Source organism: Acomys minous, assembly GCF_964271855.1.
Source record: "Acomys minous genome assembly, chromosome: 2".
NCBI classification, from domain to species: domain Eukaryota; kingdom Metazoa; phylum Chordata; class Mammalia; order Rodentia; family Muridae; genus Acomys; species Acomys minous.
Window position 1 is genome coordinate 111,698,331 of NC_140484.1, and position 72,089 is coordinate 111,770,419.

The 72,089-nt window shown below is 40.8% G+C and overlaps 2 long non-coding RNA genes across 2 annotated transcripts; one reads left to right on the forward strand and one right to left on the reverse strand.

Moving 5' to 3' along the window:
* Nucleotides 1–6,727: 6,727 nt before the first annotated feature.
* On the reverse strand, nt 6,728–15,793 carry LOC311583726. Its single transcript, XR_014774649.1, has 3 exons — nt 15,481–15,793; nt 12,285–12,528; nt 6,728–6,830 (listed from the first exon to the last, which is right to left on the reverse strand). It is a non-coding gene; the product is annotated as an uncharacterized lncRNA (long non-coding RNA).
* Nucleotides 15,794–57,999: 42,206 nt separating this feature from the next.
* On the forward strand, nt 58,000–66,578 carry LOC311583731. The gene is made up of 4 exons (XR_014774652.1): nt 58,000–58,012; nt 62,893–62,973; nt 65,355–65,544; nt 66,512–66,578. It is a non-coding gene; the product is annotated as an uncharacterized lncRNA (long non-coding RNA).
* Nucleotides 66,579–72,089: the final 5,511 nt, after the last annotated feature.

The window sequence follows — 72,089 nt, forward strand, 5'->3', positions numbered from 1 at the left end:
CAGCCATTTAGTAGAGCTGCTGTTAGTGTTGTTTGCTTCTCTGGCTTGGCCATCCTCAAACGTTTGTTGGCTATGTTTCTCTGGTGTCATTTTTTTTCCGTTGCATGATTCGTGTACCCATGTTTCAGCCTCCACTCTCCATAATTTTCATGGTGATTGGGGTTCTCATGATGTTTTTTTTTGAGTTATTCCTATCACACAGGCAATTGTTAATGTAAACTAACTCAAAATGATTTTATGCAGATCAATGAATCATCCCTCTAAACAGTAATTGTAGTTTTAAAATGAATTACCTATACAAGATTTTTGCAACAAAGTTCACCTGCAAAAAAGCAAATAAAACAGCTTAAGAATATTAGTGAATGACTTCAGCTTTCAACATGAGGTTCCATTTGTCCTGAGGTCAAAGGTCGTCCCAGTGATCTGTACCCTATGGAGGAGCAGTTCAGTAACTCATTGAAACCTTACATGGAGAGGAACCTCCACAGCCCAGACAAGAGCTCACTTCCTGTCATCTCTTTCATCCAGTTTCTAACAGCTCACCCAAGTTCAAAGTCTCAAAGCATCTTTAAATTGTTGCTGTCAGTACATCAATTGAAAAGTACAGTTACACATTGGCTTTTTCAAGTGTGATCCCTGAAATCCATTTTTTTTTCTCTCTATTTCTAATACTTCTGCTGTGAACCAGTTTCCTATCCATCTCACAATACTGTCACTAGATAAAATCCTGACTGCTCACCTCTTCATAATATATGTTAGGTTAAAATATATTTCTTAGTTCTTTGATAAGTTGATACAATGTATTTTGGGCATACTTATCCTCCCAGATCCACCTCCATCTCCCTATAAGCTCTCCAACCACTTGGTGTCATCTTTCCTTTCTGTATAAAATTTAGATAACAGGGTTTTGAATGACAAATGCTTTGGAGCTCTTCAACCTGGACACCTTGGGTTCATGTCTTTTCTCCTCCTCCTCCTCTTCCTCTTCTTCTTCACAGTGGGCAGCTAAAAGTATATACATAGTAAGGTTGTTGAGAAATTCTGATGAGTTCCTGTAAAGACAGGGAAATGGTTCCACGGTTGTGGAGAATAGAGAGACATGCCAGCTAAATGAAGTGTATGATTCTGTGCGGAGTTACATTATTCTGAAGGATGTTATTAGGACCACTGATGAGAATAGGATTTGTCTTAAGGATTAGATGGAAATGATGGATGGTATGCTCCTGACTCAGATCACTGTATATTGACAACCTTAGAGAATGTCTTTTGCATAGAAGATTCAGCAATAGACATTTGGATGGAGGCTTAATTGGAAACATTCCAATTAGCAACTGATGAAAGATTATTTTATTTTATTTATTTTTAGAGTTGCCTAAGTTTTTAAATTTCAATTTATTTAAAAAACCATTCACTGCACATTCCAACTGTAGCCCCCTCCCTCATCTTTTCCTGGTCCCACCCTTCCTCCTTCTTCCTCCCTATTTCCCTCCCCTAGTCCTCAGAGAGGGTGGAGCCCTTCTTCACTACCAAGTAATCCCTACTGACTCTCATTAGGACTGGCTACATCCTCTTCCTCTGTGGTGTAATAGGGCACCCCACCAGGAGGAAGTAATTAAAGTGCAAAGAAAGAGTCCATGGCAGGGACAATCCCTGCTCCCCTTTTATAGGGGACCAATATGGAGACTGAGAGGCCTATGGGCTACATCTGAGCTGGGGCCTAGGTCCTCTCCATGCATGGTCTGTTTTTGGTGCATAAGTCCTGGGCCCAGATTTGTTGGATCTGTTGGTCTCCTTGTGGAGCTCCTGTCTCCTCCGGGTCCTTCTATCCCCTCACTCTTCCATAGGACTCCCTGCGCTCTGTCGAAAGTTTGGCTGTGGGACTCAGCTTCTGCTTTGACTCCCTGCTGGGTGGAGTCTTAGAATAGACTCTAGAAGTGGTTGAAGATAAGTTATTTCAAACATTAAAAAAAAAAACCCATCACCACAACTGCTGGGTAGTGGTGGTGCACACCTTTAATCCTAGCAGTGACAGGTGGATCTCTCTGAGTTTGAGTCCAGCCTGATCTGCAAAATGGAGTCCAGAACTGTCAGGGCTATTTCACAGAGAAACCTTGTCTCAAAAACAAAAAACAAAAACAAACAGACAAAACAAAAACAAAAACAAAAAAACAAAAAAAGAAAACAGAAGAAGACCACCACCACCACCACTACCACCAGCAGCAACAGCAACACCAACCAACACACAAAAACCTTCACCAAGTTCCTGTCTCCAAAGCTTCTGGCTTAGAGCTGGGACTCAGGACAGGGGAAGCCTTGCCTCATCTTCTCTTACCTCTCAGGCACACTGTGGCTCAGGATCTTCATCATGTTCTCATTTCATCATCTCTCTTCCTTGACTAGAGTCTGCTCTAGGACTCCCTAAGACCAAACACCCTCAATACACATCAGAGGACCTCTGCAATCATTCTTTTTTCTGTTCTAGACTTTTCTCTCTCATATATTTTAGACATCCTTGTGTAACTCCATCATAATATTGTTGCTCTTTTCAATTCTCCATCTCAGGAAGCCCTTTCTGCTAGGCATCTCTAGCCATTTTCCCCATTCATCATGACTTGCTTTTAGTTGTTCCTTTTTTTTTTTTTAAAGGAAAATTCTCAGACCTAGATTTGTGTCTTGCTTGGTCACTAGTTCTCTCATATCTTCAACCTTTTGAGAGAAATATAGCAATTTGCTCTGGTCTGTAGGGATTTCATTCTTCACATTCATTGTTATTTTTTCCCTGGCCTGATTTAGAAGAACGATGAGCTCACAGCCAGAAGAGCCACTGAGATGAAACCTTCAGAATGCCTAGGAGTTTGGTTTGATCATTCACTACTAAACCTCAGAGCTTAGAACACTGGCCTGTAGTGCATACTCAGAGAATATTTATACTCTTTTTTTTTTCAAATGTCATAGATTTTATTGACTATCCTACTTCGGCAACACACAGCATGGATATTTAGAAATATGGATTCTAAACATGAATGGGGAGACAGATGAGTTCACCTTCTCTTATGGATGGTTTGATCTCTCAGTCCTAAGAAGGGAAGATGAGTAACGTCTTTGTTTGTAGTAGTTGAGATATTGACTGTAGTGTCCCGTAAGAGGGTCAGTAGAGGCAATGGCCAAGGATGACAGCCCTTATTGCATTATTTATAATCCCCTCCATCCCCGGTGGGATTTTCTTAGAAGTCATTTGACATAGTCAATTTTTCTCTTTGAACGAGGTGTCATTCTGGCCTTGGCATGTCCTGCCTGACAAGATTTCCCTCTGACAGAACAGCAGGAAAATCTTACAGGTCGATTATCAACTTCTAAGGTCAAGAGATAAGACTTTTTATAATCCAACAGGGGTGCCCGTTGTTCCCAGGAAGCTGGGCAACTGAGGAGTAAAAGAGAGAGCTTATCATTTTGAGCACTTGTTGTCTCAAGCAGTGGCGAGTCACTCACATACCACAACATGTACAAAAGTTGAGTAAACCAGAGATGAGATTTGGGTCATGTGGTTCCTAAACCCAAGCCTTTATCTCCTGGGATTGCCTCTTTCTTATCTTAATTATGCTGCATTTTCTCACTTCTCCTGCACTTAAAAAAAAAATCAAAGTCACCTTGTTGTAACTCACTAAAGCTAAACCCCTTCCTCATATTGGCTGCATTTCTCACGCTGGATAGAGATGGCCATTTTCCCCTTGAAACTATTTCTTCTCTATGTTTCTGTGACAATCACATTGATTTCTCTCTATATTTCCACTGGATATTCCTTTGCCATTTTTTTTTTTGTTTTCACTTTCTACATTCTCTCCTCAGAGGTTCTTATCTAATTCTTCCTGTTTATTGATGCCTCTCTTACTTATTTTTCTATCCCGGTGTGTCCTCTGAGTGATAGAATTAAATATTCTATTACATACTAAAGATTTCTATTTGGATGTTGAATTGATAATTAAAACTCATCATGGCTAAAATGTGAATATTGATTTCCAGCCGGAAATCTCATCACAAAAGTGTATGATCTATTTTTCCTACTTCCCTTCTGCTCATCACTTTCCCTGTTCTCCGCTCAGTATCAGCCGTTATATACTTACAGAATCTTGGATATGGAAGTGGACTGGGGATTTCTTATACAAATGCTTTCATTTTATGCACAGATGTTCAGAGAGGGGCAGTGATGGGTGAAAACTTCTTAAACCCAAGAAACTGTAAAGCTGGAAATAGAAGCCAGGTTTCCTGACTTGACATTTTCATTTATAGATTATATTTTCTACTTTCTCGTCTGAACATTTATATTTGAAAAGAATGGCAGTGGATGCTCACTCTGTTAGTTGGTCTTCTGGCCTCTTTCATTGACTTCTCCTGAGCTCTGATCAGGTCCAAGCTTGATCCTATTTTATGGAACCACACATTGCATTTCAGAGGTGATAGATACCTGACACATGTGCTATTGCCCCTTGACCAGTCCACAGAAAACAGCACCAATCAACCACGATACTGGGGAACCATAATACAAGCACAGGAGGCAACTCAATATGGTGCTCTTTTTAGACATCTACTATTAATTGATCAGAGTTGACTTTTAACACAAGATCTATTTTGTTTTATACAACTTCAAACTCTTTCTGGTTTCATTTTTTTTTCTTTATATTTGTCTCTGGAGGCAAAATAATTTGATTTAGGGAGTTAGAGAGTGGTAGTGAGATACTATATTTTAACAGAAACATCTGGAAGCAATGCTGAACCGATGATATAACATTGTAATGGTGGAATGTGAGGGCCTGAGGCAAGCAGTCTGTTTCTCTCCACTATACCAAGTAGACAAATGGCTTTGAGTTCAAGTTCAGCTCTAAGCAATTTATCAACAGTGTGATTTTTAGGCTGTTATTTAAATCTCTGTAAAAATAATCTAGCTTATATAAACTATGTTGGTTCTTACTCATAAATAAATGTTAAACCTAAAAGGGATTTACCCTGGGGAAATCATTAGCCTTACAAAATCTTCCTTAGCATTCCAGGGTGTCTTGAAGCTGTATGTGGAAGAGTCTGTACTGTCTGAGAAAGAACCAGCTTTAGGAATGTGAAACCTCTGTTTGGTCCTGCACTGGTCATTGACTGGTTGTGTGATAATCTTGAGAAGTGGCTCTGCCTTTCTGAGACTCGTCTACAGTGTCCTTTAATAGTTTTAGTGTGTATAGCACCCAGAATGTGGCAGATGTGTATGCATCAGTGAATTACCCATGAACCATTTCCTCCTGCTCCCATTCACTGAGCATCTGAAGTGTTCCAGGGATGGTGCTGGTGATGAAATTATACACAAGGAAGACCGTAAGATCTTGTCCTTATAGGAAATGTCTTATCCCCATATTGAAGTGTGTTTGTGATATGCACACAGGCTGAAACAACACTCCCACTTTACCAAGAGATTACAGCTGTCTGAGAAGAGTGTGGCATCTTCCCCTCTTCTGTATCTTGTTCTCAGAGAGGGACAGAGGAATCTCCCCCAATGCCATAGCCACAGACTACATCAAGGTTGCAGAGGTGCTTCTCTTGCCTTTGTCCAAGAAGAGACCATGTTCTTCCTTGGGCCTAGTGCTGGCCATTTTCTGCATGTCCCCTGGAACTCATAATGCTAAGAGTTTGTGCCAACTTGAAAGTCATCCAAGAAAAAAGCAGATCTCAAAAATGGCTGCAATTTCTTGGTGGGGCGTTTAATTCTGTGGCAATAGTACAAGGTTCTGTGGAATGAATATCATGTCAGTGCTATTTAATAATACCGTAACCACTGACCATTTAATTATGTGGTAATTGTCACTTAGTGGCTGGGTAATTGCACAGTAAGTACCATCTAATTTCAGGGTAAAGGGTAAATACATGATTATTTCAGGCTCCTTAGGCACAGTATAGGTCACTCAGGAATTAGGTTTGGATTGACTAAGTATAAATTACCTAGAAATCTGTTTTCGGGTGATTACTCCTGCTCCTGTCATCCCTTCCTGACAAAGCTCCTAATGGTTGCCATACAATTAAATAGAGATTTTAAAGATTTTAGACTCCAGGAACTTAAAGGGACATTGCTCAGTCTTATGATCAATCATTGCCCAGGGTGTATGGAACAGTGCCTGGTGAAGGAGGTGATGGAGAGAGGAGTGAACAATTCTACTCTCTTTCGTCTTCCAGCAGTTGTCTTAAGCCGATGTGGGTGCCTCAGTGCTTGATGTCCAACAGTGGAATTGCCCATTTCATGAGATTTGAACTCAGTGTTAAGTTCTCCATCACCTCTCGTCATGAGCCCAAGAGGGGCTCCCTTGGGAAGCATGCCCACTTGGTCCCTGGAATTTACAAATGTGACACCACTTTTCTAAAGGGCCTGTGCAGATTAAGTAAGTAAAGTAGCCTTTGAGATAAGCTCATCTTAGGGTATGGATGTTCATACTCACGCTACGCTAGCAAGCATCCTTAAAACAGAAGAGGGAACAAAAATAAGCAAGCCAGAGAGAAGTCATGTGAAGCTAGAGGCGAAGACAGGTGCTGCAGCTATCAGTCAGGAATCCCTGGGTCCAGAGGCCCTGACAGAATAGGGCCAGACCAATACATTGACTTCAGGCTGTTAGCCTCCAGCATGGTGGGGGAGCAGATTTCAGTTGTACTAAGCCATCCCATTATGGTATTTTATTACAGCATCCTTGGTGGAAGTAATGTCCTGTATTAGAAATTGAGGGGTGGCAGAAGCTCCATGCCTCTCTGGCACTTGCCGGCATCATCCTGCTTCACTTTGGTGTGGCTGGAGCTGAGGAATAGCCCTAGAGTGATAAAGAGATACATGGAAAACTTCAGTGCCCTCTCCTGTGGAGCACGGGGGAGCATTCTACAGCCCACATAGAGATTCAGTGGAATGCAGCCAGTCACTAAGCAGGAACCAGGGCCTAGCAAATAGCTCCTTCCAGAGTTCCTGTATGGGCTTGGTCTCATATGAAAAGGCTTAATGGTCTCTATTATGACAGACATTTGTAGTCCCTTTGGTTAAAAGAAAACAGTTGAAAAGCAGGGTCCAGATAGAAGTCACACTCCTCTGTTCCCTGCTAAGCTTTCCAGTGGCCATAGCGGGTTGCTCAATATGGCAGAAAGGATGAGAGCAGAGACTTGAGGGTCAGATGGGCTGGGACTTAAAGCCTAGTTCTACTGATGAGCTGAGTATGTGACCTAGACAGTTGTCCTAGTGTCCCTGTGTCTCAGCTTCCTCGGCTTTCAGGCCAGGAGCACACACATACACACACACATACACACACACACACACACACACACACACACACACAGACCAGGAGTACACACACACACACACACACACACACACACACACACACACACACACTCAGAGACACACATACACAGAGACACACACAGACACACATAGATATACATGCAGACACACACACACAGACACACATAGATATACACACAGACACACACACACACACACACACACACACACACACACACACACATTCATGGAGCAGAATGTGTACTCAATTAAGCACAGGCTCTATTTCTCTACCCAAAGCACAGGGTAATGTGAAGCAAGCATTCCCAACGCTCTCAGGAACCTTTCTTTCATGGGGATTTATTTGGTAAGTGGCTGCATTGTAGTCCATTCAATGGACATGGCAGAGATTCCAGATTGCATGAGCAGCCACACTGCCTCCCTTTATTTGTCAATGGGCTTACTTTTAATTAACTATACAGTTCCTCCACTATCCCACTCTGAGCTACTGGCACTCTCATCTTTTTCTGTGACCCTATTTTCCCCAACCCCTTGCCACAAGCTCATGTTTTGGGAAGGCACAGCAGTCAGCTAGTCTGTTTATATACCTTGTACATCACTGGCACTCAGGTTTTAGACAAACGGGTGCTTGGAGACTGAGAATAAGGCCCTAAAATAACCCACTCAAAATTGCATCTAGCTAGCCAGCTGACAGGAGGATTAACAATAAAGACTTTAAAGACCTTCACTAAATAAAAATAACACAAGCCATTCTCCAGGAGGCCTCCTGAGTCTTCATTGAATTTAAGTGCTACATGTAAAGTCAGGTTTATTTTTTTATGAGTTTTGAGTCATTTTCCTCTCACAGCTCTCCTCATTCCTGAAACGGTGCTCTTGGCTCAGTAGCACATGATGTTCTACACACCTGCTTGTCCTTGTCCCATTTGGGATGGATAGAGGACACCATATCCAAACTCTAGACTAGGCAGCCAGAAAAGGCCCATTTTCAGGTGTGTGTGTGTGTGTGTGTGTGCGCGCGCGTGTGTTTGTAGTATTGTACTTTGAAGGTCAATTTTGATCTGTGGTGAGTGTCTCATTTTTTTTTCTTGCTAATTTGCAATGTCAGCCAGACAGGAAGATACCTTACATGTCAGTCCCAGAAAAAAAAATATTTCTTGAAAGACTAACAAGCAGCAAAAAGCTTCCTTACTGGGTATTTTTACTTTTTTAGCGAAGACATTTTCCTAGGTCTCCTGTGTGTTCCTATTTAATCATTAGAACAAGTTGGAGACTGACCTTGTGACTTCTGTTTCTGTGGGACAGCTGAAACCTAGGGAGGTGCTGGGACAAAGCTAAGAGACACACGGCTAGCAAGCAGAGGGTCCAGATTCAGATGGACAGGCAGCATGGCACACTGCAGGAGTGAGCTGGAGGTTACAAGTGCCATGTTTGCGTCGACGAGTAGAGCACCCAAGGCTGGGTAGTCCGTTTGTTTTTTTTTTTTTAAACACAGAAACTTATTTCTTATATTCTACAGGCCAGGAGGGACAAGATTAAAGTGCTGGCATTTGGTGAGGGCCTTCTTGACTCATCCCTATATGCCAGGGGATGGAAGGGTTGCAGTGGTGTCCAACATTTCAACATCGCAGCACGATAACCATTTACATGTGTGTCAGGCTGCTTTCATAGCTACTGTGAGGCAAAAGAGGCCTGAGGCTCATAGATCAGACACATCTAGAGAGAGTCCTGCTCGGAGATGAAGAGATGCTCTGTCCTTGGCAAAATGGCAGCGATCAAACCCGCTCTCATAGGACTTTTTTAAAAGTTTATAATTATTTTATAATTATAATTAATCCATGCATGGGGTGGTGCCCTCATTACCTGTTAACTTCCAACACTGCTGCTCTGGCGACCCACCTCCCAGCACAAGAATTTTGGGCAGCGAGCTTTCTCTGCCCCAGGAGACTGGTAACTGGTTGGAAAGTCTCATCTTCACTTTGCGCCCATCTCTACTTTTCTCCCCACCTACAATTTACTAAAGCTGGACTGAGAGGACTAATAACATATATACATATTGTTCCTCCCATAACCAGGAGGCCGGCCTGTGCATATACCTGCCCGCAGCTGTGGTGGTTTAACTAAGAATGTCCTTTATAGGCCCACGTATTTAAATGCCTTAGTCCCTAGGAAGTGGCATTACTTAGAAGCATTAGGAGGTGTGATCTTGCTGGAGCAGGTGTGGCCTTATTGGAGGAAGTGTGCCACTGGAGGTAGGCTTTGAGGTCTCAAAAGCTCAAGCAAAGCCCAGTGGTTCTCTCTTTCTGCTGCCGGCAGATCCAGATGCTGACCTCTCGGGCGACCATGTCTGCCTGGGTGCCACCGCGCTCCCCGTCGTAAAGATAATGGACTAAACCGGAACTGTAAGACGCTCCAGTGAAACGCTTTCTTTTTAAGAGTTGCCGTGGTCGTGGTGTCTTTTCACAGCAACAGAACACTAAGGCACAAGGCGTGGTATTTGGGTAACTGTGTATTTTAAAAGCTGATTGATAGGTGAACCGGATGTATCTAATCTGGGCATTAGTCTTGTCAGAGAGGTGTAGACCAATGAGTTCTGTTTACCTTTTTAGGTTTTGTTTTTTTAAATAACTTCTTTCCTTCTTTGAGAGTTTCATTCATTTCTGTGATGTATATTGATCATATCCGTGTATCCATCTACTGCTACCCTCTCTAGCTTCCCTAACGCTCCTACCTCATCTTCCCCCCACCAGCTTTATGTCCCTTAAAGTCTCTATTTTGTTATTAATAATCCTCCAGGCCTGATCAGTGCTGCTCATGCACACAAGAGTGAATGGCCATTCATCGAGGCACGAGCATCCTGAATTTTTGTGGGCTTGATCTTCTACAGTTACCCACAACTGCTATGAGTTGGTACGTGCACCAGCCATGTCATGTCTAGAAATCAGAATTTCACAGCTCCCCGGCACCCATGCTCACTGGCTCTTATTTTCTTTCCACCCTGATCTTCAGTGAATTTTCGTGAACCTGGAATGTACAGGTTGATACACAGAACTCATCTCCACATTAATCACTACTCACTGAAACAAACAAAAAAAAGCTTCTTTGACCAGAGAGCAGTACATATCTATGAGTACGAACATAAATATTTTGAATATAGTTTGAATGAATGTTCATTTAGCAAAACAATAGTATTTCCTCTCCTAGGCCCTATTAACTCTCCAACCGTGTTCTCTTCTCTCTCTCTCTCTCTCTCTCTCTCTCTCTCTCTCTCTCTCTCTCTGTCTGTCTCTCTGTCTCTCTGTCTCTCTCTCTCCCTTTCCCACGATTACAGTACCAGGCATGATATTCCTTCTCTGGAGCAGGCCTTATGTCCAAGCACAAAGCAGTTAGCCAGCCCAACAATAGTCATTACACCATTGCAGCAATGGGCACGTGCTGCAGATGCAGGTTACGGTGCTGGCTTAGAACGCCCATGTCTCTGCTCCCCCAGCTGCATGCACACTGCACCTCTGGTATTCTGTACATTAGCAGGAAGAGAGTTTCTTGGCTGGTTTGAGGTTGATTTCTTGTATCCAAAGTGGACAGTGTTTTCAGTAACAGCGTCTTATCTAGTTATAGTGGGCACCCAAGAGCAATAACAATAGCTTTTATTGTTTAGAATGCCTTTGGGACTGTCTGGCTCTGAGATTTTTATTTAGTAACCCATGTCTTTTGGGGGCAACATTGTTTAAATCGTATGTATGTATGTATGTATGTATGTATGTATGTATGTATGTATGTCCGTGTGTGTCTGTGTGTGTGTGTGTGTGTGTGTGTGTGTGTGTGTGTGTGTTTTCAGGGTGATGTTTACATTTGAAAGACAGAAGACAAATTGCAGGAACCAGTTCTTTCCTTTCACCACATGAGTCCCAGGCATCAAACTCAGGCATTTTGGCAGGTGCTTTTCCTCACTGAACCACCCCTCACTTGGCCAGATTTGCCTTTGAAAAGTCATTTTCCATCCTATGTTGTCATTGGCTGAAAATTAAGGATGTTATAACATATGGCCATATGTCAAGAATTTAAAAATGTAGAAAACAAACAAAACAGAGAAAAAAAGAAAGAATTAAACACTCTAACTCAGGCACTGTGATGCGTGCCTGGTACTCAGGAGGCTGAGCCAAGATGGTTGACCATAAGGCAAGTTTAGTGTCTGTCTCACAAAACCAAATGTTGGGGCCAAGACAATCAAGCCGCAATGTTTGGGTACATATTCATATTCACAATTTATGTCTGCATATATTCATATATGTGTATGTTTGTGTGTGTGTGTGTATATGTGTGTGTGTGTGTGTGTGTGTGTGTGTGTGTGTGTGTGAGAGAGAGAGAGAGAGAGAGAGAGAGAGAGAGAGAGAGAGAGAGAGAGAGAGAAGAGGCTGATACTGATGCTAAAGGCATAATTTGGTGATGTTGGCTAAATTTCATCATTACCAGAGAAAGGATGAGGAGGTGGCCATGCCAAACCTATATGGTTGATATAGATTTTTTGTATTTTTAGTACTTTGTTATATAAATCAACATTTCAGTTATTAGTTTAGAAAGTGGCAAATTAAAATAATAGTAGTGCATTTACTTCTGCCACCTATGAGCTCTTCATCCTTGGGTCATTGGACAGACGTATGATACCAGGCATGTGTTTTCCCCTATAGAATGGGTTTTTAATCTTATTAGAAAGTGGTTGATTGCCTTGGGGAGGCAGAAGCAGGTGGATCTCTGTGAGTTCGAGGCCAGCCTGGTCTACAAAGGGAGTCTAGGACATTCAAGGCTACACAGAGAAACCCTGTCTCAAAAAAAACCCCCATAAACAAACAAACAAGCAAACAAATAGTAAGTGGTTGACTATGCTAACAACACATTTGTACTGCTGTTGCACTCATGGTGTCCTGGTTTGTCCTGGCTCCAAATAATCTGAATAACTAAGTAACTGTTGACTTCATACCACTGCATTCTTAAATCTTCCACAAGGTAAGAAGACTTGCTTGGAGCATTGGTCCTGACCCCACGGCCAAGCCCTTCCTTCTTTGTCTTCCCCTACTTCACAGGGCAGCTTTATTTCTAGAGGAGGGGATGGAATCACTGATGTAGCATTCTTTCTCTGTAAGTCCTCTTCCATATTTTCCTCCCAGGACTATGTCCCTTCTGCAGTATCTAGGGCAGGTGAGGTCATGTCCCTTGTGAAGTATCTAGAAAAAACATATTTGGGAGAGCAAGTTCTATAAGCCATTGTCTTGTAGGTCTTGGAATCATGGAGGAAGAGCTTGCGGGAGACAATCAATACTCAACATTTCTCCCCATCCCCTGCCACTGCCATAGCTAGAGTCAGCATTTACCCATTTCCACAACTTTTTTTTCTGAAGGGTCTTTGCAGAAATTTCACTTATGGTTGCTTCAGTATTTACCTGGGATAAGTAAAATCCCACTGAAATTGTCACATGAACTTGGAGCAGTGAAGAAACAGGTGCCACACAGACCTCTCAGCAAATGCTGCTTTGGCTCTGGTGTGGGCAAGTGGCTGCTCTAGCATAGATTGTCATGGATCAGCAAGGATCATGGGCTGGCAAAGAACATGGAAATGGAGCAGGGATGATGAAGCCATCAGGCTACAAAGGAAGTATTAAGACCAGCTCTGGCCAGCACAAAGAAGTCCTCTGAGCTATTCTAGGCTGAACTTCATCAACATCAGAAAAAGGATGAGGGGGTGGCTCATACCACAGGCATATGGTCCATGTGGCTTTTAGTATCTGTGTTTTCTTATATAAATCAATATTTGAGTTATGAGTTTAGAAAATGGTAAATTAAAAACTCCCTTGAGAATATTTTTCTAAGGAGATAGTTGATTTTAGAAAATTACAAATTAAAGTTCCCTTGAGAATATTGCTCTAAGGAAATAGTTAAGGGATCTTGATGTTATGGTCATAGCCTTGGTTACTAGTGGGCAGAGAAAGGATACATCTGCCTTGCAGAAGGCTAATGACACTTTATTCCTTGGAATGCTCCATGCTTGCTCCAACATCCATTACTCCATCAAACTGCTTATCACCATGGTCACCTCAGCACCATCTGATAGTTCCTTGAATATTACCCAATGCTTGCAATCATCTTTCTCTGACCAATTGGTCTTCATCTTCATTTACCTCTTGATATCCTTGGATGGATGCCCTTGAAGCACTCTCTTTCTATCTTCTTTGACCATCCTATTTTTGACCCTCCACCCCCTGTGCCTGACAGAGGATAATCCTCTTCTATTGAGCTGTTAAATATTAGGATGATTAAAAATAGGCATTGTTTTCTGTAGTGGCTGGTGTTTGTTGATTGTAATAAGCTAAGTCTGTGGGTCTGTGGCATTTAAAGAGTCAGGAAACTTTGGAAGGTATTTATTTCTGAGACCTTAGGTAAGGTGGAACATTTGTACCAAAGATCAAAGTGCTCACTGCCTGCTGCTGTTGTCCCTACTGAGGCTAGCATGCACTCTGGAGACTAAAACTCTTGTCAACCACCACATGCCTGTTCTTGGAAAAAACGGATTCTGACACCCATACTGAAACAGATGCTAGCACTAACAGCAGATGCAGGGTGCTACATCAGAGACTGAGGGAAACATATAAAGGGAGTTAGACGCATAGAGGCCACTCAGAAAGTGAGACTGTAAAAAAAAAATCCACCAATTACTCTTGTTGCTTATCCAATTATTAACCTCCCAACAACTTTACTAGATCAACACTCTAATATCCCAGTTAGTACTTGGACCATTAAAAATGCACAAATGTGCAGTTTTATTTTTGAAAGGCCACTTTATTTCTTTTTTTTTTCTAATAAACTTTAACATGTTCACCCCTTCTTCAATTCCTCCCATTACCACTCTGTCCACCGCCCCATCCCTTCCCACCCAACTTTGAGATTACTTCTTTTTTTTCTTCTTTTCTCATTAAGTCCAGTTGGTATTGCCCAGTTATTTTTGGGAACGGGATCTGCCCTGGTGTGTGGCAACCTACCAGGAGTCACATGATTAAAGAAAACTGCCTCTGCCTCTGCCCTTCTTGGTGTGCATAGCACCTTAGCTTAATTTTTAAGAAAAACTAGGCTGAAGAACCAAGCAGGAAAATGAATTGCTCTTAATTTCAAGCTCCTCATCCTGCATGTTTATGATGGTAAATAAAAGTTGCCTTCATTGCTCGATGCAGAATATAAACAAGTGTCAGCCATCTTAGCAAAGAGGCATCATTTGATTTAATTGCAAATTAAAACCATAAACCACCTTAAACATGGATCTACAGCCACATCGAATCAATATAATAATTTCAGGAAGGCAACTGGGAGGTGAGGGAACTTTCCATATGTTGCATATTAACAGAAGCTAGCCCCTAAGGGAGATGCTAAGTTTGCTTAATGGTGAGTGATTATGCTAAATTGCACTGACTAGCCTTTTTGTTGAGGGTGGACCAAGTAGGATGAGTTCTACCTTGTCAGTGGCAACACAAAGGAATGGCCTCTGTCCCTGCAAGGAGGTTAGTAATTCTGTATGTGGCCTGGGCAAGTTCTTGAAGTTTCATAATCAGAAAAAAAAGGACACTTCTAGGCCTACTTGTAATGCCTGATGTTGAGAACTGATTCTCTTGGGACCCGGCAGTTCTTTCTGTATAGACCCAACCTATCGGGGCAGGTAATTTATGTCAGTGGGGTTGATCTGACTGACAGACTCCAAGTCAATTGTATTTTGTTGAGTCGTTTAGATGTGGCTGGCCTTTTATTTTGCCCTGGTGCCTAGAGCAGGCATTGATGGGTTCCACTGCCAATGCCTATTTTTACTCCTTTAAAGTGGTCCTTACTTTTATTTCAGGGGTGGCTTTGGATAAAAGCAATAAGTAAGGGAGAGAAGAGCAATCCCATAATTCCTTCTGTTATGGGATTTGAAAAGCACAAGGAATTCCTTTAGTCCCAGATACTTCGCCTTCTTCATCTGCAGAAGCCCTGACATATTTTCCTACAGACACGAACTCCTTTGAGTGTCTGAAACTCTGGTTAAAATGCAATTACCTTTGGGAAGAATGAACAGATTAAGCAATTAACAGCTATTAATACTGCAAGGTCAAGTTGGTTCAGGAAGAAGCACTCTTTGTGCCCCTTTGAAATAATACCTGATATTGAGTCTTGATTAGTTTATCAAATCAGCGGGTCCCCTGGAGTGGCAGGCATTCCCCTGGTAGGCCTGAGTGAGGGGAGGAAGAGAACATCAGTTCCTTCGACAGTCATGGAATCTCCGTGGGCCTGGCTTTTATTTTCTTCCTTTCCTAGCTTTACTGGTAGAGGGAGAGTGTCCTTTTCTCTTCCTTGTCTTCTCCACTGGATGCTCAGGTATATGTTTGGAGCCTGGCTAAGGCCTCCACCACCTGAGCCTTAGCCAGCTGCTTGAGGATACCGTGCTATGCGCCTTTGGTGTGAGATGCTCCTCTCTGGTTCTCCTGTCTATCTCGCCTTCCCTTCTAGAATACTGTCTGCATCACTGTGTCCCTTTGTAATCGTGTTCTAATTGTGGTGGTGGTGGTGGGGTTTGTTTACCTAAAATTCTTATTTACTTATTTAAAAACTAATAGTTAGCATTAGAAGATGGTTTCATTTTGACATTTTTACTCATGCATGTGCTTTCCTCAAATTTATCTCTTGTGGTGATTTGAATGCGAACGCCTCCCGTAGGCTCATGTACTTAGCACTTAGTCTCCAGTTGGTGCCGCTGTATGGGGAGGTTTAAGAGGCATGGCCTTGTTGAAGGAAATATGTTACTGGAGGTGGGCTTTGAGTATATATGCACACGTATTATATCTAATATATATTTCAAATCAAGGTTTGGATATGAGAGAACATGTAATACTTATCTTTCTGAGTCTGGCTTATTTTGCCTAACGTGATGATCTCAGCTCCATATTTCTACAATTTTGTATAAAACTGTAAGTATGCATATGTGCCACATTTTCTTTATCCATTCATTTAGTGATAGACACCTAGACAGAGTCTGTATTTTGGTTCTTGTGAACAGTGCAGCAATAAACATGGATGCTCAAGTATCTCTGTGCTATACTGACTGAGGTTCCTTTGGTATGCACCCACGAGTGGCATAGCTGGATCACATGGTAATTCTGTTTTTTAAAGAATCTCTATACCAGCTTCCACAGTGTCTGTACTAATTTACATTCCTGGTACAGTGCATAGGACTCCCTTCCCCAGCATCTTTACAAGCATTTTTTGTTCATTATTTTGATGATAGCTCGTCTGACTAGGGCGGGTTGTAATTTCGATGTTATTTTGATTTGCATTTCAAATGTTGAACATTTATCCCGACAGTTAAATAACTATTTGTATTTTTTTTCTATTGGAAATCATCCATTCAGCTTATTTGCTCGTTTATTGATTAGATGATTTGTTGTTGTTTGCTATTTACATATTTATTTATTTAGAATTCTCTCTGTACTATCAGTGTTCTTTCTGGAAGGCCAAACCCAGCTCCTCGTCTTCTCAGGTGTAGCTTGTGTCTGGTCCTGAATGGAAAGTCCCTGCTGGAGTACCAACCATTAGTTTCTTAACCAGCTTCCCTGACCCCATAAGACAAGAAGTCTCGTTGGCGCTCCTTCTTAGTCGAGATGGAACCTGATTAGCCACAAACCTCTGAAACCTGTTACTGTACCTGTAAAATGTTTATTGTTCATTAAATAATTTGTGCATGTAGTTCATAATTCAGTAGGCACAGAAGGCATGCAGTGAAAAGTGTGACTCTGTTTATCTTTTTTATGTCACTTGCTTGTTTTCTTTTGTTTTGAAGTAAGCACTATTGTTGATTTTAAATATGTATGTATAAATGTGCATTGTATGGGCTCATGTGCACATATATCTATATGCTTTCTCTCTTCCTTTCATGATGATGTGTACAACAGAGTATTTTTTTCTAAACCTGTTTCTTTCTTTTTTCTTTTAAAATTACATTTGTTTAGAGTAGTTTTAGATTCACAGCAAAATCGAACACAGAGTGTGTGGGTTTCCACTGTCCCTCTTATCCTCATATATGTGTAGACCCTGTTTCCTGTTAGAGTGGAGTATATGTTACAATTGATGAATCCATACTGATGCCTCAGTCACCCTAAATTATTCCAAGTTTCACTCTTGATGTTGCACATTCTATGGGCTTCAATGAATGGATAAAGACACGCATGTATCACGGTAGGTGGTCTAAAGTAGTTTCACTGCCCTACAAAACCTGGCCATTGATTTGTTTCTTCCCTTTTCCATCTTTTCCCTTCTAAAATTGTATTGTAATGATCATTTTATATCACTAAGAAAGAGCTATCTCAATATTTTTAATGACCACACAGTATTTCATTATACAAATATGTCATAAATTGTGGCTGTTTTCAATCCATTGTTTTGCTAAACAAACACCAGTGCAGTGAGGATCCAATCCATGTACATAGCTCAAACGTTCAGGAACAAGCTTCCGTCCAAAGAGCATAGACACTATAACTTTTAATTGAACTCTTGCCAATTGTCTTCCAAACCATGCAGGGGTGGGGGAAGGGGGAACAGAGGAGGTGGAGGGAGGGATGGAGGGGTAGGTAGGTGTGATGGAGTTGGGTGAGGGCCGGTGGGGGGGATACGAGATGTGGAGCAGGAGGGTGGGGTGGGGAGGTACGGTGGAGTGGGGAGGGGGCGGGAGGATGGGAGATGTGGACCTTAGTTGCTAGAATGCTTCCCTAGAATGCACAAAGTCCCATCTCTATGCCCAATTCTGCATATACTGGGCATGGTGGCACATGACTCTAATCTCAACACTCACGAGGGCTGGAGGATCAAAACCTCAAGGTCTTCTTCATCTACAAAGTGAATCCAAGCCCAGCTTAAGCTACATGAGACCTTGTCTTAAAAAAAAAAAAAGATCATACTGGAGTGTAGAGGTCCTAAATCCAACATGGCTAATCTTCTCATAAAAGTTGGGAGCGTGTGTGTGTGATATGAACACAGGCACACAGAAGGCAGACTTGTGAAGGCAGAGGCAGAGGTTGCATTTATTCCTACACATGCCAAGGAACCTTTGAAAGGGGCAGGGCAGGATCCTCCTGCAGAGATTTTTTGAAGGGGAAGACCACACCAATATTGTGATTTTAAACCACTAGCCTCCAGAACTGCAGACATCACTTCCAAGTCGTCCTTTTATGGTAGAATATTCTATTCTATTCTGACAGCCCTTGCAAATGAATAGGGCCCCTTTGTTGCAGAGCCAGAAATGCAACCCAAGTTAGCCTGCAGGGCAACCTCAGACTGGCTCCGTGTTTACTCAATCACAGCTACCCCACAAAGCACCAGTGGATTAAGAGATTCAGACTTTCCTTACAGCTATGGCCTCTGGTGGGCGGTGATCCAGAGGTGGGTGAAGTGTTTAGCAGCTGAGTGCCAGGTGTGGGCAAATATTTGGTAGCTGCTGAGCCTCATGGTGGGTGTGTTTCAGGCGAGTTCTAAAACACTGGGATTGTTTCAGATTCCCAACTGTCAGGACTCCTCTTGGCAAGCAAACCCACCTGCTCTGTGGTGGTGTGAGGATTATCCAACCTCATCTGGGCATTGCGAATGTGATGAGAGGAACAAATGGGCCCCAGTTCCCATGTCTAGTGCATCCACGAGGAGGAGGCTGTGCCCTTGGAAAATTAGCTTCTAGAGTGGCAAGGCCGTTTGGCTACTGTTTACAGGGTTACTCACAGGAGGAAAACAACTTGTGCAGGTCTCTTGTTTCCATGGCAACTTGGAGTATGTGGACTTCTGGAAACCATATCTGGGATGCAGGAACCAGGTGGAGGAGCTTTCCTGAATGTGGGCAGGGTTGCAGCTTGGGAGAGTCCTGGGAGGAGGAAGGATGGGGCTAGACAGGAAGGCCAAAGAAACTGACTTTCTGAGTGTTGATTCTTAGCTCCAGCCTGCGTCAAAGTCCTGAACATGTCAGAGCTCTTGGCATTTTGAAGGCAGAGAATTCATGCGTCTCAAAGGAAAAGCCTTAACCTAGATAGCATCAAGCAGTATTTGTAAGGCAGCTCATTGAGGGGCAAGAAGAAATCCTGGAACTTTGAATTCAATTTATGTCTTAGATCTTTAAAATATTTGCTTTTTGTATGTGCTTCATGAAATTTATAATATATTAATGAACTTAAACATGTGGAAAATAACTAATTAACATATTGGAGGGCCCATTGTGATTTGGAACATGGGAAAATGCCTATCAGTGAAAATGTATGACCCTGGTTTAGAAGATCAAGCTATTGATGTATATAGCCTTCTGCACTGGCTCCATCTCTTCCTGCTGTACATTCACCATTCTTCCATTCACCACACCCCAGGCTTAGCCTTCGATTCATGGTCTGCTCTTTAGCCTCGAATGCTGCACACACACATACGTAATAAGGAGCTAGGCTCTGGGATCAGAGTTTACAAGAATGAGTCTCACATCTTGGAGTTTTCAGTCATGAGAGTTGTAGAGCATCATCTGAAGCCCCATGTCCCCGAGCCTCATATTTTCCTTACATAAAATGGAAATGACAGCCTCTGCCTGATAGCATTTTTAGGGGGCTTAAATTGCATAACATGTGTGAAGTACCCACTGTAAGTGACAATTATTTTATTATCCTAATGATCATTTTCTATTTAGTGTTGCCAGCCTTGCCTGTTCTTCAATGACTTACTCCCAAATATTCTTCAGACTTGGATCTCTGTTGTTGTTTTTTTTGTTTTTGTTTTTGGTTTTTTTTGAGCCAGTTTCTTTAACAGCTCTGGCTGTCTTGGAACTCACTCTGGAGATCCAGTTGGCCTCGAACTCACAAAGATCCACCTGCCTATGCCTCCTAAGTGCTGGGAGTAGAGGAGTGCATCACCACTGCCTGGCCCAGACTTGGATCTCTGAAGGAAATATTTATTGTAGAGTTAATTCAACCCACATTGTGGGTACCTTTCTCCCAGAGGCTGGGCTGAGAATCTGGTCACAGAGTTTTCTTCAGCCTTGGAGGCTAGCTGAAGAAGGCTCTGTCCTGAGAACTGGTCTGCTCACCTATGTCCGAGCATGAAGCTTACCAGGAGGGAGCATCTCTGTCTGCAGACAAGGGCCCACTCCATATCTGTATATTGCTTTATATAAAAAATCTGATTTTCGGTATTTACATTATTTCCTTCCGTTGCAAGAACTTGCTGTAGTGGTTAATCAATCGTCAGTGTGACTGGCTTTGAAATCACCTGGCAGGCATGCGTCTGGACACATCTGTGAGGGTGTCTCCAGAGAGATTTAACTGAGAAGACCCACCCTCTGTATGGGTAGCGCCATCCCAAGGTCTGGGATGCTGGAATGAATAAAAAAAGAATGAGGGGGAGGGCGCTAGCATTGATCTCTCTCTGCTTTGTGACCGAGGACACAGTGTGGCCAGTGTCCTCATACTTCTGACATCACAGCTAGAGCTGCTCTCACTACCTTATCTTTCCTACCCTGATGGACTGTGTCCTCAAACCATGGGCCAAAATAAACCCTTCCTCCTTCAAATTGTCAGGTAATTGGTCTCAGCAAGAAAAGTAACTAACACACCTGCCATATCTCATGCCTAACTTAGGGAATTGTTGATAGTGTTCAGTTGCAGAGGGTCAAGCTAATTCTCCAGCAGCCCACTATCACTGCTAGTCTTCATGGATCTCTTTTCTTATTGCATAGCATCTCCCTTCTATGTCGCTCCTTTCCACACCTATAATGTTCCATGAGCTCTCATTGTGAAGACCATCAGTTTAGCAAATGGCATATATTTCAAAGTTGTATTTTTGTTAACTATGTTTTCCTTTCATTAAATGCTATGTCTTCATGCTCCATCTGTGTTGCTGAATACACAGCTATTTAATGTTTCTAAATGCTATGGTTTTTTTTTTTTATTTTTAACGTGAAGTTGCTACACTTTATGTATTGCATCCTCCCGTGATGATTACTCCTTACTCTTTATATCGGCAGTGCTATGATGATTTTCCTTTTCTTTTATGTACAAAGATGTATGGTATTCTTTTTTCTTAGATGCGAATGGATTTTATTTATTTATAATAAACTACATATACTAAGAGCAGTTATGAAATAATCAGGAAAGCCATACGTAAAAGTTACATTCAAATGTTTAGCTCATTTCTATTTCACAACCTTGAAGAAAACATTATCTATATGATATAGGTGAGTCTAAGGTTTTGTACCTAAACCATTTTTTCATATCTTGTATTTATCAACTTAGCGAACATCTTTTCTAGACCTTAAAGCATTTTCTTAAATCCTAAACAACTTAAGGCTAACTCTGAAACTATAACTATTTCTTCTTCAACCCCATCAGAGAATTGAGAAGGAATAAAATTATTACTTAAGTAGAAAGTGCAGGCAAGCAGCTTCCAAAACTAAGAAGACAGACAGTTTACTGTTCGGTTAGCCACCCATTCTCTCTCTATAGTGTTGGAGCATCATCTTCAGCCTCCTGACCCAGTATATCTGGCAGACATAATTGTTGTGAAGCAGTAAATATGAAGGACTTGCTTACTCTGACATGGCAGAATTTGGCAGTCAACTCAGCCTTGTCTACAGCATATTGTCTGTAGAGAGAGCTGGGATATTTTTGCCCAATGGCTACCTTGCCATTAATGAAGCTATCTCCAAAAGGAGGTTTTATGAAGCATATTTCTTCATTGAGGTAGGCTGGGGAGTTTTGCCAGAAGCTGACATGTCTCAAGTAAAGAAAGGCCTATATTAATAAAAATATCTTTAAATGCCATATTTTGTAGGTCTTCGAAGTCTCTGAGGACCATCTATTTACATTTATATTTACATAGTATATAATCATATCTATCTTTCCATCCACCATCTATCTTAAATCTAAATAGGCAAATGTTTCTTATTTCTAGATATTTATTATCTGTTCTACCTGGGATGTATATTTCTGTGATAAACTAGACTAGTACCGGACATGACCATGAGTCTGACTGGTTAACCATTAGCTTGTATAAGGTAATTACCCTATACAGTTTGTAATAGCAGCTTTTAAAAGGATTGAAAGTAAACCTTATATTTGGAAATAAGTTGTATAAGTCCAATACTTCATACCAGAGTAGAAACGTGTGTGTGTGTGTGTGTGTGTGTGTGTGTGTGTGTGTGACCCTGGCACATCAAGTCATATCAGGACCAATCAAATCATCCTTCTCTGAGGCCAGACAAGGCAGCCCAGCCAGAGAAAGGGATCCAAAAAGAGTAAAAATCAGAGACAGCTCCTGCTTCATTTACTAGGGCATCCACATGGAGACCAAGCTGCCCATCAGTTACATATGTGTAGGGGGCCTAGGTCCAGTTCATGCATGGTCTTTAGTTGGTGCTTCAGTTTTGTAAGCCCCTTTGGTCCTACGTTATTTGCCTCTCTTGGTCTTCTTGTGAATTTTTTGTCCCCTCTGGTCCTTTTGTCCGTTTGCTCACTCTCTTAAGGATGGGAACCATCCCTTGAGAATTTCATTATACTGTACAATCCAAATCTCATAGCCATGCGTATTTTAAAATAGCTCTTTCTCACTATGGTGATTAAAACCATGTGCAAACAACTTGTAGCAACTATTGACTACCGCAACACTCAGCCATCATGAACCAACCCTTCAGAGATGGTTAATCTTGTTTGTCAACTTGTCAACCTCAACAGAAGAACTGCTTCTATCAGATTGGCCTGTGGCTGTATCTGCCAGGAATTTTCTGATTGATGTGTGTGGTCCAAGCTCACTGTAGGCAGTGATGTCCCTTGGCAGGTGGGCATGGACTGCATAAGAAAGGTAACTGAGCAAGCCAGGGGAAGCAAGCTAGTAAGCACCATTTCTTTATTTCTTCTGCTTCAAGATCCTGCTTTGAGTTCCTGTGTTGCATTTTTTGAACTGACCTGGAAATGTAAGCTGATATAAAGCCTCCTCCATGTTGCTCTTGGTGATGGTGTTCATCACCACAGCAGGAAGCAAACTAGGACACTGTTGATAGAACTTTTTATGAGTCAGTTTTTTAAACCAGGTATTTAAAATATCCCTGCTTTTTTTTTTTTATGATTTTGACTTAAAAATGACGTATTTCAGACTATTGATTTCATTTTTCATTGAAGGAAGTTTAATCACGGAATGAGTTAAAAACTTTCCAAAGATCACCACCATAAAATTTGAAATGGTAGATTTGGGAAAAATTTAAAGTCATTTGTCAAGTTGTTCACTGAACCGAAAAGTATCTAAATATATAGGAAAAAAAATTAAAGTTTCTGTAGGGGATGAGTTACCTGTTTGTGAATGCTGTGACTGGTTCCTTTGTAGCAAAGTGATACCCAACCAAGGATGCAACAGATACAGCTTACTAATACTGTCTTGTCCTCTTGGTCTGGACTCAGCACCCCCCTCACATTTTAATTTCTATCTCTCCAGACTTACTCCATCCTACTATAGCCTGTCCCTTCCCCCACCCTATCTCTAATCCCTGGTGACTCTGCCTCTTGGTGTAGACTCAAGGTCTTCTTAGCTCTTTCCAGCTGACACTCTCAGCATCCCCTTCTAGCTGAGTTCCATTTATTTGTGCCAGCCACCAATCTATATAAACAACTTCTCTCAGCCCCACTGGACTGTGATGCAGGCAGGTGATTTTTTATTGTCCTTCCCGTCACCCATTCCACTATCTCCAGACTTACTCTTAGTCATGAAGCCACCTGCTTACAGGAGCTACTCCTTATACCCTAACTCCATTCCTGGTAGGTAAAAGTGACCAGCAAACAGAATGCCAACCCAATAAAGGCAAGACCTAATATCAACAATTCAAACGTTATGACTCCAGATGCCCAGGCCCCAGCACAAAAACACAAACATGAACATCCAAGATAATATTCCTTGTACAGAAGCCAGTAATCCCAGTGCAATAGGCCCTGATAAATGCAATTTAGCTGAAGTACAGGACAAGGACTTCAAAACAGTAGCAATTACCATTATGTTCAAGGACCTTTAAAGAGGATGTGAGTAAATGCTTTAATGAAGACCATGAAAATACAGACAATTGAATGAAATAATGAAAACAAATCAAGACATGAAAGTAGAAGTGGTGGCACTAAAGAAAATAAAAACTGAAACAAAACTGGAAATGAAAATTTAGGATGCCAGACAAAAACTTTAGAAGTGAGCCTCAGCAACAGAGTAGAAGACATGGAAGAAAGATTGTTAGAAAGACAAGGTAGAAGAAATGGATACTTCAAAGAAAATGTTAAATCTAAAAATAAAACCTGGCCACAAAACTTCCAGGAAATCTGGTACACTGTGAAAAGATTAAATATATGAATATTAAAAATAAAAGAAGAAGAAGAAGAAGAAGAAGAAGAAGAAGAAGAAGAAGAAGAAGAAGAAGAAGAACAAGAAGAAGAAGAAGAAGAAGAAGAAATTCAAGTCAAAGGCACAAAAATATTTTAAATAAATTTATAGAAAAATAAAAAATCTAAAGAAATGGGTATCCATTATGGCACAAGAATCATATAGAACACTAAATAGATAGTACCAGAAAAGAAATTCTCCATGACACATAATAATGAAAACAAAGAAAAAAATGTTAAGGGAGAAAAGGGGGAAAGACCAAGTTACATATATATGCAGCCCTATTACTATAACACCTGATATCTCAATGGAGAGTCTGAGATCAGAAGGGCCCTGACATATGCTCTACAAACTCTGATAGATTGCTACATCCATCAAAACTACCAATCACAATCAGTAGAGAAAGAAAAAAAAAAGCTAGACCATAAAACCAAAGTTAAGCAGTACCTATGTACAAATCCAGCTCTACAGAAGTTTCTAGAAGGGAAACTTGAGTCAGAAGAGATTATCCACACCCCAGAACAATAGATCAAAAGAGAAAGAAAATGCCACATCAAAATAACAGAAATCAATTAACACTACTTATTGATCACACTCAGCATCAGTGGTCTTAGTTCCCCAACAAAAAATATAGACTAACACACTGGATCAGAAAATAGGCTCCATTTTACTGTTGCAGCCAAGAAATATACATCACCATCAAGAATAGGCATCACCTTGGAATAAAATGGTGAAAAAACTATTCCAAGCAATTAAACCCAATGTCTCACTACCTGAGAAAATACATGTCAAGCCCAAACTAGACAGAAGAGATATGGAGGGAAAGTACATACTCATCAAAGGGAAGGTCCACCAGGAGGATATACAATTATATGTAAGTATAAAATATAGTCTAAACATTATTAACCACACATAACAGCACCCAAATGTACCAAAGAAACACTAACACACCTAGAGTCACATATTGGTCCTCACACACTGACAGTGGATAACTTCAATACCCTACTCTCACCCATGGACATGTCATTCAGACAGAAACTAAACAGAGAAATGTGGAAGCTAAATAACATCATAAATCAAATGGATCTAGCAGATACTTACAGAACATTCTACCCAAACACTAAACAATATACTGTTTTTCTCAGAAACTCATAGAACTTTCTCTAAAACTGACTACATGCTTGAACACAAAGCAATTCTTTTTTTCCCACAAAGCAATTCTTAACAGGTAAAAGAACATTGAAACAACACCCTTGCTTCCTTTCTAAGCACCATGCATTAAAGTTGAATATCATCAGCAACAGAAGCCACAGAAAGTATACAAACTCATCGAAACTGAGCAACTCTCTACTAAATGAAAAATGGGTCAAGACAGAAATCAAAAAGAAAATTAAAAACATTTATAACTGAATGAAAATGAAAATACAACATATCCAAACTTATAGGTCATAATGAAAGCAGTTCTAAGAGGCAAGTTCTTACACTAAGTGCTACATCGAAACCAAACAAACAAACCTGCAGAGATCCCATATTAATAATGTAGTGACACACATGAAAGCTCTAGAACAAAAAAGAAGAAATATCCCAAAGGCACGGATGGGAAGAAATAATCAAACTCAGGGCTGAAATCAATGAAATAGAAACAAGAGGAAGACAAAGAATCACTATCACTAAAACTAATAATTGATTCTTTGGGAAAACCAACAAGATTGACAAACCCTTAGCCAAATTAACTAAACAATAGAGAAAAAAAAACCCAAACTAGCAAAATTAGAGATGAAAAATGGGACATTACAACAGGCAGCTACTGAGGAAATTCAGAGCTCTAAGAACATACTCTAAAATTCTGTATTCTACCAAACTGCATAGCTCAAAAGAAACTGATGAATTCCTTAACATACATGAATTACCAAAGTGAAATCCAAATTAAATAAGCAAGTTAGAACAGATCCATATGCCCCTAGTGAAATAGAAACAGTGATTAAAAGTATCCCAGCACAAAAAGCTGATGCCAGACAGAATCAGTCAGACCCCCAAAAGAAGAGTTAATTTCAAGACTTCTTAAATTATTCCACAAAATAGAAACTGAAATAGAACATTTCCTACTTAGTTTTTGAATTCACTATCACCCTGACACCAAAACCACACAATGAACTAACACAATAGAAAATTATAGATCAATATCCCTTATGAACATAGATACAAAAATTCTCAATAAAGTACCTGCAAACCAAATTTGAGAACACACCAAAACGATTACTCATAGTGATCAAGTTGACTTTGTCCCAGAAATACAGAGATGCTTTAACACACATAAATCAGTAAACACAATCCACTACATAAACAGACTGAAAGACAGAACTACATGATCATCTCATTAGATGCAGGAAAGGCCTTTGACAAAATCTAGCATCCTTTCACGATAAGCATTCTGGAGAGAACAGGGATATAAGGGACATACCTCGACAGAATAAAGACAACATAAAGCAAACTCACAGCCATCATCAACCTAAATGGAGAGAAACTCAAACATTTCCACTAAAATCAGGAATAAGATAAGAAGGTCCACTCTCTCCACACCTAATCAACACAGTACTTGAAGTCTTAGCTAGAGCACTGAGACAAATGAAGGAATCAAGAGGATACAAACAAGAAAGGTAGAAGTTAAAGCATCTTTATTTGCAGATGATATGATTTTATACAAAAAACCCCCTCGAATCTCCACCAGAAAACGTCTATAACTGATAGTCACTTTCAACAAAATAGCAGGATACAAATCTAACACACAAAAATTAGTAGATTTCCTATGTACAATTCAAAAGAAGAGGAGGAGGTCCCCTTCTGTCAGAGGTCTAGGGGAGGGGAACAGGAAGATACAAGCCAGGAGATAACAATTGGGATGTAATATGAATAAATTATAATAAATTAAAAAACAGATTTAGAAAAAATCAGGGAAACAATATCTTTTACAATAGCCTTCAAAAGTAAAATATCTTGGGATTACTTTAACCACACAAATGGAAGAATTAGATCATAAAAACTTTAAGACATTAAAGAAAGAAATTGAAGAAAACATCAGAAGATGGAAAGATATCCCATGTTCATTGGTCAGTAAGATTAACATTGTGAAAATGGCCATCCTACCAAAAGCAATGGCCATCCTACAAATTTAAATGCAACGCCTATCAAATTTCCAACATAATTCATCACAGAATTTGAAATGATAGTTTTCAGTTTTATATGAAAATAACAACCACAAACACAATCCTGAATAATAAAAGAACTGCTGGAGGTTTCACTACTCCAGAATTCAAGTAATATTTATTATAGAGCTATAATAATGAAAAAAGCATGGTGCTGGTATAAAAACGGACATGTTGATCAATGGAATTTAATTGAAGGTCCAGATATAAGTCTACACACCTATGGACGCCTGATTTTTGACAGAGAAGCCAAACATACACACAGGAGAAAATACAGAATCTTCAACAAATGGTGCTGGTTAAACTGGACAGCTACATGAAGAAGAATCCAAATAGATCCATATTTATCACCTCACACAAAACTCAGCTTCAAATGGATCAAGGACACCAACATAAAACCAAGTACCATGAGTCTGAAAGGAAAGAAAGTGGGGAATCAATTTGAACTCGTTGGCAAGAGAAAAGACTTTCTGCACAGAACACCATCAGCAGTCAATAAGATCAACAATTAATAAATGAACACCATCAGCAGTCAATAAGATCAACAATTAATAAATGTACTACAATGCCTGGTCTCATAGTTTTACATAATATAGATATTTCACATGAAACTCTGGATTTCTAACTGTGTTGTTATTTTTGTTGTTGAGGCAAAGTCTCACTCATGGAGCCCAGAATGGCTTCAAACATCTAACATGAAAGATGACTCTGATCTTCTGATCTGTCTGCCTCCAAGTGCTGAGGGATTTTTATGTTACTGGGGCCTCAGTGGGAGATGATGCTCTCAGTCCTGTTGAGACTTAAGGTGCCAGGGTGGGTTGGAGAACTGCCCTTCTCTGAGAAGAAAGAAAAAGGAATAGGGGAGAGGCGTAAAGGTGGGACTAGGAGGAGAAGAGGAAAGGGGCTGGGATCAGGCTGTAAAGTGAGTAAATAAATAAATAAAATGAAAACAAAAGGAGATCGGTATACCAAATGAGCTGCATCTCAAGCCCATAGTATTGTGATTTTCAAGGACTGCTTTCTTGACCAGAAGCCTCTTTTTCCCAACTAGCCGGGACTGATGGCTTTCCTTTTCCTTTCCTCAACTGTATTACTCTAGATTAGAATCTGAACATATTTGTAAGAAAATTAGAAATTATTCCCACGTTTTATTTACTGGAAATGCTTCATGTCAGTCAACAGGGAGTTGTCCCACATAGCTGAAAATCTCTTAAAATTCTTTCCTCTCTGCTTTTCAGGGCCACTGTGCAAAATAGCTTTATGCTGACATGATGTAAACTAAAGTCATCTGAGAGTAGGGAATCCCCATTTTTTCTTTTTCTTTTTTCTTGTTTTGAGACAAGATTTTTCTGTGCAGCCTTGGTTGTCCTGGACTCACTTTGTAAACCAGGCTGGCCTTGAACTCACAGTGATCCACCTGACTCTGCCTCTCAAGTGCTGGGATTAAAGGCGTGCACCACTATGCCTGGCTCTTTTTTAAAAAAATATTTTTAATATGTACATTTATATTACTACACATATATAAAATAAACAATGTACAGCAAGAAGAACCACAAAAAATCAAGAATTATATTAATGTTACATTCATAGTATTTTGGCTATTTGTATTTGGCAATCTTGAAGAAAACATCTTTCCTATCTTGGTGAGTCTAAAATTCTGAATTTAAGTCAATAGCTATCATATCTTATTTCTATCAACCTAAAAACATTTATCTAGACCTAAAAGCATCTTAACCCCTAAATAACTAAACTTAATTGTAAAACTAAACTATTTAGTCTTCAGCTGAATCAGAGACTTGAGAAGGATACCCAAGTAAAAAAGAAATGGAGATTAGCAGCTTGAAAGTGAAAAAAAAATGACAGAGACAGTTTGCTTCCTGAACGGTTACCCAAAACTCTCTATAATGGTCAAGCATCATCTTCAGCCTTCTGGCCCAGTATACCTGACAGACGTATTTGTGAGGCAGGAACTATTGACGTCTTGCTTACCCAGTCTTGGCAGAGTTTGGCCATTGACTCTGCCTGCATTCAAGCTTGCCCATTTTTAGGCAGAATTCTGTCAGTGGCCAAAACAAGAACATTTTCCTGGTGGCTGGTTTGCCACATTTGAGGAGGTTCTTGGATGCTCATCATCTTCTTTGAAGTAGGCTGGGTGTTGCCAGGAGTTAACCTGTCTTATTGTCAATGAATGTTTAAAATAGTAAAAACATCTTTAATTGCCATACTCTGTAGGTCTCTGAGGTTTTTGAAAACCTTATCTAACTATTTTACTTTAACTATCTGTAGAATCATATCTATTTGTTAAACCTAGCATGTATATTCTTGTACTATACATATATAGACTAGTAATTGACGTCACCATGATTTTACCAATTAACAATTAACTTGTATAACTTATTTATCTTAAACAGCCTACAATAGCACTTTCAAAGTATTGGAGGTTAATCTTGTATTCTATTTGAGTTGTATGCGTACAATACCTTATATTAGAGGTATAATGTGTGTGAGGAATAATATTACATTTGAATTCTATACCAATGTATCAAAATTAAACTTATCTTGTATCAATATACAATATTCTTTATCAATGAATTAAAAATAACTTCGTGAGTAACAATTAAGGCCTTAAGTTGAGGAGTAGATTCAATAATCTACTTTTTGTCTTATCATTCCTGTATATTTCTAGATTTCTCTTTCTTTTTTTTCAACCCCTATCTCCTCCCAGCATGCTGGATGCTAACATGCTGTATCCTTCATGTTCCAGCACCAAGTGCTTCAGTTGCTGTTCCTCAGAACAGGGCAACTCCCAGGACAGCTTTGAAGAAAGCTTCTGATCCCAACTGGTCCATCATTTCAAACTGTCCCACACAGCACTTTAATTAACCCTGCAGTTTCTCAACATTTGGAAACTGGACCACACATGTGATTCCTAGCTTGTTTAACCATTTTCCCCAATTTTATTTGGGCCCCTACAAAGGTATTATTCCATCCAAATCACCTGGAAAAAACCTGAAGAGAACAATGCCCCATTTCCCTTAAGGGTGTTGGGTAGGTTTTTGGTTGCTTTCTTGGGCTATAGATGTTTATTTTCATTGGGAGTTGGTTATAAGTTACTATAGGTCTTATTCAGAGAGAAAACAAGATTGGACTCAAGGATGTGTCGTTTCCTTTATCTTTCTTTCTTAAGTTTGGAAGTAGGGGTTGAAAAGAAAGAAAGGAATCTCAATTAAGAAAATGCTTCCAAAAGATGGGGCTGTAGGCAAGCCTGTAGGATGTTTTCTTAGTTAGTGATTGATGAGGAAGGACCCAACCCATTGTGGGTGGTACTACCTTGGGTTGGGGGTGGTCCTGGGCTCTATAACAAAACAGGCTGATCATTGCAAGAGGAGCAAGCCAGTTAGCAGCACTCTTCTGTGTCCTCATATCAACTCCTGTCTCCAGGTTTTTACCTTGGTTGGTTTTCAGTCCTGACTTCTTACAATGATGGGCTGTGATCTTCAAGGGTAAGCCAAACAAACCCTTTCCTCCCCAGCTTGCTTTGTTCATGGTGTTGCTTCCCAGCAATAGAAACCCTAAGTAAGGCAAACACGCAAACATTTCTCAGACGAATGACAGTGCTTCTGCATAGCAAATGGTTCTTGATGATATATATTTATTGTTTTTTTTTAAAGAGAGGAAAAACTTATTTTGGTTCACACTTTAAGGGGACACTGTCATCATGGTGCAAAGACATGGTAATAGGCACGACTAGTAAATGTGGCCACAGGAGCTTGCTCATATCTGGGTAGAGCAGAGCAACCCTTGTTGATTTGGTTTTTGGTGATGAGCTATTATCTCTGATGGCTTGGGTTGGCTCCTGTCTTCTTCATTGAGTTTGGACAGACCGAAAACTGGGTGTATAGGGTGGCGGTCCTCCTAGGAGGGAGGGAGGGGAGTCTGACAACTGGATCATTGCTTACTTAATTGCAGCACAGCTCAACAGAAGTTGGAATCGTTCCTTATTTTGGACCTTTTCCTTCCAAACTGTTACACTGGTCCCCAAAATTCATTCCCTGGAGCATCCCGCCCCCAGTATTGGCTTCATTGTCCCTTCCTTTTAAGAAAGCTGATTTTGAGTTCAGAGTTGACAGGGTAATGTGTGGTTTTCCCAAGTAAAAGTTAAAAGTATCAAGCACTTTCTTTTTTCATATTTCTATATTTCATTTAATAAATGTTGGGTTTTATTTTCCTCCAGTGGAAAATGTTGAAGTTAGTTTTTGTGGGAACTTCAGAAGTGAGCAAGATAAGCTCTTCATTCCGAGTGTACTCACTGACTACTAGAGGAGGTTCAGAAATATACAGAAAGATAGAAATGATGCAGATTACGTGGTGAACAAACAGAATGCTAAGGGAAGCTGGAGGCAGCTTTACCCTTCCCAGGTGAGCAGAATCGGGCTGCTGCGTCTGAAAATACTGACATATGTGGTTGGTTCAGAGACTGGGCTATCACTTTTGAATAGGGTATTCCTTTGTTTACCCTAATAGGCCAAAGAGATAGGTCCTAAAACAGAGACTTAAAGAATAAATGATGTGTCCAAAGTCCAAAGACATAGATCTTATAAGGGTCTGGCCATTGTGAGATTTTTCAATAGGGCCAGACTAATTAATTTTTTTTACATTTGTGTGTGTGTGTGTGTGTGTGTGTGTGTGTGTGTGTGTGTGTGTGTGTGAGAGAGAGAGAGAGAGAGAGAGAGAGAGAGAGAGAGAGAGAGAGAGAGAGAGAGAACATGCAACATGCATGCCATAGTGTGTGTGTGTGTGTGTGTGTGTGTGTGTGTGTGTGTGTGTGTGTGTGTGTGCAGACAACTTGTAGGAGTCTTTCTCTCCTTGCATCATGTATGTCCCAGGTATTGAACTCAGGCGTTGGTGGCAGGTGCCTTTATCCATTGAATTATCTTGTTACTTTTCTATTCTTCTTCTTAAAACTTCCTAATAGCATCCCTTTCCACTCTAAATAGAACAGAAAGTCCGTTCTCTCCCCTGTAATATCCTCACCCTTTCTGTCACTAAAACTCATTTGTAGCCTTTCCTTCTAACCCATTTTACCCCAGCCATCCTCATCGTCTTATTGTTCCTCTGATTCACTGGGCTCCTTTGTCTCTTAAGCTTTTCACCTTTCCTTCATTTGCAGCGCTTTGTTATTGGATTGGCTTATGGCTGTTGTCTTGTATGACTCACCTTACATCTCCCTGGTGGGATGTTGGCCTCAGGAGCAGCATGTCCTGTCTCATGGACTATACTTAGAACAGTTCATTGTCCTTCATGATGGAAGTCTATTGAATGAAGGAACACATATCAAGTATTAGAAATGACTGTGGTGTGCATTTTTAAGTAAACAGCAACAGTGGCAGGGAGAGGCATGCTTTTGGGCTGGAAGTCATCTGTACTACTCTTGAGTTTTAGCTTCAAGTGTCAGACTAGAGAGTTTGGACTTGTTCCAAAGTATAAATGGGATTATGCTTGTGAGAGTGAAAAGCTTTTGCCATTGGGGGTAATTTTTACTAACATTTCAGATATATCCTGTAAATCTCAATTTAAAGAACCTTTTTGCATTCTCAGACATTTTCAATGGTTTTGCACAATAAATGAAATATTCTCTCTCTCTCTCTCCCTCTCCTTTCTGGAATATATATATATTCCAGAGTTTGCATACTAGATGTTCTCATGTGGGTAATCCTTGCTGCCAAGTAGAAACAGCTGGGGAGAGAACCATCCATTGAGGAGTTGCCCATTGAATTCACCTCTAGGCATGTCTATGAGGTCTACCTTCCTTCCTCCTTTCTTTTGTATTTCTAACTGATGGAATAAGGCCTAAATTACTGTGAGTGGTGCCTCCCCTGGGTAGGTGAGTCTGGCTTGTGTAAGAAAGGTAGCTGAGTAAGCCAGTAAATAGTGTTCTTCCGTGATCTCTGATTTAAGCTCCTCTTAGTTTTCTGCCTTGGTTTCCCTTGATGATAGACTGTAATCTGTAAACCAAATAAACCCATTCCTTCCTCAAGTTGCTTTTAATTACGGTGCTCATCACAGCAACAGAAAGCAAACTCTTAACGTCTGAATTATCTCTTCAAGCCCATCATGCACATTCTCTCTCCCCCCCCCCTCTCTTGATGGAGGAGGCAGGACAAGGCAAAGAGCCAAGAGTGATGAGTATTCTGCTGCTAATTGCAGTGCCAGTCAGAAGCTGAGTGTGGAAAACCAGACTGCAGAGTGTGCTAGAATTTGATTTCATCCTCCCAACGAGGGAGGGGAAGACCCAGGGTATGATGAGGGAGAGACCAAAGGGGAAAGTCAGGACGGGCCATAGGAAAATATATTCACTTCTTTTATCACTGCTAGACCAAATACCTGACAAATGGCTCATGAGAAAATGAGGTGTTTTGGCTTACAAGCCAAGTGTACACACTTTATGATGGTGGAGATGGGATGGTGGCAGGAATGGCTCATAGCAGAGGCAGTGAAAGCTTGCTCCCCCATCTGGGCATATCAGGAAGCAGAGGAAGTTGGATCCTAACATTCATCTAGCTTTCCTTTTCTCCACCCTTTTATTCAGTAGGAGAAAAGTACCATCCACTTCGTGGTGGCTGTTAATCCTGTGTGGTATCACTGTTGGACATGCCTAGAAGTGTGTCTCCCAGGCGACTCCAAATCTAGGGACACTGACAGTGAAGATTAATCACCACAAGAAGAGAACAGGGCTAAGGAGCCTGGAAAATAGGGATGTTACGTTGACCCTGGGGTATAAGACAAGCGTGTTGTCACCTTAGTTGAGAAGAGAGAGGCCTTCTTAAGGACTGCTGCAGATGCTACCTCTAGAGTTTTGCCTTACACCCTGCTTTGTGCACAACCTTTCTAAACTGTGGCAGAGCTATGGCTGCCCTGCCTTAGAGTGACGTTTGACTTTCCCATCAAAGGTATTGGGAAGAACCTAGTTCTCTTGGCCCCAAACAAAATTTCTTAGAATTTTGATGTTTTATTTGAAAACGATGTAAGGTTTGCATATGCATGCTTTAATATTAAATACTGCCTTAAGTGATTATCGGGTAAAATATAATTTTTAAAAGAAATCTTTTATTCAAATGAACATTTTCAGAAAATGTGCTTGATAAAGCCCCAAGGCTTCCTACATCTCCATGTTCCTCTGGGAAGAGTTAAGTTGAGACGGCAGGAAGAATATCTCTGAGCAGTTTTTGGCTCTGGAGTTCACAGAGCTGGAGGATTCTGTACTGACAGGCTGGGACTGGAATGCATCCCCAAAGACACATGTTCTGGAAGCCTAGTGCCTATATGCATTTTTTTTGTGGATACGCATGTGTGTGGTATATGGGCACATGCTGATGCATGCACATGTGCATGTGAGTACATGTACACGTGTACATGAATATGAGCAGAAGCCAGAGGTAGATACTAGGTGTCTTTCTTAGTTACTGTCCTTACTTTTGAAATAAGGTATCTCACTGGACCTGAATCACATCAATTTTTCTATACTGGCTGGCTGGTGAGCTTTGGGAATGTCCCTCCCCAGTGCTGGAAATATAGAAGTACTCCACCTATCTTTTACATTGGTGCTGAGGATCTTAATTCATATCTTAACTCATATCTTGATGCTTGTATGACAAGCACTCTACCCACAGCACCATTTCCCAGCATCCCCATATGCATTTTTAAAAATGAAAAATGTAAGGGAAGTAATCAGTTGGCAATAAAGGCATTAAAGTAGAGTCCTGATGATAGCATTTGCAACCTCATGAGAAGGGGACAGCACAAAGTGCACTTGCTCCATTTTACCACATGATGCCTATATTATGTCAGGATTTTACACATTTCTCACCACATGCTGGTGCCATGTTGGCTTCCCAGCCTCCAGAACCATAAGCTAAACACGCTCTTTTCTGTTATAAAAGTCAGTGTATGTGCTATTCCATTTTAGCAATAGTAAGAATTAATACAGCTGCTTTGTCCATTCACTGACCACATAGTCAAACCATAGGGTAATTAGGCTGTGTTCTGAGAGTCAGGAGCTGTGAAATGGTGATGGGAGGTACACTGCAGCAGGTTGGCTCTCATCAGCATCATTGTTTATGAGTCTAGATGGGGTGGCAGATGCCTCAAATTAGCATTATTTAGATATTAAGAGGTTCTAATTGGAGACTAACATGTGTCCTCATCACAGTTGACCTTATTTATGGAGTGGTTGACATCTGAATGTCAAATTTGCATCAGTGAATTCTCATCTCTAATAACCACTTTAATATGTAAATAACGGATTTGCAGCAGAGAAAGATATACATGATGTGATGATGATTGCCTGGAAGATATGGCTTTCTTCCGTACACAGAGATGAGAGAGCTGGCAGGTTCCTCTCTCTAATTAGGAGATACTGCTAAAAGGCTGAGCCAGAAAGAAAAGCCACACTTCCCTCAGATCAGCAGACAGGTACAGGTGTAACATTCCTGCTTTGTTAACACGTTTGGCGCAGTAATGGAGGGACCGTGAAATTCAAGACAGCTGGGCTCTATCCCTAGCGTACTTGAAGCTGTGGAAAAATGGGATGTGATGGTTGTATAAATCACCATACATCACAGCACTGTGTGATGATGTCTTAAGGGTAGATACAATGGGTGCTGTTCTGTGTATGTCTTATTTGGGAAGATTTTTGCATGGAACAAGGATGTGAGTATCTTCAAATTCAAGTCAACCCTGGGACTAGACTATAATGGACAGGCTGCCTTGATTCATACCATGAGATGCCTTTGGTGGGATAGCTAGCCTAACCATAGGATCTTTCTATCACGTCTACAGCATTACCCTTGCTATTGGACTGGTTGCCTTACGATTCAAAAGGGTGGTTTCATTTCCAGGCCTCAGATCTATATTCTATGCCAGAAGAGGAAGAAAGGGGGGAGGGGGAAGGGAGAAAAGCTTTCTGTTCACAAGGCTGGTAATATGCTATTGGCTCTAAGAATGTCACAGGCCAACTCATGGTGGAAGGTACCTAGCGGGGAGAGGTTTATAGATGGAAGTTGGGGAGAATGATGGTACATACCCTCTCCTAGGAAGTTGGAAAAAGCCATGACACTATGACACAGGAAAACATTTAGAAAGCTATGAATGGGTATGTGATATTTAGTTCAGGAAGTTGTAACAGACTATCACAGACTAGGTGGCTTAATAAGAGAAATTTATTTCTAATTGTTCTGTAGGTTGGATATCCAGGATCATGACAACTATACTGAAGGCTCTCTAGTCTTCTTTGTGTTTTTTTGCTGTGTCCTTACAGGAGAGGGAGGGACACACACACACACACACACACACACACACACACACACACACACACATACCACAAACCCCATTCTTCTCTGGTATCTTTTTTAATTATTAAATATTTTTACATATATTTATATTATACATATATCCAATAAACTATCTACAGTAAGAAGAAGCACGAAACAATCAGCAATTATATAAATGTTACATTCATAATGTTTTGGCTATTTGTATTTGGATGCCTTGAAGAAAACCTCTTTCCTATATCTTGGTGCATCTACAATTCTTAATGTAAATCAATATCAATCATATCTCAGTCATTATCAACTTAAAACATCTATCTAGACTTAAAAACATCTGGTGGGTTTTTTTTTGTTTTTTGTTTTTGTTTTTATATATATAAGAGCATTAATCTATGACTAGGGCTTCACCTCCATGACCTAATTAATTCCTTAGGGCCCATCTCCTGATCCCATCACACCGGAGACTGGGTTTGACCATGCCGGCATAACTGTGTATGTATGAGGGATGAGCACAATGAAGGTAGAACCACTGAGAAAATCGGAGAATCAGAGATGGAATGCATGTTAGAGTCAAATCCAGATGACTTTGCAGCACAATTTGGGGAGTCAAAGAAACAGATACTGGGCAAAGCACGACTGCACATTGGTGTTCCCAATGAGTGGGAGAAAAATGTATGGGATGGCTATGGAGCTCAATCTGAAGGCCCTGCCTCTTTCCTAAGCACTGTGTGGATTCTAGCACCTTCCATTCTGGGAGATTTATTTATATCATTTAGCCTGTGCATGGAAGCTGGGTTCCCATGGAATTGCCACACTTGACAAAGGGATAGCAGTATTACTAAATTTCCTCTTAAACATGTATATATCTTGAGAAATGAAACAGAAAAAAACCAAACAGTATTAAGATAGCATGTTACCTGATTCATATTGTTAATTAGGGCAAGATGACTGCTTTTATGTTTATATGTTTGTTCAGAAATATGTCTCAAGTGTCTGCTGTATGCACAGCCCTTGGCTTGATGCTAAATATATAAGGGTAGCATCTGTCTACCAAGGTTGTCATTGTGATAGAGAAGATGTGACAGAATTAGTAACTGTGTCAGGCAGCTCAGGATGATGTCCTTAAATTAATGGCTCAGAAAGGATGCACATTCATAGGAGTTCCGAAAATTTGCTTGGTCATGGCAGGCAATGCAGTGATAAAAAGACCTCAGAAAGCAGGTGACAATTTGAGGATCTAGAAAATATAGTAAAATTTGGATGAGAAGTGGGGGAGAATTCAAAGTCAATTCTAGGTCAGGGAAAACACAGAGGCAGGAAGTGATGAGGTTCAAGGCCATCACCCAGATAGGAAAGGGGAGGGCTGAGTCCAGAGAGTGCTGGAGTGTATGCTAAGTGAGGGACTTAGGACATCTAGCAGGAGACGGTAGAGTCTGGAAGTGAGTTGACCAGAAATTGAGTCTGGTTCACTAACAAACAGCCACTCGCATTCCCTTGAGGAAGCTCAATTTATGTGAATCTCAAAAGTAGGTTCCAACAATGTTCATGATGGAGATGGGATGGGGGTGGTGCCATGGATAACATGATGGAGGACAGATGTAGATGGTGGTGTATGTAATATTCATGATGGAAGAGGATGGCGGTGGTGATGTAGATAGTGTCTATGATGAAGGGGGATGAAGGGAGTGGCATGGGTAATATGATGAGGTGGGATGTAGGTGTTGGTGTGGGTAATGTTCATAATGGAGGAGGTAAAGTGCGGCAGCATCTTAGAACAAAAGTTTTGTTCTGGGGCTCAGGAAATAATTAAGTGAACCTGGACAAATGACAAAGCATGCCCAAGTCTTCAAAGGAGGATGTTGCCACTATGCTATGGGTGGCAATAATTTTACCCACACATCTGAAAGATGTTAACTCTATCAGTTTGAGATAGGAATCTGGCTGTCCCCAGCTTTCTAAGTGGGCCATGAGACCCAGTTTGTAGGCTTGCTGGCCAACGTGAGGCCCGTGCTCCACAGGACTGCACCGTGGCAGCTTGCCCTGCTGGAGAAGTTCTGCGTACCCCCTTGTTGGATATGAATGTCCCCGAGGACACTTCACAGTGCCTCCATAATAATCTTAATGGCTTGAGTCACTAGATTCCTAGGAAAGATTTGAGTGCATCTGATTGGCCAAGAATGAGTGAGGGAAATTGTGTTCCAGTATTCCCCCTTAGAAGGGAAGAGATGGATCTGAAGAAAGGAAAAGTGTCCAAAGATGTCAAATGACATCTGAGAACATGACAAGGTTCCATGTAATGTGGAGTAAGAGGTTCTTAGGAGGATTGGATGACATAATACATGTCAAGCACTAAGCATATGCTCTTATCAATATTAATAAGTAATGTGGAAGTTCCAGGAAAAAACATGGTAGCCTGAGTACAGAGTCAGAGGCTGACCGTTGACACAGGAGCCTCTTAGGAAAGGAATCCACAGAGCCATGGCTTCTCTCTTGGCTTCATAGTTTCTGAGTACTGAATCAACAGCATGCGAAACCGAGATTTGTCTTAGGCATATCCTTTCCTATTTAGAAGTGTTGATGTATTAAATGGCAATGAAATGTGCACCCACCTGCCTGGACTTACACATCCCAAGAATTATCCCTATGGGAAAGAATCACAGAATCCATTTGAGCACAGAGATAGCTCGGTGGGCAGGAGCTCAGAGCCTGGAAACTCCAGGATAGAGTCAAGTGATTAAAGGTTATATCTCATTGTTGCCAAAGCCAGGCTTGAGAGACATTCTGAGGCTGGACATGGCTGGTCCTGGACTACCTAAATGCTCAGACCTCTGTGCCAGCGTGCTGAGAAAAGTAGGTTTCACATTTGTCGCACATAGAGAGTTCTGTGGTGCAAATATTCCCACCAAACCTGACGTTGATGCCAATCACTCAGTGAAAGGAGAGTTGGGATACACTGAGGTTACTCCCGTGAGTGCTCTACATTCGGTCTAGCACATTACTTTCTGAGACCGATTTATCATGGTCTCTGGAAATTTTCATTGAAAAAACTACCACTTCTCCCGCCCCCAACCACCAGCCCTCGTGCAAAAGGCCTGCTATAGAGCATTGTAATAAAAAGTGGGATTTAAGAAAAAACAAAGATGCCAGGTGCAATGGTGTACATTGCAACTGTAATCCCAACACTCAGGGAGGCAGAGGCTGGCAGAGCTCTGTGAGTTCGAGGCTAGCCTGGTCTACAAAGTGAGTCCAGGACAGCCAGGTTTATACAGAGAAACCCTGTCTCAAAAAACCAAAACAAACAAACAAACAAAAAATGAAAAATCAATGGGATAGATGGTAACATTTTTGTATTTTTCTGTTAGTAATAACTATTTTTCTTTCTTGACTTGTATCATAGGAGATATCTAACATTCAGCCATCTTGCCCTATTAAAAAAAGCAAATTTCTATATGATTTGACATAATGCATTCACATTATATATGAAGTTTTATTGCCTATTCTGCATATACTGCAAAGCCATCAACATTTTCCAATGCCATTAAATTTCTTTTGAAGGTGTGGCTTTTAATGGCTGTCTTCTAGTAAGTTGGATGTGTGGCTATAATTCACTTAAGCATTTTTTCTGTAGGCTATTTGAATTTCTCTCCCTCCTCTCTCCATTTATTCTTTTGATTTCTATCTTTTTCCCTATTATAAATAAGGCTGAAGTAAACATTCTTGTAATATTAATATTTTTGTGCTTATTTCTGATTATTTTCTTAGGGCACAGACTTAGGAGATGAATTATACAGATTTAGATGGTGAAAGAATTTGAACAATTTAAAAAATCCTGATGTATTATTGCCAACACGCTTTCCCCAAACTGTATTAATTTACCTTTCTAAATAGCAATTTATGAAAGTGCAGATTTCTTGTAAAGCTTTCAACGTTAAATATTGCCTTTTGTTCAATTTTTGTTGTTGCTGTTGTTGCTTTTTTTACTCCCCAAGCACATTGGCAAAAAGTGGTCACTTTTGAGTGACTTGGTTTTGCAACGGAGAGAGCCACAGTATGAACACAGAGACAGAAAGGGGAGGGAGGCTACTCTGGAGCTTTTTTATGACCCACTGCTCCATGCTTATTTCCAAAAGATAGGACAGACACAACGTTGTGGCTCCATGGCCTATAGCCACTTGGTGCCATCCCTCTACCCACAGCTTCTCATTTATCCACCTACCTGCTGTGACCTTTTATACCCGAAGGAAGTCAATGGGTGTCCCTAATAGGTGAGTAAGCCTGTGGCCAGATGGCTGCACAATTTTGATTTTTGACATGATTGAGCCGAATTACTATCATTTGGGATAAGGTGACTCAGCTATGCAATCATAGCACATTGTTGGGAGCAGGCAGAACTGGTGTGGGTGGCTTGTCAGGCCTTGGGCACAGGGCCCTGTTATGTTGCTGCAGCTTGCTCATTTCAATTTATTTCTAGCTTCAATATATGACTTCCAGCACTGCCAAACCTTGCCTTGGATTTCCACCTGTGTGTTGGGGGAGTGGGAGAGGGAGGAAAGGCAGGCAGAACAAGAGGAACAGGACAGCAATGTCATTATGGGTTGGCAGGAACAGAGTGAGAATATGATTGAGGTTGGGTGGGGGGAGGGGGGGATGTGCAATGAGATAAAAATGCCTCCAGTTGGGTTCCAATTGTCAAAGCCCCAAACTCAAATGTGTGGGAGAATAGTGTTGTCTTTGTTCTACCAGCAGTGAAGAACGCCAATAGCTGATTGTACATTCAAGCCCAAAATTGGGTAGGACTGTGGGCGGTTAGAGAAGAAAGTGGTCATTTCAACCAGATTTCTCAACCCTGAGTGGTCCATAGACCAGGAGAGGAGTGCTTCCCTCTTGGTGATGGGCACAGTAGCTTACTGTAGCTCCCTCTTTCTCTGCAGTCTCTTGTAGGGATGGTGAGTGCTTGTTGTTTCATGCCATGCTGTAGACTGGCACAGTCAGGTGAGTGTTTTTGTGAAGTATTCACAGACCGGAAGGGTTGTTCATACCAGTTGGCACGAGAAGCTATAGCTAAGTAAATGCCTCCGTATAGGTTGAGCATGGCAGTTATCTTATGTTTCCTCAGTGAGAACTGATGTGCTTCTTTCCCACCACAAAGAGCTGATAAATAAATGAAGTGGCAGATATGTTAAATACCTTGAATTGATTATTGGACAGTGTTTATGCTGAAACATCACATATGCATAATTATCGCACGTAAGATAAGTGAAAAAGTAAAGAGAAATTAAATAAAAATAAATTTTCAGAAATCAGATCTATGAAATACGTAATGCAAAGTTTACCACTATAACTATTTTTTTTTTGTAGGTGGGTTTTTATATGTTTGTATGTGTGTGTGTATATGCATATGTGTGAACATGCGCATATGTGTATGTGCATATGCCAGAGGACCACCTCAGATGTAGTTCCTCTGATGTCATCCACTTTGTATTTTTTGAGGCAGGGTCTTTCATTGGCTTAGGACTTGCAAAATGAGCTATGCTGCCCAGCCAATGAGCCTCATCAATCTGTTCACTTCCACCACCCCAGAGCTGAGCTAGGATTACAAACTTACACCACCACTCTCATCTTTTTCCCCCTTGTACTCTTGGGGATTAAACTCAGGTCCTCATGGTTATGTGGCAAAGTATATTCTGATTGAACTATTATTCCAGTCCCAAGATAATCAGTTTAAAGCACATAGCTATATAGCATTAAGTAATTTGTGTTGTAGCCAGTCATCACCAGCATCCGTCTAAGGAGCTTTCTCATTTTCACAACTGAAATTACTTCCATGTTAAATAGTAAAATGTAGCCCTTGTATCCTCTATTCTATGCTTTGTCTGTATTAATTTCTCTATTTTAGGTACTTCATGTAAGGGAACTCATACACGGACTGGTAGATGCTTAACTGTTTTCATATTTTGACTTTTGGGGATAATGTTGTCATGAGCATGAGTATGCAGATTGTGAGAAAGAAGCGATTTTCAGAGAGAAAAATATTTACTTTGGCTCACGGTTTAAGGGGATACAGTTTGTAACGATGGGAAGGAAGAACAGCTGGCACTGGCTTAGCCTGGGGGCAGTGGAACCTTTCATCATCATCGTGGGTCAGGAAACAGAGAGTCAGGACAGAAGTTGAGATGACCTATAAGCGTCAGGACTCAACCTTTAACGATCTGGTTCCTTTATCTAGGGCCCACCCTTCTCCAGGCTGTATAACCTCCCCAAACAGTGCCACCAGCTGAGGACAAAGTGCTCAGAGCACACGAGCCTATGGTGTACATTTAGACCCAAGCCATAGCAATATTTTCTTTAAATTGTCTTGGATGGAAGTATAGTGCTTAGAAGCTTATATGTTAAAAATGAGTGTTTCTGTGAGAGTATTCTGTACGGTACTGTCATTGTAATGGGGGAACACACGCAGTCAAATGTCTGTCAAAGCCCATTGAAATGTGGCACGAGTAGTAAAAGTGGACGTAAACCATAGGCCTTGGGCCATAATAACATCTTAAAATCCATTTATCAGCTATAACAAATGCGTCACACCAAACAAGACGTTAATAATAGAGGAGGAAAACACATACTTTAGGCTCAACTTTTCTATAAACCAAAAAAACTGCTCTAAATAAAAACATAGCAGGGGGGATGGCTCAGTCAGTGATTTTTAGATAAGCATGGAAACCTGGGTTTTGATCCTCACCACCCATGTACAGTCCAGATGTGATAGTGCACATCTGTAATAATAGCTCTGGGGAGGCAGAGACCAGCTGATCTCCACAGCTCTCTGGTTAGCAAGCCTCCGTGAATGAGTTCGCTCCAGATTCAGGGACTGACTCAGTCTCAGAGGATAAAGTGGAAAATGAGTAAAAGAAGACACCTAGCATCAATCTCTGGCCTCCACAGGCATAAGAACACATGTACATGTATAACTGCACATACATATACACATATGGGCACACATGCACAAATCTGAGCAGGGAATTATAGCACATTTCTGTAATCTTAGAACTTGGGAGGGCAAGACAGGAGGATTGTTTTGATTTCAAGGTCACCCTGGGGTACTAGTAAATTCAAGGGGGCTATAAAGTGAGCCCCTCTCTCTCTGTACCCATCCTCCAAAGGAAACACACACACACATGCACACACACACACACACACACACACACACACACACACACACACACACAAACCCTTACAACAAAACATCAAAAAAGGTGTCTTAATATACAGAAAAATACAGTCCTTCATGGAGAACTCTCCTGAGTCACTCTTCTCCATCTACCTTTCCTTTGCAAATTTTCACCGTGACAGTCAGTGGATGTCATGGTGTGGACAAGGCAGTGTTCCTGTTCATTCATTATCCTTGTAATCTGTCCCTGGTCTTGGCACATCACTCTTCTTGTCCCGCCCTCATTCTGTTTCCTGAGGCACCGGTGCCCTTCCTTACTTGTTCTCCTAGTCCATGATAGAAGATGCTGTCTATCGAGCAGAATAGAGAATCTTTTGAAGAATCTGCACAGAGGTGCCTTCAAAGCAACATCAAAAGCTGCCTGACTCAGTGACATCAGGTGGACACTGGTATGTCGCAGGCATTTCTAAGTTCATAGCATTGTCAGTGAAGGAAGTTGCTGTGGAGCCTCATAGGGCCCCCTGCTGTTTTATAAAAAAGACAATAATAAAACTTCTTTACTGTGGTTTTTGGCTGGGATTTCTGGCAACATGGTGACAGTTTGTTCACCACAAGATACAGATATTCTGTCAAACAATAAAAGTCCTTGTACTTGGAAGAAAGAAAAGGGAAGCCCTTAGGCACTATGAACATTCGGGGTAGAGGAGGGGCAGTCTGAGAATCATAAAGGGATTTTACTGCTGGCCACTGGCTGGGGATTCAGACTGAGAGAGATTGGGATTTTGTTCTTAGTCATCAAAGGCCTAGGAAGAACAGAAAGGGAAAAGGTAGGAACATCTCACTCTTCATAAAAACTGGAGCCCCTTAGCCTTGGGGACTAGGAATCCTCTATCCATAAACATTAAATTTATTAAGGGGAAATGAGGAAAATAAGGGGTCCAGATTCACCAAAATCAAAGGATTAATATTAGTGTGGTTCTAGTCTTTGACGCTCCAGAATATACATTCTAGGCACGTGAAGTATATAACAGTGCTACAGGGTACCAAGGCTGCTGCAGATGATGCTTAAGAAATAAACCGCACAGAAAAGCAGTCACTGGGAACATGTATTCAAGCTACAAGCATAGATGAGCTAATGAAAATGAAATTCTTAAAATCAGATGAAAAAGTTCCCAATTCCATAGAATAAATTTGGAATAAGGAGAGGTAAAGGATTAACACAAGGAAGATAATTTTAATGAAAGAATGAGAAAATTACATTTATTTACCTTATAATATTTTAAACATGTTGAGACAAGGATTCTGTTCTGCCAGAACTCAGGTCCTATAAAGACTCAAAAGACGTTTGCTGAATGAGTGGTGCCTCCTCAATACTGAATTTGAAGCAGCTTGCATACCCCTGATATATGTCCACTTCCTGCCTTTACTGTTCTGCCTCTGTCAAGGTAGAAGACTAAGTGGTTTGGACAGAGATGGAGGGAAGGAGAGGGAAGGAGGAACAGACAGACAGACAGACAGACAGGCACACACACACACACACACAGAGGGAGATAGGTAGGCAGACACATAGAGGTAGATACAGAGACTGAGAGATAGATGAGAGATAAACAGAAAGACAGGAACAGAGAAGAAAGAGGGAGAGAGACAGAGACAGAGAGACAGAAAAACAGACAGACAATGGAATCCTAAGACCAACCCCAGGTGCTTTCTACCTTCATTTTTGAGACAAAGTCTCTCGGTCACTTGGATCTTGCCAAGTTGGGTAGGCTGTCTGGACAGTAAGACCTGGGAATCTGCCTGTCTCTCCTTCCTCAGTGTTGGGATTGTAAGCATATATCACTATGCCTGGATTTTTTCATGTGGTCTGGGGATTAAGTTTAGGTCCTGTTGCTTGCTCAGCAAGCACTTTAGCAACTAGACCATTCCCCCAGCTTTGTGAAAGGCAAGAACATTTTTTGGGTCTTCTACCTGTAAATGTTTGTATTTCCTCAGATGAGGTCATGAGATGAGAGCTGTACCCAAGCTCTTGGGTGGAGCCCAGAGCATTTCTATTCAAATAGGTCTAGGTCTAGCCTTCACACATTCTAATCTATCTGCCTAGACTTTGGAGGTTTCAGCTTACAGCCTCTGCCTGCTGACCTAGGCCTAGAAGATTTTCAGACTTACTGCTGAATAAACCCACCCTTTCTAGCTCTTCCTGAACTCTGGTTGGCTGGTTCAACTCAGCTATTCTGGTTTAAACTCATCTCCAAGCTGACTGGTTCAAAATGGCTTCTCTTGGATTCTGACTAAATTGATCTGCTTGGAAAAACTTCCTCTGAACTCCACAAACCGAACTGCACTCAAGTGAACTGCACCTAATTACTGAACTGTACTTAACTGTACTATACTGACTACATGAAATGAACTGAACCCTACTCTACTGTACTTTCTCCCTATATTCCTGTACTGTACTCTTCTCCTTTACTCAACAAACTCTCCGAACTGTGTCTGTGTTGCTCTTAAGTAGCTTCACCTTCCTGTCTGTACTCGTTAGAGTTGTGTGTATCCTATCTCTGACTCATTCTGTCAAATCTTTCTCTGGGATGTCACTTTGTCTGTCCCTCAATTAGACATTGTTGCTTGGGACTGAAGGTGTGTAGTAAAGGCGTATCTGTATTCTAGCTGGATCACACAGATTTAATTTCTTGCTAGAATAGCCATATTGTTGGATTAAAAATTCCTCTACACATACAAAGATACCTTTTATCTTTCTTTATACTAAGTATATTATAGGGTAAATAAAAAGTCTAGCATATGCCTGTTGGCCTACTTTTAAAATGTATTTTTTGTAGGGGCCCAAATAAAATTGGGAAAATGGTTATAAACCGATAGGAATAGCATTTGTGGTCCAGTTTCTGAATGTTGAGAAATTCCAGGCTTAATTAAAGTCCTCTGTGGGACAGTCTTAATTGCTGGGCCAATTGGGATTTGAAGCTTTATTCAATACAGGCGGTAAACCTTAAACCCCTACCCAGATCTAGCCAATGGACAGAACACTCTCCACAGTAGAGTGGAGAGTGGGATATGACTTTCTCACATACTCTGGTGCCTCACCTTTGACCATGTCCCCTGGAGGGGGAGACCTGGTGGCACTCAGAGGAAGGACAGCAGGTTACCAAAAAGAGACTTGATACCCTATGAGCATATACAGGGGGAGGTAATCCCCCTCAGGAACAGTCATAGGGGAGGGGAATAAAGGGAAAATGGGAGGGAGGGAAGAATGGGAGGATACAAGAGATGGGATAACCATTGAGATGTAATAAGAATAAATTAATAAAGGAGAAAAAAAAACAAAAACAAAAACAAAAAACCCAAAAAACAAACAAACAAACAAACAAACAAACAAAAAACAAAGCTGTCCTGGGAGCTGTCTTGTTCTGATGAGGAAGAGCAAATGAAGCACTTGGTGCTGGAATATGAAGGATGCAGGATGTCAGTGTTCAGCATGCTGAGAGGAACGAATTCTATCAGGTCTGATCCAGCATCAGTGTCTGTTTCCTTTGTTCTGAAAACATATGATTTCTCACAAACATTATACAGCCCTAAATTTATAAATATATGAGGTATGTGTGATGCACAGAACAATTAAAGCTGGTTCTCTGCTCTTTGTATGAGCAGAAGAAAGACATCTGTAAATCTTCATTCATGCCCTATGAAGAATGGCATCTAATAATAAGTCACAGGGATTCTGTAGCCAACAAGAAACAATGTTTATGCATAGACATTCATATCTCAGCCAGTCTCAGAGCTATTCCCATATAGTGGGATTAGCACATAAGTTACCTGCTTGTTCTGTAGCTTGTGTTCTTCACATCCCAATTGTAGTTCTCTCCCTCATCACCTCCCGGTCCATACAAAAGTATTATTCACCCCAAATCTGCTGGGAGAAACCTTAAATGAACAATGCCCCATTTCCCATAAGAGGGGTTGGGAAGATTTTTGGTTGCTTTCTTGGGCTATGGATGTTTATTTTCATTGGGAGTTGGTTTTAAGTTATTTATTAGTCTTATTCAGAGGGAAAACAAGGTTGGATTCAGGGTTGTCTCTCTTTTCCTTTATCTTTATTTCATGAGTTTGGAGATAGGGGTTGAAAAGAAAGAAGGGGGATTATAGAAATATATAGGGATGATAGGACAAAAAGTAGATTATTGAGTCTACTCCTCAACTTAATGCCTTAATTGTTACTCTCAAGGTTATTTTTAATTCACTGGTATAGAATTTTGTATATTGGTGCAAAATAAGTTTAGTTTTGATGCATTGGTATAGTATTTAAGTTTAAGATTATTCTTCACACATGATGTATATGTATATATACATATATATTCCTACTCTAATATGAAGTATTATACCCATACAACCCAATTATAATATAAGCCCCACATGAGGTAGTTCAGAGCTGACAAACATCATGTGCCCTCTCAGGAGGCAACTATCAGCTGTGGACAAACTGGAGCAGCCCCCATATCCCACACCTAGGATTAGAACAAAAACATGTTTACATATAACCCAAACTTCCTCAACATTCCCCCATTTTTGTTTTTTAAAATAGCTTTTCTTTTACTTAAAAAAAACTTGCCAATATCTCAGTATTTCTAGAAATGGCTCCTTTGTTTCTCTGGCGGTCCATCACACCATATTTCTCATACTTAAAACACTGGCCATTTTGAGCTTTGAGGCTTTTAGTGGTTCCTGGGAAAGTTAATGGTGGTAATCTCTTAACCTGAGGCTGCTCCTCTGGCAGCACAGTTTGCTCAAGATTAACCTTATTTCTTGAAGCGAACTCTTTTCTCTTTAACACCTTTACTCTGTATGGCTTTCTGCTCCTTCTGGCTTCCCAGCCCACCGAGGGGCTGTGGGAGAACTTAACCCAATAAGCACATGGAGCAGGGCAGGGCAGGAAGTGTGGGAAACTTTGGCTCTCAGTTAGCAGGTGTTTTCCCTTTACCAATGACACTTTCTGCTTTCCAAGAGCTTCTACCTCTACTTGCAAACACTCTAGCTGTACATCCAACTCTGCAATCCTTTCTAAAAGGAAAACAAATGCAGGAAGATGATAAAGCAAAATCAGAGAATCCCCTCTGGGAGGGATGCAACAGAGAACCCAGCGGCAGAAGCCACAATAAACCTTTTGCTCATGTCCTGAGACACCATATTCATTTCTCAGTACCCTGCTGTCTCTTCTAAGGCAGACTGAGAACCCACTTTTCCTTATTCCAAGCTCTATGTCTGGGTGCCAATTGTTGGTATACTTTTAGATGTATTTTTATTTTGGGTTCCTTAAATCTCTTTTTCCCTACTCCACCTTATTTCCTCCCAACACCCCAACACCAGCTAGGGGAGAAAGAAGTTTAGTGGGGAGAAGGGCTGTAGTTTTCCTTAGCTGTTTCCTACTGGTTAGAGTCATTGGGTTCCTTGGGGCAAGCCCTATCCTTGGTTCAGGATATTTCTGACTTCTTGTAGTAACACTGCATCAACAGCACCCAGGAACAGCAGAAGGAAGCATCAGCAGCCTCCTTCTTTCTCTCAGAGCCCTCAGTCTCTCTTTGGGCCTGGCTTTTATCACCACTGACAAAGACTACAGCCCCGCATGTGGCAGTTCAGAGCTGACAAACATCTCGTGCCCTTTTAGGAGGCAATTTATCAGCTGTGGACGAACTGGAGCAGCCCCCACATCCCACACCTGGGATTAGAACAAAAACATGTTTACATATGAACCAAAACGTTTACAACATGTGCCCATTATATAATTTGGCAGAAAGTGAAATAAGTAGAGGAAAAGTAACTTTTCTACTCACAGTGACCATCAATATAAAGACTATGACAAATTACCTCGAAGAACTCCACGTCCCTGGGCCTGTGGAACTCCCAGCTGTACACACAGACTCTCTCCTGGCACTTGGTAAAGAGGGAAAACGAGGCTCTTATACTGAAAGATGTGGGTTAGTGATATTCCAAATACTAAGGATCTGGTCCTTGTGTGAATCTCAGTTTTGCCCTTCGTTTTCTACTGTGGCTTGACTGGGTGGACCAGTGGAAGGCTGACTCTCAGAATGAGCATGTGTTGTAAAAGTTGTAGGACAAAATAAGGGAGGCAGAGCCCTGATTTAGAGCAAAACTCGACACTACAATTTATATAATAAATGACAGTGTAACACTGGAGGTGAGGAGGGACCCATGATTTGTAGGTTGTCTCTGCAGAAGAGAAAAATACAACGTATCAATGTAATAATGGCCAGAACTAGCCAAGAAAATAAGGAAGGGGCAGAAAGACCTTTTTGGTAGAGAAACAGCAGGCCCAGCATCCAGAGAGGAAATCACAGGGCATTTTGGAAAGACAGGCATGGCAGAAGCGCATTCTCAGCTTCCTTAGTTGAACCTCAGAAGGATGTGCCCTTTACCTTCCTAGGTCTTATCCACGTGAACTGGGGATGGGTGAGAACTCCATCCCAGTGGTCTGCTCTGGCACACTACACTCCCTTCTCTCAGACTGACTCTGTAACTGCACTTCAACTGATTCAAATATCCTTTCCATTAAATCCAGGCTTTTCCAGACCCCAGGGCTATGCCCCTCCAGGCTTGGCCCAGCCTCTGCTCCACCAGATGCTCAAATCTTCTTCTCTATTTCTAGCTCAGTGTATGATCAGCGTCCCTACGCAGTCTTCTCCCCAGCTGCCATTTTATTTTAAATGTGGGTGAGCTGATATTCAAGGTTAATTTCATAGCCAATCACCATGGCTCATGTGACACACATCTGTGAAAACATGCATCTTAGGAAAGCTAAATAAATCACAAAGAAGGGCTTTCTAATATCAGATTTAGAAGCAATGGATTTAGAAGGAGACAGACAGTGAAGCAAAGAAGGACAAAAAAAAAAAAAAGAAATAAATAAAAAAGGAAGGTCTTGTATTATTTGTTCATCATGTTTTCTTTTGCATAAGATACAGTGTTGGAGGTGGAGGGAAACTTGCAAATATTGAAGATGTAGTCCTTGTCAGAAAGATATTAGAGTCCATTTTAGTGATATCACACACACACACACACACACACACACACACACACACATTAGCTCGCATTGTAGACAGCGAATTGAGTTTTGTTTTTTTTTTTTTCATGTGCTGGACTTTTAAAATAGATTGTTTTCTTCAAACTCAGTACTGAACCTTGTTCAGGACATTGGATGGGCAGTGTCATGGGTGCATTTAGAGGGCATGTTCATATTTTAGGACGCTCCTACTGTATCCATGCATTTATTTTCAGCCCTCCTCCCCCTCCAGGAGGCCAGCACTGAAAGTTCTAACTCTCTAATACTTCGTCTGTCTGGTGGTGATGCCTGTTCTGAAGTCATCTAGGGGCCAAGCCTCACTCAGTCGTGATCCAAAGAAATGAACTGTGAATACCATGACACCCTTACAAGTCAGAACTTCCAAGGCCTTGAACAGCTTTGTACCAGGAATCAGAGTCTGAGGCCAAGTAATTTTCTATTATACCATAGAGTTTTATTATGATAAGGGGCTTGAGGAACTTGGGGCTCGTTTAGTTGAAGTAGCCTGGGGTAGTTCTACTCAGAGACTGGCCATTTTTGAAACCATTTTGTCCTGTTTCTCAGGTTCAGAATCTTATTGTGTTGGTTGGCTGAATACTTAGGCAATTTCTCCACAAAAGAATGAAAACTGATTACTTTTGTGATATAAGCTGATCAAACTCTATGATGAATGGCTTATTGTTATCAATAGTTTCTTTATAAAAAGAAATCCCAGGATTTATCTTTTGTTTGGTGGAGGCCACTTCTTCATGCCTGATCTGTTCCTGTGGCCAGAGGATGGAGCTCTCTCTTTGGCTGCATTTAGGTCATGTTTTAATCCTTGGATTACAAACCACAGAGACCCAGGTAGGGGAGTAAGAAAGTCCTTAAAGAGAATGAAGTTTTCTCTAGAAGGAAGGGGAATGGTGGCTGTCAGGTTTTTTTTTCTTCTTATTTGTAAGATAGAGGTCACCAGTTTTCTGCAGATCAGCCTCCTCTACAGTCAGGACCTTTGGGTCATTGTTGAAGGTATGTGCTGTGAAGGTATGTGATAGAACCGTCAGCAATGGGATATAAAACTAGACTTTCACAATTTCCTACTGGGTCATGTTCCTCATTCCTTCCCAGGCTTGTACTTATGTTACTCACCCTGAATATACTCTGGGATTTTACAATGTACAATATTCTAATCTGGCCCACATCATCTCAATACTTTATATGTTTTTCATTTGAGCCCGTCTTTCATTTGAAAAAGTCAAAACACTGCCCAAACATGGCTAGAACCCAGCTAGAAGATAGAGTCATTTTATGAGACCTGCCAAATGGGTTCAGTGCTTATCTGGTCGTGAATCATGAAAAGTTTTTTTTTTTTTTAGGACAGATGGTGAAATCATATCCAAGAATCAAATGCCCTTTCAAGAGTGATACTAATTGGGTAACATAGTATCAAAGTTTCACATCTGTCACATGGCAGCGACTAAGTTTCCTTAAGCTGTAGTTTGTTTCCATTTCCAGGAGTGCCTCAAGCTGAGTTTAGTGTGTTCAGTAAATACATGCAGGGTGCTAAGTCTGTGGATTCACTCAATCACTCAGCCAGCACATATGTCCTCCGCTCCTTCCATATGCCAGACACTCTTCTGCATGTTTTCACTTCCATGAAACTTCCTTTCTAATTGGAGAAAGGTGACCAAAAAATAAGCGAGCCAATAAATAAATGAGTACAGATAATAATAAGCAGGATACAGGCCTACAATAGGTGGAGGGTAGAGGAAGAATCCTGTGTAATATAGGTTGTATTTCTACCTGTGACTGAATGAGCACAGGGAGACAGCCATGTGTGCAGAATAGAGTCTGACAGGGCAACAACACAGAACACTTTAAATGCTTGTGACCTTAGTTTGTCTAAAGATTAATAGGTCATTTCACCTATTATCTGCTGTGTGAAAGTCAATGTGGATCAGAGTCAAGCCCAAGATATAGGCAGAGACCATGGTAAAGAAACTGGATGTTAGTTTAGTAAAAACACAGTGATGATGACTGCTGCTTAGAGAAGATGATTTAATCCTCCATCAGATAGTATGGGGTAGTGCTGGTTGCATAGAGCCTAAAGGCTCGTGCATTAAAGGACTGGCACCATTTGGAGGTGGAACCTTTAAGAAGCAGGGTCTCATGAGAAGTTGTTCTTAAGTATTTGGTGTGTACCCTGCTGAAGGTGATATTGGGAATATAGCTCCTTCTGAACTTTCCTTTGTTTGTCCGTGCAGTAAGTGGGGTGTTTTACTCTAAGCCCATGCTGTGGTATGTATGTTGTATGACCCCAGGCCAAAGCAACAGGGTCATGTACAGGAATACCTGAAACCATGGGTCAGAATAGCTTCTTCACGCTTCCAAGTTAATTTAGCTCAGACATCTTGCTATATAAGACGGAAAGCCAATACAGATTTTTATAACCATCAATTCTATTTTACAGCATAGGACCCTGAGGCAGAGGGAACTTGGGCTGGGAAGTCAGTGCTGCCTCTAGGACTTGGTTCTAGAGTTGTTCTCTCAGGTACTGTGGATAAAAATGTAATCCCCTGAGGAGTTTTAAAACAGGGGCTAGATAATCTACCTTCCATCTTCCGGAGGTTTCCCTGGCTCAGATGGAACATAGCAGAGCTAGAGTGAAATCATGTGACTTCCTCAGTCTCGGTGAGAGCTGATGTGGGTGCATGCATTGGACCTGGGGAAACAGAAGGGCCTTGGTGTCACCAGTCTGATTGAGTTGACATTTTGGTGAAGTCAGAATGAATGAGGCATAAGTTGAATTTGAGCAGAAATGGGGGTCTTCTGCGGTAACAGACTTCTAACAGAGCAGACAAATTCATACTTCATTTGTGGCTAAGAGTATGCTGTGTATGTGTGTGCATGTGCATATATGTAGGCATGCATATGTGTGCACATGTGTTTTAGCTGCAGATGAGAATTTGTATATATGTGCATGTGATTATGCTTATATCTACTTGAAAGCATTTGTGTATTTATGTGTACACCTTTATATGTCTGTGTCTATATTTTGTTCTCCATAGCTGTGAATTCTGTATCTGGAGACTCAATGAACTATAGACTGAAATAAAAAATTTTTTTTCTCTTATATACTACATTCCAACTGCAGTTCCCAGCCTCCCCCTTTTCTCCTGTCAGAAAAGAGCCAGCTTCTCAAAGACATCAGCCAAATATAGCATACCAAGCTACACAAAGACTAGGCACATGCCATCATGTCAAGGCTGGACAAAGTGACACAGGAGAAGGAAAATGGTCGCATAAGTAGGAAAAAGAGTCAGGGATAGGCCCAGCTCCCACTGTTAGGATTCTCACAAGAACACCAAGCTACTCAGCCACAACATATATGCAGAGGACCTAGGTCAGACCGCTACAGGCTTCCTGATCTCTGCAAGTTCCCATGAGTCCCTGTCAGTTGATTCTGTGGGCTGTTTTCATGGTGTGTTCATGACCCCCTGGTTCCTCAAATCCTTCCTTCCCCCACACTGTAGGACTCCCCAGGCTCTGCCTAATGTTGGGTGATGGGACTGTTCCCATCAGTTACTGGATGAAATATCTCTGATCTCTTTGATGATGATTTTGTAGGCAGGACAATCTGTAGGTCAAAGATTTTGTGCTTGGGTTGGTGTCCTATTCCCTCCACTCTAGGTCTTACTTGGTTACAGAGGATGGCTGGTTTAGGCTCCATGTCCCTAATTACTAGGAACTCTTTGCTATGGTTACTCTCATAGATGCCAGGGAGTTTCCATTGCACTAGGTTTCCACCTTGTCCCTGAAATGCCTCCCTGTTCCCAACCCTATCTGTGCCCATTCCTCCTGTGAAATCTATTCCATTTCCCCTTCCCTTGTAGATCTTTATGTTTCCCCCTTAAGCCCACCTTGTTATTTACCCTGTCTGGGTCTATGGACTGTAGCATGTTCATCTTTTACTTTATAGCTGATATCTGCTTATAAGTGAGTACATGCCATGTTTGTCTTTCTGGGTCTCGGTTACCTTACTCAGGATCATCTTTTTTTTTCTAGTTCCAACAATTTGCCTACAAATTTCATGATGATTAATATTCCATTGCATAAATGTACCACATTTTCTTTATTCATTCTCTAGTTTAGGGACATCTAGGTTGCTTCCAGTTTCTGGCTATTATGAATAAAGGTTCTATGAACATAGCTGAGCTAGTGTCCTTGTGATAGGATGGAGCACCCATTGGGTGTATGCCAAGGAGTGGTATAGCTAGGTGTTGAGATAGATCAATTTCTGATTTTCTGAGAAACTGTCACATTGATTTCCAAAGTGGCTGTACAAGTTTGCACTCCCAGCAGCCGTGGAGGAGTGTTCCCTTTGCTCCATATCCTTGCCAGCACAGGACATCACTTGTTTTGATCTTAGCCATTCTGACAGGTGTGAGATGTAATCTCAGTCATTTTGATTTGCATTTCTCTGATGGCTAAGGATGTTGAACAATTCTTTAAGTGTTAATTGGCCATTTGCTATTCCTCTGTTGAGAATTCTCTATTTAGATCTGTACCTCATTTTTAAAGATTTAATTATTTATTACATATACAGTGCTCTGCCTGCATGTATACTTGCACACCAGAAGAGGGAACCAGATCTCTCGATAGATGGTTATGAGCCACCATGTGGTTGCCGGGAATTGAACTCAGGACCTCTGGAAGAGCAGACGGTGCTCTTAATTGCTGAGCCATCTCTCCAGCCCACTGTACCCCATTTTAAATTGGATTATTTGGTTTGCTGATGTCTAGTTTCTTGAGTTCTTTATATATTTTGGATATTAGCCCTTCGTCAGATGTGCAGTTGGTGAAGATCTTTTCCCATTCTGCAGGTGGCTGTTTTGTCCTTTTTCCCTTTGCCTTACAGAAGCTTTTCAGTTTCACAGGGTCCTATTTGTTAATTGTTTATCTTAATGCCTGAGCTGTTGGTGTTCTGCTCAGGAAGTTGTCTCCTATGCCAATACATACAATACATCCTATCAGGTTCAGTGTATCTGGTTTTATGTTGAGGTCTTTGATCCACTTAGACTTAAGTTTTGTGCAGGGTGATAGGTATGGGTCTATTTGCATTTATTTGCATACTGACATTCAGTTAGACCAGCACCATTTGTTGTTGTTGTTTTTTCCATTGTATATTTCTGGCTTTATCATAAGAAACAGGTACCTATTGGTGTGTGGATTTATGTCTGGGTCTATGATTCAATTCCACTGATCAATGTATCTGTTCTTATGCCAATACTATGCGGTTTTTATTACTATAGCTATGTAGTACATGTAGAAATCAGGGATGGTGATACCTCTGGAAGTTCTTTTATTGAATAGGATTGTTTTATCTATCTTGTTTTTTTTTCATATGAAGTTTTGCATATTTTCCTTTCCAGGGCTATAAAGAATTCTGTTGGAATGTTGATGGGATTGCATTGAATTGGTAGATTGCTTTTGCTAGTGACATTTTAACTATGTTAACCCTACTGAACCATGAATATGGGAGATCTTTCAATATTCTGAATTCTTTAATTTCCTTCTTCAAAGACTTAATGTTTTTTATCATACAGGTCTTTCACTTGCTTGGTTAGAGTTACACCAAGATATTTTATGTTATTTGTGGCTATTGTGACGGGTATTGTTTCCTGATTTCTTTCTGAGCCCATTTGTCACTTGTCTATAGAAAAGCTACTGAATTTTTTTTTAGTTTCTTTTGTATCCAGCTACTTCACTGAAGTTTATCAGCTGTAAGAGTTCCCTGGGGGTAATTTTTGAGGTTGTTTATGTATACCATCATATCATTTACAAATAGTGATATTTTGACTTCTTCCTTTCTAATTTGTATCTCTTATTATTTTCTTTAATTACTTATTTTTTTCTTTTTAAAAAATTTAAACAATTTATTCACATTACATCTCGACTGTTGTTCCCTCACTTGTATCTTCCTGTTCCTCTCTCCTTCTTTCATTCTTTTCCCTCCCCTAGGTCTGTGTCAGAAGGGAACTTCCTCCCCCACCATATGATCACAGCCTATCAGGTCTCATCTGGGTAGTCTGCTTCCCCTTCCTCTGAGTGCCACCAGGCCTTCCCACCAAGGGGAAGTGATCAAATAGGGGCACCAGAGTTCATGTTAATTGTTTAATTGCTCTATCTAGAACTTCAAGCACTATATTGAATAGATATGGAGAGAGTGGGCAACCTTGTCTTGTTCCTGATTTTAGTGAATTGCTTTGAGTTTCTCATCATTTAATTTAATGTTGGCTATAGGCTTTCTGTAACTTGCCTTTATTGTGTTTAGGTATGTCCCTTGTATCCCTGATCTCTCCAAGACTGTTACCATGAAATGTGTTGGATTTGTTAAATGCTTTTTCAGCTTCTGATGAAAAAAATCATGTTTTTTTTTTCTTTTGGTTTGATTATATTGACAGATTTCCATATATTGAACCATGTCTGCATCTCTGGGAAAAAGCCTACTTGATCATGGTGAATGATATTTTTGATGTATTCTTGGATTTGGTTTGCAAGTATTTTATTGAATATTTTTGCATCAATGTTCATGAAGGAAGTTGCTGTGTAATTCTTTTTCTTTGTTAAATCTTTGTGTGATTTGGGTATCATGATGACTTGGCCTTATACAATGAGTTTGGCAATGTTCCTTCTGTTTCTATTTTGTGGAATAATTTGAGGAGTATTGGTAGTAGGTCTTTTTTGAAAGTCTGGTAAAATTCTGTACTAAAACTGTCTGGCTCCAGGCTCATTTTGGCTGGGAGGGTTTTAATGACTGCTTCTGTTTCCCTATAGGTTATAGGTCTATTTAAATTGTTTATCTTATCTTGATTTAATGTTGGCAAGTGATATCTAATCAGAAAACTGTCCATTTATTTTACATTTTCCAAATTTGTAGAGTACAAAGTTTTGAAGTATGAATTAATAATTCTTTGGATTTTCTTGGTATCTGTTGTTGTGTCCTCCTTTTACTTTTTAAATTAATTTTTAATTTTTATAATTTATTTACATTATATTCTGATTGCTACCACTTCACTTGTTTCCTCCTGTTCCCACCGTTTGTTCCTCTGACACCCTATTCCCATCTCCTACCATCTGACCACAGTTTGTCATGTCTCTTTAGGATAGCCTGCATCCTCTTCCTCTGTGGCCTTGCAAAGCTGCCTTGCCAAGGAGAAGTGATCAAATCTTGGGCACCAGTGTCCATGTTTGAGCTAGTCCCTGCTTCTGTGGAGAATGGCTATATCTGAACAGGGGATCTAGACTCTCTGCATGCATTGTCCTTGGTGCATCAGTTTCTGCAGGTCCCCCGGATCCAGATTTGTTGGCTTTGATGGTCTCCTTTAGGAGCTCCTGTCCCCTCTGAGTCCTTCTATCCTCACACTCTCACATACGACTCTCAGTGCTCTGCCCAGAGTTTGGCTGTGAGTCTTAGCATCTTTTTTGATCCTCTGGTGAGTGTAGTCTTAAGAGGACATCAATGTTTGGCTAATATCCACTTATAAGTGAGTGTATACCATGTGAGTCTTTCTTGGTTTGAATTACCCTACTCAGGATGATCTTTTCTAGTTCCATACTTTTGCCTAAAAATTTCATGATTTTCTTGTTTTTAATAACTGAGTAGTATTCCATTGTGGCTATGTACCATAATTTCTGTATCCATTCTTTAGTTGAGAAACATTTAGGTTGTTTCTGGATTCTGGCTATTACAAATAAAGCCACTATGAACATAGTTGAGCAAATGTCCTTGTTGTATGGTGGAACATCTTTTGGGTATATACCCAGGAGTGGTATAGCTGTGTCTTGAGTTAAAAGTATTCCCAGTTTTCAGAGAAAGTGTCAGATTGATTTACAAACTTGTTGTACAAATTTACACTCCCGCCAGTTATGTCCTCTTTTTTTTTAAATTTCTGATTTTGTTGATTTGGATAGTGTCTCATTGTCTTTTAGTTAGATTGGCTAAGGGTTTGTCTATCTTATTGATTTTCTCAAGGAACCAATTCTTTGTTTCATTGATTCTTTATATTGTTCTCTTTGTTTTTATTTATCAGTTTTATTCCATCTTATCTAATTCTGTTGGGCTTCTCCTCTTCCCCTTCCTCCTCCTCCCCCTTCTCCTTCTCTTCTTCCTCCTCCTCCTCTTCCTTCTTGTAGAGCTTTTAGGTATGCTGGTAAGTCACTAGTTTGGGATCTCTCTAATTTTTTATGAAGGTACTTAGTGCTATGAAGTTTCCTCTTAGCATTGCTTTCATTGTGTCCCATTATGGGTATGTTGTGCATTCATTTTCATTGAATTCTAGGAAATCTTTAATTTCTTTCTTTATTTCTTCTTTGACCTAGTGGTCATTGAGTAGAGAGTTGTTAACTTTCCATGAGTTTTTATGCTTCCTGTTGTTGTTGAAGTCCAGCTTGAATCCATTGTGGTATGCTAAGATGCAGGGGGTTATTTCAATTTTCTTGTATCTCTTGAGACCTGTCTTATAACCAAGTATATAGTCAGTTTTGGAGGTTCCATGTGTTGCTGAGAAGAAGGTATATTCTTTTGGATTTGGATAATATGTTCTATAGATATCTTTTAGGTCCATTTGATTCATACTTAAATTGAAAATATTAACAGGCAACCTATCTGTACTGTACTATATGTGTATTGAGTTCTTTCCTTGTTATTACTCCCTGAATAATATTCCATAGCAAATGTTTACATTGCATTTATAATATACATGGAATTATGAATAATCTAGAGATTACTTGAAAGTATATGAGAGGGAGCTGTGGAGGCTATAGGTACATAATCATTTTATGTAAGGCCTTTGAATTTGAGCATCTGCAGGGAACAGGGAACAATACTTTGAAGATACAGAGGGATGATTTTATTTCATCTCAGAATCCCCAGTGTCTAGCAGAATGCCTGTTATACAGGAAGAATGACTACAGAAAGAGCTTTTAGCTTTTGAAATAAAGTCATGGGAGAACAGTAAAGGAATAGAAGGAGAAAGATACATAGAGCTCTGCCACTGGGTCTCAGATGGCTTCTTTGTGGCCTTTGTTCTCTCATGGGTGTGGAAAATTGAAGTGAAGACATTAAGCCTGATGAATCTAGATCTACCTCTGGGTGAAATTCTGGAGCCTGCTGGCTAGTCAACTCATGCCTTCCTTCCACAATAGCTCAAGGTGAACGGGCTTTTCCACAGAAATATTCATTCATTTCTATTCCATTATATTTCTTCCCCTAGGCAAATTTACCTTCACACAATAATTACCTTATTCAGATTCCTCCAAAATGTCACTGAGTTTGATAGCTCCTCAGATTGAATTTGCATTTCTTGTTATGGGCATCACCAAACTCTTTCACCTGGGCAAACTCAGGGACTGTGACAACATTTACTTTCTTTTATGAGTGGGTAGAGCAGAGCAAAGGATGGGAACAAAGACAACTTGGAGAAAACTGGCAGCTTTGAAGGACAGACATTATATATATATATTTTTTTTCCTTTCCAAAAACCTTCCCATTTTTAGGTTTGGTTCATTTGTTCATTCAGCTGTCCTTCATTGTTTCACTGGACATTTATCATGAATTGTTGGTAGGAGAAAAGTCCAGAGATTCAGAATTCAAAAATAAGATGGCCTTTTTAGAAAGGATGGGAATTGTGCCTACAAGTTAATACTTCATGTTCTAAAATGTCAGTCTTCTTTTTACACCTTGGTAAACATCTAAGACACAATTCCAAGATTTGCTTAGAAATCTACCCAGCAAGGGGAGGCTATAGCCTCCACTAGCAGAGAAGAACTCAGGACCAAACTTCATACAGATAATTTGAAAGAGGCAATAATATTTGTACTAAAATAAAAAGAACATTTATTTACTTTCTGATTATTTTGCCTCCCTGTGTGTCTATGTACATCATGTGTGCTGAATGATTATGGAGTTCAGTAGAGGGTGTTGGATCCCCTGGACCTGTAGTTATAGGTGGTTTTAAGTGCAGGGAATTGAGCCTGGGTCTCTTAATCACAGAGCCATATCTCTAGCTCTTGCTCTGTAACATTTTTCTGCATTACAAGGGGAGGCAGTATTTGTGTCAGAGAATACAGAGGAAAGAGTACATATAGCAGACTCTAGTTAGGATTTTCAGTATCTATTTGATGGGTGAGATTAAAATACATCTTTTATAATCATTTACAGTAGGGATTATTTCTGTGTCACACGATCTAGGTAGCATGGTGTGCTCGAGATGATTTCAATGTGCTCTCACTTCTCAGGCTGTTCCTTTTCTAGTGGAAGAAATGAAAGAACACATTGGTGAATTATGTGTAATGATGATGGCATTAATCAAATCAGCAGACATGAGAGAAGACTTCAGGGGATCTATCTATCTATCTATCTATCTATCTATCTATCTATCTGTCTATCTATCTATGGGGTGTTTATATAGAGGAGAACTATATGTCTGTCGGGTTAAGTAAATCTTTTTTAAGTGTGTTGACAAGAGATGGCCCTCCCCAAAATGCCCCAGCACAGAAGAGTAAAGTACTATAGCTAGTATTTCCACTGGTGCTTCAATGGGGTCTTGGGAAATGTTTTAGGAGATAGCTATTGCAGCCAGAAAACATTACTGAAAGCTACAACCAATCAAAAGGCATAGATGTATAACCCAGTACCAATGGAAATATCTACAATTACAAATACTGCACCCAAGGCTTAGGGAATGTTGAGGCCAAGGAGGAGAAAGAGACTAAGAGCCTGGGGAGCAAGGAGTTTGGTGTGAGGCCATGTGTCCTAGACATGTCAGAAGCTACATCCATAAACTCCCACAAGCATGGCTGCCTAAGCAGGACCTGAGCAAGAATTCCTAACTTGGATGGGGAAAGCTCATGAGGCCTCAACCCTAGACAAAGACTACAGACAACCAAGGAATGCTGAGAGTGGGAGGAAGAGTCTTTCCTCAGGAAAGTGCACACTGATTGCTTATCCACCACTATTTGTTCAGTCCTAAGAACATACATATAAGTAATATTAAACAGACTTAGCAGGTTGTATTTGTGAATTTAGAAATAGAGATGTATAAACACACACACACACACATATATACAAATGGCAAAACAAAAAAAATAGGTACACACACACATATACGTGTGTATAACAAAGAAAAAAGAGGTCATGAATTTAAAAGAGAGCAAGGGGAGAGTACATGGGAGGTTCTGTAGGGAAGAAATGGAAGGGAATGATGTAATTATATTAACATCTTAAAAATATAAAAGAAATACATTTAAAAAGAGATAATGGTTGCTGGAGGAGGTAAAAAAACTGTGGAGGCCAAGATAAGGTACCTTGACTTGTCTTGCTGACATTTTTGTTACAGTGAAGGTCTAGGAGGCTGCCCTTTCTTCCTACCCTATAGACAACGGAGGAAGCACAGAAGCTCTTTCAAGGGACCTTTCAGGTACTTCCTGTTATACGTTAAATCTGAACTACCTCCTGAAGGCTCGTGTGTTAAGGGGTTGGTTGACAGTAGATGGACCTCGGGATCTTCTAATGTATTAATCCAATGGCAGGAAAATAATTTGGTAGCATTCCTGGTGAGGGAAACTAGGAGGTGGGGGCTTAACTTGAAGTAGTAGGCTCTTGGGGGGCATGCCCTGGAAGGGCATATTCATTGTTTCCCACTCATTTTCCATCTTCTTCTGCGTCTTGGCTGCGTCAATGTGAGCGGCTTCCATCACATGCTTCTACCATAGTGCTTCTGCCACAGAGCAGTGGATCCAGTTGACTCTAATTGAAATCTGTGAAACTGTGAGCCAAATAAAAGTATTTCCTCACTTAAGTTGATTTCCCTCTGGTCATAACAAAGGAAAGTAGCACTCCTTTCCTAGTAGCCATCGAATTTGCTGCCAAGCTAGAGCCTTTCATCCTGGTTTACGTCTGCTATATAACACACTGCCACAAAAACCAGTGGCTTTGTTGTGATCTTAGCCCACTGGATGCAGAAGTCAGACTAAAGTGTTGGTACTTGGCTTCTGTCTGAGGGTGCAAGGGAAAAAGTCTTAGCTGGCATCTGGGAGATTTCTGGCAAGCTTGGGCATTCTTAGCTTCTAGACATGCCACATTAGCTTTGTCTTTACTCTCACATGATATTTGCCCTTTTGTAAGGACACCAGTCACTTTGTATTAGGGGACATTATACCCTCATTGTCACTTACTGAGCTATATATATTTAAAGAATTTTTTTTATTAATTTATTCTTGTTATATCTCAATGGTTGTCCCATCCCTTGTATCCTCCCATTCTTCCCTCCCTCCCATTTTCCCCTTATTCCTGTCCCCTATGACTGTTCCTGAGGGGGATTTCCTCCCCCTCTATATGCTGAGCTATAGCTTTAACTAACCTAGTTACCCGTAAGGTCATGTTCTAAGGTTTTAGGTTCTCAACATAGAGTCTAGAAGAAGAGAGAGAACAAGGAAGATGGGAGAACAGTGCTGACTGTTGTATTTAACCATTTAGCTCCACTGCGTACATTTCAAAGACCCTTCCTAACTAACTCTGAGCTCCACTCAATCCTCTCCTGAGGGTCCATGGCTCCATGTTGCTCTGAAGGCTTATATGGTTGCCTTTGCACCTGCTGTGATATTATCTGCAACGGACTAAAGGAGTCCTAGAGAAAAGGGGTATAGTGGATGTTTCTTTGACTCCCCAAAGTAGACTATCTAGCTAGAGGTTGATGTCATTTTCCCTTCTACTGTGTCAATAACTGATCTGTGGTTACGTACTTCCAACAATGGGACAACATAGGCAAGGCTTTTAGTTAGACAAGGTGAGCAAGGTGGTCTTTTGGAGACAGGTATTGAATTAGAGCAACTGTGTATGCCTCTTGAAGTCTAGGTTACTTCCAGGAGGAAGGGGGAAATATTTAAAAAGTGGTACTCCTCATGTTTCAATTATCCAAAGACTCTAATTTTGTAAATCTCACGTGTAACCCCCATAATTAGCTCATAACCCCGACCGGGAATTGCATAAGAGACTAGAGTCTTGAGGTTCTGCAGATGATCCTGGCTTCTGCTTCAATCACTAGATCTGAAAAGTGGCACAGGTTAGAGAGTGGAGTTCAGAGATCATGTTCCTAGCCCATCTCAAAGTGTGTGTGCAGCCCAAGTGGCTGCCAGGGCTGATGTAAGCGGCATGAGGAAGTTAGGACCGGCTCTTCATGGTTGCTGTGGCATCTGGATTTCAGACACTTTAGCAGTGATTTCACAGGCTCGAGGTGAAGTTTCTGAAGCAAGAGTGACTGGTGGCTTGGGGTCTCAGGTCATAAGGGGCAGCATCTCCAAGGTCAAGTTCTTGCTGTGTTATTAGAGGCAGTGATCAATATAAGTTATCATCTCTACTCAAAACACCTGAAATCCGATTTCAGAGAATTTTCATTTTGGGATTTTTTTTAGATTAGGAATGCTAAGCTGTTCCAGCCCCTGAAAAACCCCAAAGCCTAAAAAATGAAGATGCTCGCAGTACTCCTAGTCCCAGGCATTTCAAATAATAGCACTCCACCTGTAGCTATAGAGACATCAGGCCACAGTTCCCAGAGAACTGACTGGTACCTTTTAAATACTTTTTATTCCATGCTTAAAGTCAAGAATGTAAACTTTGCTGCTTGCAGGTAAGAATCACAATTACAGTTTGCATTTAAAAAATCTTTGGTCTAAAAATATGGAAGAGAAACAGATAGATATGATTCTATAGATATATAAGGTAAAATAGTTAAATAAGGTCTTCAAAAGCCTCAGAGACCTACAGAATATGGCATTTAAAGATGTTTTTATTATTCTAAAGATTCTTTGAGAACAAGACAAGTTACCTCCTGACAATACCCAGCCAACCTCAAAGAAGATGATGAGCATCAAAGAGAGTTGCCTTCAAATGTGGCAAAGCAGCCATTGGGCAAAATGTCCTTGTTTCTACCACAGACAGAATTCTGCCTAAAAATGGGCAGGCTTGGATGCCGGCATTCTGCCAAGACAGGGTAAGCAAGTCTTCAATAGTTCCTGCCTCACAAATATGTCTGTCAGATATATTGGGCTAGAAGGCCAAAGCACTACGAATGTAACATTTATGTAATTCCTGATTGTCTCATGGTTCTTCCTGCTGTGTGTAGTTTATTTTACCCATGTGTAATAATATAACTATATATGTTAAAAAATAAACATAGTAAAAATGTAAAAATGTAAAAGAGAGAAGAGTGGGTGGATGGGAGGTGGGGGACAGCATGCTGAATGGTGGTTTGGAATTTGGAAGCTAGATAGTCTTAGAACTCTCTGGAAAGGCAAGTTAGTACCCATCCCTGATCCATGGAGAATTTGTAGTATGAGTAGCCAGGGAAATTCTTCTCTCAAAATAATGAAGTAATTTAATATCCATATGATATTTCCTTCCTTGAGTTTTTGTTTTGGCCACCAGAATAGTGGAATGAACCACAGTCACTGGTTTAGGTCAACACGATACAAAGAAAGTTCTTCTTGCTTTATAGACTGCAGTAGGTAGCTTTCTACTTTGCCCCCTTGTCTGAGTGAGGCTCAGGCTGTGAGCCTGTCAGCAAGCAGAGCTGCAGCAGAGTTCACACAGTACCTCCACCCTCATACCCGCAAGGCATCTCCTTGGCTCACAGCTTTGCATCACGGAGAGGCACATTCCTAACTTTCATTGTCTGATGTAAAAAAAAAATCTATCAAGTAAAAATATAAAGGAGCCATTTATCAAGATCCTCAGCATTAAATCGGTGAACTGTACCTCAGCACATTTGTTCTTCTTAAGCGCTGAAATGTCAGAAACTGGTGATTGTCACTGTATCAGCTCTGGAGACCCAGCTCCAGTATGATGGAAATACAGTTAAGTTTCCTTGATGGAGACCTAGCTGTGCTTGGTAGCGTGGCATGTGTGTCCAGCCTGTTGGCACCATCTTCCAGGTGGTGGATTTCACTCTGTCATTTTAGGAAAGGAGGAGACCCTAGAGACTGGCGCTTTGATTCCACAAAAACACTGTGGCTTCTTTCAAGCATGCCTCAGGTAAGTCTCCGTGAAAAAGGAGGGCTGCAGATGGGGTTCTGGCCGTGAAGTTTTACAGAATGCCAAATTATGCTTTAAAGAACAGACTTCTAAAAGAGCAGCTTGCACTCTGCTCTACATTAGTGGGTCTCATTCAATCAATGGAAGGCCCAAAGACTAAAACTGGGTAGGTGTCTGTAAAGATGAGTCCTTAGACAGGACCATGGAGAAGTGCCTGGGTTTTGAGACTGCTTGTACGACTTCAGACACGAGGCTGAAACATCAGCTCCGACGTGGTGAATTTCTAGGCAGCCCTGGAGAGTGTGGATCTCTGGCCTCCACAGCCATGAGTCAAATTCTTAAAACTAAATCTGTCCTCCACGTTTCATCTGTTCATCTCTCTGTCTGTTTTATGTCTACAGCTACATTCATTTCCTTTGGTTTTCTTCTTCTGCACAGCCCTACTATGCCTTTCAGGCCCCATACTACCTCTTCTAGCTGTTTTTTTGTGAAAAGTTTTTCTGTCTGTAAAGTGAGGATAGAATAACGTCCCTGTTAAATCCATTAAGAGCTTGAGAATATATGGGCTGGAGAGATGGCTCAGTGGACAAGAGCATTTGAGCTTTTGGTGCTCTTCAAGGCTCCAGGTTCAATTCGAAGTGTCTACATGGTGGTTCACAACAATCTCTAATTTCAGTTCCAGGGATCTGGCACCGTCTCTGACCTCTGCAGGCATCAGAAATGCACATGGTATAATATGGACATGCACTCATATACAATAAATAAATACAAAACCATAGATTGAAATTATGCCTCTTTCATTTCCTGAGTTAGATCTTTTCCCAGACTGTATCTGGAACCAATTCTGCTACCATCCGGTAATCCTAGTTCCTGGGCCACAGAGGAGATCCTGGCTGAGAAGGCTCATGGCATTTAAAGACAATGAGTGTGCTCTTTAGAGCAGTCTTATAGTATACACCTGGTAAGTCTAAAAAAAAAAATGTTGAGTACCATAAGCTCTGGAATAGCATCTGTCTCCCTTAGCACCAAAACAGTACCACGACCATGATGCGGCACTGCTCATGTCTTATTCCAATCCTGACATGTTGAGCCTTCACACCTTTCTGCTTAGCAATAGAGTGAAAGCTACCACACCTAGTACATTTTTCACCCCTACTTAGCAGCCTCCCATTAAGCCTTGAAGGTCTAGTAGAAAGTAATGCTTTCCTAAAGCTCTAAGGGCCCTTCCATATGTTTATTATTTTTTTCTCCTTCACTACCTTCTTTCTTCTCCTTATTTCTTGTGCTGGGGATGGGATAGGGAATCCAAGGTCTTGTGCGTTCTATGTCAGCAGCACCACCAAGCTATAGCCATAGCCCTCTCTCTCTAACATTTCTGTTATATTGATGACCACACCAAATTACCACCTAGCCACATCCCTCTGGATGCAAGCACTTTAAAGTTGGGATCATATCTTTGTTTCCTCATTTCTTAGCACAATGCCTGATGAAGGATGCTCAGTACATTTTCCCCCTGAAGTTAAATTACTTGAGCAAGCTCTTCTTATACTGATTCCATGCTCGCCAAGCAACCTTTTGATAATTTGAGTTCCCCAGGAGCTGCTGCTGATGGAGTGAATGTGCATTCTATCAGACAGATGTGAATGTCTGGGCCACATGGCAGTACATTTATTTCTAGCTGTAAATTAATAAATTGGAGTCCTGGTTTACACACACGCGGCTTGTGGAATAAATGACTTGCCTATGGTCATAGCTCAATTATCCAAATACATGTGATCCTCCTAGCCCATTATTTGAAGACTGGTTTTTATTTATGACTTCGAATTTGTTTTCCACATTGGCCCTACTAAGTCTTTCCCTCTCCTTGTGAATAACTGAAAGCTGGCATCAAGTGTGTTCCCATCAAAAAGGCAATACTGCGGAGCATGGTGCTGTGTTGCTAATGTTTCTGATGGTTTGGCCACACATCTAGACCAGAGGCTGGTATGCTGGAAACTTTCCATATGTCTGTCAGATATATTGGGCTAAAAGGCTGAAGATGATGCTCCTTTGTTATAGAGAGTGTTGGGTGACTGTCCAGGCAGTAAATTGTCTCAGTCACTTTTTCATTTTGGAAGCTGCTAACCCACACTTCTGGTTCACTCAGGTATTTAAGTTTTATTCCTTTTCAAGTTTCTGATGGGGTTAAAGACCAGATAGTTTAGTCTTACAATTAAGCTTAGTTGGTTAGGAGTTAAGATGCTTTACGATTAAGATATATGTTTTAAGTGAATAAAGATGAGATATGACAGATATTTTCATCAGAAATGTAGACCCAACAAGATAGGAAAGATGTTTACTTCAAGTTTGCCAAATACAAATAGCCAAGTCACTATGAATATAACATTTATATAATTCCTGAAAAGAAGAAAGCAGGCTGAGCAAGCCACAGGGCACAAATCAGTAAGTAGCATTCCTACAGGGCCTTTGCATCAGCTCTTGCTTCCAGGTTTCTGCCCTGTTTGGGTTCCTGTCCTGATTTTCTTTCAATGATGGACTACAATGTGGAAATATAACCCCCCTAAATCCTTTCCTCCCCTACTTGCTTTTTTGGTCATGGTGTTTTGTCATAGGAACAGGAACCCTAACTAAGACTATGAATAACCCAGACTATGGGTACATATGACTAGAGGGTTGGTTTTTGTTTTTTTGTTTTTTTTTTTTTACCAAATTGGGGAGGAGTAGAGGCAGAAATCAATTACCAATTGCCACTGATTGTCTCTTGTATTTTTTAGTTGTGAGCCTAACCATTCAAAGCTAAACCATCTCTCCAGCCCTAGAGATATTTTCTCAGTTGAAGTTTTCTCTTTGAAGGGAGAAGCAGCATAGCACACTGCGAGGCGATATCTCTAGGGACAAGAACCACTATAGGCCATTTTACAGAACAACATTCTCCCTTGTCAAGGTCTTGTATCCTATTGTGCCACCATCCTTTCCCTATTATTTGGTTTTGATATTTGATAATTTCTTTTGATATATTATAATCTTTGTGGTACACAATAGGAATTTGTATACATTCACTCACTGTTGATTTCATATAAGAGAGCTCATTGATTTGTCACTTTCTAGCTGTGTATCTACTGTGTGTGTGTGAGAGAGAGAGAGAGAGAGAGAGAGAGAGAGAGAGAGAGAGAGAGAGAGAGAGAGAGAGAGAGTTAACATCCTTATATGTCTGTTTATTCAGATGCAAAACAGAGACAAAAATACAGATCATAGGAATTAATATGAACATCAAGTAGATACAAAATATGAAAATATTAGCTACCATTGGTCATTAAGATAAATTCCTAGTAGTGAAATGATTAGATCAAGGGTTATAGAGATAGTTAATATGTTTTCTATGAATTAATAATTTAAACGGATCATTCCTCTGCCTTTGCAGTTCTGGGATTATATTCAAGGTGTTGAACCTGCTGGGTTTGTACTTTATACCTTAGCTAAATTCCCAGTTTTTTCCCCTCAGTTCTTTTGTGATCTTGACCTCACTCTGTAGTGTGGGTAGGCCTTGAACTTTTGATTCTCTTGTCTGTTCCCACCTCCAAGTGTCTGGGCTTATAGGCTTGTGTCATCAGATGTGGCAGGACCACGGCTGAATTTAGAAACATCAAGCCTACCTTGCACAGTTTAGTGGCTGAACCAAGACAACATAGCACAGCTTTAGAAAGGCCTGGCCTGCAGCCTTCTTTGGTAGGTAAGGTTTTACTGGAATGCAGCTGTGGTAGTAACCAAATGGCCCCCAAGCTCACAATCTTTATTATGTAATCCCTCTTTGAAACTTTGCTTTATCTTTGACTTGGGGAGAGATCTGCACTAAAATTCATGCCCTGACAAGTGTCTTCTCCAAGGGCGACACAATTTCTTGGTAAAAAGTGTGTTCTTGATGCTGTGTCTCAACTCTCCTACCAAGGATCAAGAAGGCAAGAAAAATGGTTACTTCAATGTCAAGTGAAAGGACCCTAAAGAGCAGTAGCTACCAAAATATCACGTACTAAGGGTGCTTCAATGAATGTGCGTGTGTGTGTGTGTGTGTGTGTGTGTGTGTGTGTGTGTGTGAGAGAGAGAGAGAGAGAGAGAGAGAGAGAGACAGAGACAGAGACAGAGAGAGACAGAGACAGAGACAGAGACAGAAGGACAGAGAGACAGAGAGACAGAGAGACAGAGAGAGATATGCAGAGAGAGAATGTTGGGTAAAATCTAGTGGGTAGATGACATTGTCTGTTAAAGAGAAGGACCTAAGGAAGATAGAAGGGATGGGTTTAGCATGGGCTTGCTATAGGTCACTGTTCTGGAGGAACTTCGATATGAGGTGCTTTTTTCTTAAATGATTGGTTAATTTTTAAAAATTATATGTGCATTGATGTTTGACTGTACATATGTTTGTGAGAAGGTGTGGGATCCTCTGGAACTGAAGTTACATACAATTGTAAGCTGCGCTGTGGGTGCTGGGAATTGAACTTGCATCCTCTAGAAGAGCAGAGAGTGCTCTTGAGCACGGAGCCATCTCTCCAGCCCCCAGATGTGAGTTTTTAAGTATTGACTTTAGAGAGGCATCTACGTTGGACTCAAGAACAGGCTTATGGCAAACCCATCATTGCATCCTTTCTGTTTTGTTCTGGATTGAGTATGAAATGTTTCTCACAGGTATTCATGTTTTGAGTACCCTTCCCCCAGCTAGAAAGTATTGCCTAGCTCGAGAAAGCAGGTTGTTGGAGGTGGGTCCTTGGGAAATATTCTGGTCACTTCCTGTCATGCTCCCTGATTCCTGATTAGCCATGAACTGCGTAACTTTCCACCACCACACACTCTGCCATGATGTATCTGTGCGCGTGGATCCAAGTGATCATGAACTAAGGCTCCAAAAGTCATGGGCCCAAATAAATCCCTTCTCTCTTGTTTCTGTCAAGTATCCCATCATAGTGACGAGAAAGCTCATCGACATAGGTTCTTAGAATTAGCTCACCTCTTTTGTGTTTGCCGAGGGTGGGGTTAGTCAGAGGCTAGGGCTAGATTGTGATCATGTCTCTCTCTCTCCCCAGCATGTACCAGCACAATCATGGAAGGAAAGAATTATTATTCTGTATCAATCTTTAAAGCAACCATGAGCCCAGAGAGATGAAAAGTGGCACTGCTTTATCTGAGGACAGCAGTTTCTTTACCCCAGCACCTGCTATCTGAGGCCTCCAGACAGTTCTTTTCTGGTGTAAATGAATGATAACGGGGGAGGGGGCGTGTTTCTCATGGAAGCATGGTGATCCTATAAGACATATATACTTACAGGCCCAGCCTAGCACACAGACCACAGAAGAGTTTGGGAAAAGCCTGTTGAACAAAGGAAGGAAAGAATGTGTGAACACAGGCAGACTGTCTCTACAATCAGTTGATGGCCTCACAGCTATGAGGACTTCAGACATTTTATTTTCAACATAATTCCCTGCTTGAGTGTTCGAGCTGGAATTAGATGAGATT